This window comes from Uloborus diversus, chromosome 6, assembly GCF_026930045.1.
Source record: "Uloborus diversus isolate 005 chromosome 6, Udiv.v.3.1, whole genome shotgun sequence".
NCBI classification, from domain to species: Eukaryota; Metazoa; Arthropoda; class Arachnida; order Araneae; family Uloboridae; genus Uloborus; species Uloborus diversus.
The window spans coordinates 145,051,182-145,112,129 of record NC_072736.1 but is presented as its reverse complement, the minus strand read 5'-3'; the positions used below and the strand labels follow the sequence as shown (position 1 = coordinate 145,112,129).

Here is a 60,948-nt window from a genome sequence, read left to right as displayed (position 1 = left end):
ACTTTGAACATTTCGGGGGGGGGGGGGTCTGATCTTCTGACCCTCCCCCTCTGGCTACGATCTTGATAAATACTGCACTGTATATAGTACGTTGCCAAACTATAAATAAACGACATTGAAAGCAGTCCGGTACAGTTTTTAAAAAATAAATTCTGGTTTAGCTATGGCGACCGCTGCTGCTCCCTCCTCCGATTTACAACTCCTCGTTTTAAATTTGTTACTAGTGTAGCGTTTTGATTTTTCAGCCTATGCTTATTTTTTAAAGATTTGTTTTATGAGATTGAAATGCAATCTAAACTACATTCAAAAAATGAATACATTACTATAAAAAAAGTAAAAACATATTTTTATTTCGGTATATACAATACTTCATGCAGAAATCCGCCATTTCTTTTAACTCTTCATTCTTGCTTGTGATTTCTTCCAAAAGGTAGTTCAAAATTACCTTTTTCAAGTTCCTCGGCAGCTGTAAGAAAAATATTTATGAAATTTTGTCACTCGGCAAATTGAAAGTTATATGCATTTAAAATTTAAAATATTGTTCTTGACTCTACTTAAAATTTTTTACAGTTAAACCAGGCCACCCCTCATTTGGGATTTCGCTATGGGATGCGGGGGGGGGGGGGTAAACGATGCAAATTTTATCGGATAATAGCAAAAACCACGCTCCAACTTATATGCAATGACATTAATTTTTCAAAGAGGGGGGGGGGTGAGAAGTTAAATGCTCCCTGCCTGACCCCCCCCCCCTAAATAACGGGCTGGATTGAAAAGTTGTAGAAAAATGCAGTGCAAAACAAAAATATGTTTAGAAAGTTTTCGTTCATCCGTAAAATACTGTTAATTTTAAGCAATCGAGAGAACTACATTAATTCACTAGTCAACACCAAAAATGCATCCGGCTCAAAAATAACTGTTTCTGAAGTATTTTGCCTCGCTAAACACGAAAATCACCATAAAAAGTTAGGATTGGCTCTAGTTTTCAAGATACAGAGCCAACTAGTATAGTGAATTCCCACTAATGCTCTTTTTTTGTGGCAGAGATAGAAACACCGCCCATGGGACTGACTGTCTTCTAATCTTCGATCCCAGGTTAGGATAGAAAACTCACAACGTAAAACCGAAATGAACTTCAAGAAATTTAAATTTTTGGAGGAGAAATGCCCAAAATGAGCCTTTAGTAGATCCACCCATTTTTGCTTTCACCCATGCTCATTCTGCTGGGAATAATGAAGAACTTCGTGAAAGCTGTGAACAAAGACAATTTACCAATTCCTTAGAGGGAAATTTCCAAAATATTTTGAAGGAAAGAATTTTTAACGGCCTTCAAATATGCGCATTTATAAAAACCATTGTTTTTTTTTGGGGGGGGGGAATGCGAGGGGAGAAAAAAACACTGATTCCCAAGAAGCCTTTAAGGGTGTATTACACGTATCTCTAAGCAGCAGAGAAGACGAGAACTAAAAACAGTTGTTCAAACAATCCCTACCGAAGTTCTGTGACCATTGTTGAATGATGTGTCTCTGAAATTCTATTTTGTTCACTTCTTCCCGGATATTTTGCTTAAAAACTAAAGCTATGAGCAGTGAGCATGAGGAAAGGTTTCACCAAGATATGTTTACAATGGAACGCAGATATCAGGGTCATTGGGCTAAGTTAATGCTCACCAAATGCTGCTGAACTATAAAAACACATGATCCTTCTTTGACGTACAAAAAGCGGTCGAAAATGAAGCGTTTACAGCAATAAGCCAAAAGCAACCTATGTTTTCCGAAAAATAAGCACTGTTTAATAAAACAGGACCTATTTAATAACATTTATTGCACAGGATTTTTTTCCCCTCTTTAACATTACCTTTAAATCAATGTGTGGTTGCTGTGCATCTTTCTCCAGTGGGCTTTTATGTATCGTGAAAACAAGTGCTAATAAAAAAAAAATCCACAACCATATTCGTTTTTCTCGACCCAAAATTAGAAGGAATTGACTATTTAAAGTCAGGATGCAGACAAAAAGTTTTTTTTTTTTTTTTGACTCCTTTTAAAGACAACATGCACTTTAATTTGATACGTAACATAAATACTGTTCGGGAAAAAAATAGAAATTCACAACATTTAAAAGTCGAGAACTTTTGAGACAAGGCTTTTGAAAATGTGGAAAAAAGTATTTTAATGACTACACTTGAAAGTTTTCAGAGTGGGTACTTGAAGGGATCAACAGTTACGAGTTTTTAAAGCAAATATTGCAAAAATGTCGCACATTATTTGCTGTAACTGTTGATACCCATCATTTCAAAGCGTTCCTAGGAGAGGGGGTGAGAGGGTAGATACCCAATACATATCACAGTAGAAAAAACCAACAAAATACACGCACAAATGTATATTTACGAAATCTTTCTGAAATTGGGGGAGGGGGAGGGGCTGCAGCTCATTCAACAATTTGTTTTTAAATCGAGGTTAGTGAAGATCTTAATTTATTCAAAATCACTCATTGCTATCCGCAGAAAATAATTTCAAGATACCTTAAAGTCCTGCATACACAATTTTTTATCCGATGAACCATCTGAGTCAATAAAATAAAAGAAGAGAAAAATGCGTACATTCGCTGAAACGACTAAAAATGAAGCGGAGAAGTACAATTTATCATTTTAACCTTAAATGTTTTTTTTTAATTTATAGAAAAGTGTGATCTTTTCTGAACAATAAAACGATTTTTCTTACCAAAACCTCTAAGCGATTTCTGATTCGATAAGTTATATGGAATTCCTTTCCATAACAGTAGAATGATGGGCAAGTTTTCCACTCGAGATCCTAAAGCCTAAAAAACAAAAATGTGCATTTATTTCTTCTTTTTAATGATGAAAAACGTACATTTTATAACATAAGGATACATCAAAAGGTAATCTGATGCATTTTGTGACATTAGGGCACCTTAACTCGGATTCCCAAACTGTGCGCCACGGGTTTCCGGGGTGCGCCGCAAAGTTTTGTTATGACTTCACAAATAATTCAACTCACTGGGGAAACCAGACTTTATCTCCGGGGGGGGGGGGGGGAGTCGTGTCAGTTTTTTACTTTTTTCTATATCTAATATATAGAAGAAAGTATTGGATTCGTGCAAATTTTCGAGTTTCGAATTTTGACGGATTCGAACGTTTTGAGGTGTGCTGAGTCCATTTCGACTATTTTTGGAAAATGTCTGTCTGCCTGTGTGTATGTGTGTGTGTGTGTGTGTGTGTGTCACGTCTGTGTGTGACCAGTTTTTTGTGGCCGCTCTACAGCAAAAACTACCGCATGAAATCGAACGAAATTTAGTACACATATGTTTGTGCCCGTATGTGAACTTGTGCCCATTGGTTTTTGGAGCGAATTCCTCCAAGGGGGGTGGAGCAATGGGACGTTTTTTGAGTTACGCGTGCTTGATATTCCTCAGGAAGTAACAGGCGGAATCAAACAAAATTTGGTCCATATGTTGCCATTAACAGGAACAGGTGCTGATTCAATTTTGTTGTCAATAACTCAAACGTAGGTATAGAACTTTTTTGTCGTCAACTGTGTGTCTCAAGAAATAATGAACGGAATGAAAGAAAAATTTATCGGCAAGTAGCACTTAGTGGGTATAAGAGCTGATTTTATTTTGGTGTCAACAGCTAAAAAGGGAGTAGCGCAATCGCCCGTTCTTTTTTTCCATTGTGAGTGCCCTATCTCAAGAAGTAATGCTAAGTTCTGGTTGAAATTTGGAATATATGTGAATCCATATGTAAACAGGCTTTGGTTCAATTTTGAAGCCAATCGCTCCAAGAGGTGTTGATTTTTGAGCAATCACGATTGCTTATTGCTTTCATTTGACTGTTTTTGGCGTGCTATCATTTTTCCCACCGGCGCGGCGCCACCCTCTGCCAGCACCACCCGTCGCGTCGGCCGGCCTCACGATGCTGCTCCTCTAGCGAAAACCGTCTCCAGGTTGTGTCCATATCCTACACACAAACGCATACATACACGCACCAACACACACAAACACATACACACACATACACAAACACCACCATACACACACATACCCCTACACACATACACATACACACACGCATGCATACAGACACCTACAAGTACACACAACTGCCCACACATTCATGCCTGCACACAGACACAAACACACATGCCTACACACATACACATACCCCCGCCCCCCCCCCCCACACACATACAAACACACACTCGTGATTGCGAAAAACATAATTTGAATTCAAGATGACAAAATTCAAACTAATTTTTCTTTTTTTTTTTTTTTTTTTTTTGCGAATAAAAATAGTTTTATTAATTTAACAATAAGAAAGATAAATCGTAATAGATTGTCGTCTGCGTATTTCTCGTGATTTTAATTGCATGGAAATGATCGGAAATATTATCTCAATGATTTAAAATTTTTAACTGTTGACATCTTATATTTGTTAACAAATTTTCGATTTCGATTTCGAGTCACAACTGACTACAACTGTATTTATGTCGAGGACTGCATACTAAGTGCCTTGCCTCCATTATTTTTATACCGATAGATGGCAGCACCATCACCGGATCGAACAGTTAATGAGAATTTAGACCAGGAGCTAATAGCTACCTGGTGCTAGCACCCTCAGAGGTATCGTTTCACTTGGAGGACATTGAGACCACGAGCATATTTGACGTCGCCCAGTCCCCTTTAATGACGACGGTGGATCTTCGACCATCGAGGTTCGAACTCAGGACCCTCCGGCCCCGAGTCCGACACTCTACCGATCGGGCTACCACGACCCCCTTGTTAACAAATTAAATTTCTGTAATTAATTCAAGCAAGGCTTTTAAAATAACTTTCAATTTTCGCTCTTTGCTTTGCTTTTGCAATAATTCAGACATTGGGATAATCGTCAAGTTTTTGCATGTGTAATTTTGTTTTTGTTGGGAATATTGCTTCCTCGTCAAGCATGGGGAGGGATCAGAAGAAAAAAAAAGAAAAATATAGAAGAAAGTTTCGTAATGGCCACAACATACTAGTTTAATTTTATTTACTTATCCAGAAGCTACATAGCTTCACATACAGAGAGAGATGAGTTTTAAGCGCCTTGCCTCCGGGCACACAGAGGAAATATTCACAATGCAAGAGAAGGAAATAACACCCAGGGCACCGGCGGGAATCGAACACACTACCTCTGGCATAGAAGACGAAGTTCCTACCTCAGAGCCACGGAGGCCCCGCATTAGTTCTTACAATTATTTTAAAACTATTGTATTAAGATTGGTAATAGTGAAACCTGTGTAAGTTGACCACTTGCGGTGCACTATTTTAGTGGTCAGCTTAAACAGGTGGTCAACTTAGAGGTTGAATTATATGAGATAGATCTAATTCTGTGCCTGAAAATAGTGGTCAACTTCACAGGTTTTACTGTATGTCAAAACCAAGCCCTCTATAGGGGGAATTTTGACCCTCCTGAACTGGCGTCGAAGTGAGTAACCTGATAACTCGCGCGTGAGAATTTTTCTCACGTAATTTATTTCTCTGAAATTGGAAACTATAATATGCAATCGATTTCTTTATTTATTGTAGTCCATTTCGGTCCATAACTGGTTTAAAAACTGATGAAATAAAGTAAAAACAATTTCTCGGTAAATCATCTCGGCACTCGCTTGATGAGAAAAAACATTCACATTCGAGAAGAAAATAGCTCCACTAGAGCTCGCGCGATGAGAAAAACACGTACACCTCGACTACTCTTATTAGCAAACCGCTCCCCCCCCCCTCGACCGTTAGACAAAGGCTTATCATTGCAAAACACCTGGGGCAACATGAGAAGGTTTACAAGGAGAAATTAAAGAGGGCAGCATCTTCACCCTATGGCGTAGACCATAGAATACCGGTTGTCCGTACCCCCCCCCCCCCCCCCTGGTGATGTGAGTCTCTTGCTCACTTTGTGAATTCTGCAGGGTTAAGGCTATGATAACAGCTAAGCACTGCTTCGATAGTGTCAGAACAAAACATATATTGTCACAATTAAGTTTTTAGTTACAGCAAAGCAATAAGAATTCAAAATATCAATTCTTTAAGAAATAAAAATCATATGTAAAATAACTACAATTACCTGAAAGGCTAAATTTAACCTTTCCTTTGTCGACAGCTCGGTTCTCAGTAAACACAAAGCTGCGTCGTAGGCACGTACATCTACATACCCATAATTTTGCTGTAAAATAAGGAGAAAATTATAAGATTTCAAACAAGGTATCACTGAATAACGAATAAATACCTTTGTGCTTGAAAAATTAAATGAAAGAATTACCAACGGTTTGATGCACAAAAATTGCAAATTACTGCAGACACGTGTTTTGATGTTACAAGGAACACCTTTTTCAATGCGAACAAGTGCGAGCTTTTTGATGTTAACTCGGAGGATTCATTTCCTCGGATTTCCCCCTCTGCTTCCATGTTGAGCTAGATACGCTCTTGTCTCAAAAGCTATTTACTTGCGAGTAAAATCATTCATTGATAATTCTGTACCTCAGAGAAAGACTGACTTAAGTTCGAAAATAGCGAATTTCCGTTTATTAGTGCACTGTATGTAGAATAGAAGCGTATTCCGCATCGTGCCATGTAAACTAGAGGTGGGCAATCTCGTTCTTTTTAATGATCCGTTCATCAGAGGCTCGTTCATTCTTTTGATCCGTTCATTCAACTCGTTCATTTAAAAAAGTTGCAGCTGAACTCTCTGCACGACATACTCGCGCACATTCGAAATGTTACATTTGATCAGATATTTTCTTTGAATAAAAAATAACTAAAATGATCTAAAAGTAAGAAAACATGCCTATGAAAAATTAATTTAGAAAAAAAAAATATTATTTTCAGGTTTGGATACATAAAACAATTTTAGTTCATTTTGTAAGATATTTCTCAGTTGCTGAATGGTAAGATATGTTTTCTATTCCAAAAATGGCAGGTTTCATTTCAATATGTGAAAAAAATTAAGTTATCAAATTTTTCCAGCTATAGCACTGCATATAAAATTACAGTATTACCAATCAATAGACCATGTATAACGAAAATAGTAACAACAATTATATCGGTAGCTCAGCCGGAGTACCAAATAACTTAATTTAAAAAAAACAAACTAAGAATATTAGGGCGTTTCAAAATTATTCCACAGTACCGATGACAACAGAAAAAAAAAAAAAAACGCAACACTTTTTGAACGGGAAAACAAATAGACAATAATAATCAGTCAAAAATAAAAGTGATAGAAAGGTATTTTCAGAAATAATTTTGGCGAAAAAAGCGAGAAAATGATTTCAGCAGGTGCGTGGGACAGGCAGTGGAATGTCTAAACAGTTTGTTAGTAGCCCAAACAAGTTGCACAAAACATTATTAATGGATACATTGGAAAATTGCAAATGAACAGACAGACCCATTTTTCTCATCTCAATACCCAACTTTCCAATTTTTAACCGACTTCAAAAAGGAGGCGGTTATCAGTTCATACAGTATGTATGTTTTTTTTTTTTTGTTTGTCCACTCATAGCGTCTCACCTAGTGAACCGATTTTGATGATTCTTTTTTTAATGGATAGGGGATGGCTCAACTTAGGTCCCATTACTTTGTTTGACCATATTTGTTCTTTAGAAAAAAAGTTATGGGCAAAAAACAGTAAATTTTATGCAATTTCCCTATTAAATGATTAAAATGATATTGTAGCGAAGTTCGCACTTTTCATACGTGGATAACGGTGGCTCAGTGGTAGAATTCTCGCCTCCCACACGAGCGACCCGGGTTCAAATCCCATCTAGGACAAAGGGAATATTGCTAAAATTTCGTTTCTACTGTTTCCCGTATTTTCTCGAATGTTGTATTAATTTCTGTATCTTTCCAAGTCTGGAAGATCTCGAGTTGAGACTAACGAGTATTCGCTTCATTTGGCTTGCACATTGTCTTCGCTATCTTCATCTACGCGACAATATGAAACTCATTGTTATAAAAGTTTGGTGCCATATAACAGTAACATTAATAGTAATTGTAATGATAATTTTGAATAAAGGGTTTTCTAAAGCAATACAGTGATATAGAGCCGAACTTCTTACTAGGTAACTTCTTACTTTTACTGAAATATCTACATTTACACTAAAAAGAAGGAAATAAAAAAATTAAAAAAAAAAAAAATAGAACCGACTTCAAAATTGCTCTAAAAAGTGAAAAATAATTTTATTCTTTAAACACCATCGATAATACTTTTAAACATAATTTTTGAAGTTGGCGCAAAAACAAAAAGTAAAATCCATTGTAACCATGCTTCGTTCATATTTTTATCAAAAAATCATCCAAAGTTAGGAACGAAACATTTATATCGTTACTCAAATATGCTGTCATCAATGCGTAATGCATGCGGTAGTGAAGAAACTGGACCTGGTTAAATTTATACTTGTAGTTGAGTTATGGCTGTGAATGATTTTATCGATCGTTTTTGCGCCAACTTCAAAAATTATGTTTAAAAGTATTATCGATGGTGTTTAAAGAATAAAATTATTTTTCACTTTTTAGAGCAATTTTGAAGTCGGTTCTATTTTTTTTTTTTTTAAATTTTTTTATTAATTTTTCAATATTTATTTAATTATTTTATTTATTTTTGACTTTTATTTTGTTTTTAGCGACATTTTTAAGATGCATTAAGCCTTCTTTCATGCTTTTTTCTTCTTTTTCTGACTTTTACTGGGAAAAGGCTAAAAAAACGCGATTTTATCACAAGTGCATCAATATAATGTTCCAAACTGCCTCACCGTTCTAAAGAACTGTCGTTCATTTTTTAAGTGAACGAACAGATCCGTTCATTTTAAGGATTCGTTCTTTTTGACCCGTTCGTTCATGAACGACACATCCCTAATGTGAACGTAATTGTTTAAAAAAAAAACCTTTTCAATTTTTTACCGGGGTTAAAAGAGCGCGCGTTTCATCCTTTGCGTGCTCCAGAAAAGTTTTTCTCCTCTCCTGTGAAATTATCATAATGTGATTTACGTCCTTCTGGCTCTGAGGTACAGAAATTGAAGAGCATAAAATCTGTACTTCAGAGCCAGAAGGACGTAAGTCACATTATGATAATTTCACAGGAGACGGATTTTTTTTTTTTTTCCCCTGGCGCACGTGCAAAGGATAGAACGCGCGCTCTTTTAACCCCGGGGAAAAATTGAAAAGGATTTTTTTTTTTTTAAGAATCACGTTCACATGGCTCGATGCGGAATAGCCTTCTGCATATACAATGCACTAATAAATGAAAAATTGCAATTTTTTAACGTCAGTCTGACTCTGAGGTACAGAAATCACCCTTAAAAGATGTTTTAAGGGTATTGTAGCTATAAGAGGAGATATTTAATCTCAAAGTTCGTGAATTTTTAACCAGAATCCGAACTAAAAAGAAAAGTAATTTCTAGGCCTTTCTCAGAGTCCCAGAAAGAAAGCAAGGGGGGAAAATAGTCAGGTTTTCAAAAATTCACGAACTTTTGAATCAAACATCCCCGTTCCTCTTACAACCACGGGAAAAAAAGCACTTTTTTAAAGGTAATTTCTATATGCTCTTAACTGATCAATAGAGGATTTTACTGGCACGTAAATAATTTTTGAGATATAAAACGAAAAAAAAAAAAAAAATGCATTTAAACTCTAAGATGCCATCTCCCGACTTCCGACCATATTTTGATAGATAACTCGGCTGAAATATATTCCTCCAATATGTGTAAAAATTGTGTTTTGTTTAAAAAACAGATGGGGGTAACAATTAGAAGTGAAACAGCAGCTATGAGCAATGCCAAAATTTATATAATTGAAACAATGTTATTATAGTTCGGCTCTGATAAGTTGATTCCCAATCGACTGAAGTGTAAACGATTCCATCTGTTGTGATAGATATAAGGAAAGCCTCTACTTTTTTTCTAACTACGACTTAGCGTTGTCGACTTGGATAATTGGGGTTCACAGATGCTTAAGAATTTCTCCTCTTTGACACCAAACATAAATGAGTACGTTCAAGGCCAAACACCTTTTTACCGCAGACACACTTGTACATTTTATGCACTCTTGATTTTATGCACTTTAGTTTGCTTATCGGGTGTTTTAAACTACGTGAAGCTTTACTAATGTCTCTCGCGATGTGCTCAATTATAAGACTTCTAACAACAGAAGTTCTTAAATTACTAATAAATAAATAAATAAATAAATATATATATATATATATATATATATATATATATATATATATATATATATATATCTCGTAACGGATTCGGTGAGACTTCCAAATTTCTTGAAAGGATGACACAGTTCTTGATAAAAACACAGGAAATTTATTTACACTATGTACAGGAAATATCGTCAACAACTGCTAAATTATTCATCAGCAATTAAGCAATTATCACACAACACCGTAAACTCAACGTTTACACACGTATTTACTTCCAAATACGAAAACAACACAGCGAAATGCCTCGCAATAAACAGAGCTAATCCACTCACAGCACAAATTCTCAATCGAAACTAACTCTTTATCACGCAGAACGCTTTTATAAACATCGAAGAATTTTGCACAACATTCTTACCTCTTCTCGAAATGCGTAGACCGTTATCAAATTTTATCAATGAAAAGAAAAGAAAATAGGGGTCGTATACTTTAGCCGAATGAAAAGGGGTTGTATATTCATTACGGGAAACTATTTACAAGTTACGTTACTACAATAATTACTATTTACAGGATTTGTAACAATATATATATCCTAATAATTATGCATTGCTGTTTCTAATATGGGGCTGCTTATTGGCTCTTCATCATTTGCAGCCCTAATGCATTCCCTAATGACTGGCAGTTATTTTTTTATGTGACACTATGATGGGTGGACAGTGGACACCAATATCTCTTGAGAATTTCGATGCTCCGTCGGAAGGAGGCGCCTCGGTTCTTATGATATGAATTGTACTAAGAAATTAATTTATCCGAGAGCATCTCAGCTAAATAGATATTTGAGGATACTAAAGGGAAGGCCGTATAATCACGCGAGATGGAAAGTGACGATTTCCGGTGTTTTGAAAAATCCAACGACTTGACCGAGAAAGCTTGGGCGTAGGAGGGAAACGCTTTATCACTGATGGTTGAATATGAATCGTGGAAAAATACTTTTTTTTTTGTACAAAAAATTTAAAATGTCAATAAGAAAATGTCGATTACGTTTCTGTAGATCAAGTTAAAAAAAAAAAAATCCACAAAGCAGGGTGATGCAGATTATGCAAGTTTTGAAGGTAGAAACAAAATCAAAGCTAATAAATATCATCATTTGCCATTACTTGATCAATTATTGAAAAGAACTCCTTCAGTGCTTCCGAACATCTTTCCTGACCAAGGTGTTTGGCAAACGATTCCACGTTTCCGAGGAACTTTTCAAGCTGATTGTTGTTGCTTTCCAATCGATCGAGCTCTTCTGACGGACTCAGAGAATCGTTCCTGAAAAGACATTCTAGTGTGCACTCCTAAACAGTTTCAAAAGAGAAAATAAATTCAAAATAACATAAAACGATTATTTAATTAAAGTCACTAAAAAAACTGAACACAGTCGAGTCGCGAGAACTTGGAGTTCAATAACTCGGTCGAATCCAGAAACCTCTGCCACGTCGAAAAAACTCCGCGTGCAAGTGTTTTTTAACCTTTTTTTCACCACAGTCCGCGTTTATTATGCTGATATTCTCCTGGTAATATATTTATCTCATCAAAAACAACCCTGTAGTAAAAATTTCCCCGCAAGAAAACCTTTAACTTTTCCGCACAAAAAAGAACGCCTTCATCCTAAACCCCAAAACCCTCAGCCTTAAAAAGCTATGATATCTAGTTTGCCCGCCAAGTATCTTCCAAACTATCATCCTCCCTGTTCTCCTCTTTCATCACATCTGCTTCCGTTACAACCTCCTCCCACCTTCAACTCTTCAGAAATATGGATAGATCGTTTAAATTGTTTATCCTGTTTGGCGGGAAGCTTTTTGCTCACCAAGCAACCACTTCACTTTGAAAAGCTTTTCGCCAAACAGGATAAACAATTTAAACGATCTATTCATATTTCTGAAGAGTTGAAGGTGGGAGGAAGTTCTAACGGAAGTAGATGTGATGAAAGAGGAGAACAGGGAGGATGATAGTTTGGCAGATACTTGGCGGACAAACTAGATATCATAGCTTTTTAAGGCTGAGGGTTTTGGGGTTTAGGATGAAGGTGTTCTTTTTTGTGCGGAAAAGTTAAAGGTTTTCTTGGCGGGGAAATTTTTACAACAGGGTTGTTTTTGATGAGATTATCACATCTTTTTGCATTGATATTATTACTTTGTCTGTATTTTTAAAATTCATAACTTCAAGTCAGAAAATGTTCAATTGAAACAACCCTGTTTTGTGTTTTTAAGGAACAATAATGGCAAGCCTAATTTTACGTCAAGTTATTTTCTGATCATTTAGATTCTATGTTCGTTTTGCGAGAATTGAGCTGTTTAAATTTTATTGCAATTCTTGTATCCTCTCTGTTGCATGGAAGACTTCTTGGATAATAAAATACTATATTTTAAATTATATTGTTTTCGAGTATTTTACGACTTCGCAATAAATTCTATCAGTTTCTTTATTTGATTGATTATTCAACATTTTCATGAAGTTTTTTTTTTTTAATGTTTTACAGCTTGCGGGCTATTTTAATCTAGCTTTTCACTTTTTATTTTATGACTATTTTTCTTAAATCGTATTTACGTTTTAAGAAAAAACATCGTATTTACGTTTTAAGTTTTTTACGTTTTATGGGATAATTTTAATTGTTTGGAGATTTATCTTTCTTTTGATAGAGGTCTTTGTCTTGTTTAATGCCTAGTTTTGTTTAAAAGTTCATTAAAAAGACGAAATAACGCATGTTATTACTAAGCAAAAAAAAAAAAAAATTAATTTGAATTTTGACATCTTGAATTCAAATTATGTTTTTCGCAATCACGAGTGTGTGTATGTAGGCGTGTGTGTTTGTGTGTGGGGGGTATGTGTGTTTGTGTGTAGGGGGTATGTGTATGTGTAGGCAAGGCATGTGTGTTTGTGTCTGTATGCTGTATAAGTGTGTGGGTAGTTGTGTGTATGAATGTGTGTGCGTGGGTGCGGGGTATGTGTATGTGTGTGTAGGCATATGTGTTTGTGTCTGTGTGCAGGCATGAATGTGTGGGTAGTTGTGTGTATGTTTTTGTGTGCGTGTATGTGTAGGTGTCTGTATGTATGCGTGTGTGTGTAGTTGTGTATGTGTGTGTGTAGTTGTGTATGTGTGTGTAGTTGTGTATGTATGCGCGTGTGTGTAGGACATGGATGCAACCTGGAGACGGCTTTCACTATAGGAGCTGCATCGTGAGGAGCCGGTCGACGGTGATTTTGCGGAGGGTGGCGGTGGGAAAATAAAATGATAGCACGCCAAAAATAGTCAAATGAAAGCAATAAGCAATCGTGATTGCTCAAAAAAAAAAAAAAAAAAAAAACTAAGCTATTAAATATTTTTAATTTGAAAGTGTCAGAAGAGCTATACAACTGTACTCGACGACAAATGGCGGATATCCCAAATTTGCCACACCGACTGCGCATGATGCACGCGGATTTAGCTCTTTAAAAGTCTTGATTAAGTTAATTGCAAAAATTTTGTCTATTAACAAATTACTGCAAAAAACGGATATCCACACACGTATTTCATATATTTTTAATTCATAATGTGTTATGTTTGTGAAAAATGCATTAATTTAGAAAATAAGCAAACCAATAAAAAAGGGCTATTTTTCGCTTTCAATTATAAAGTAATATGTATCATATTCATATGCGTATAGTTTCATATAATATGTCACGCAAAATATTCTAATGGTTTAACCCCAGTTTCGCACCGACATTTAAAAATCCCCCCCCCCCCTTAAATATATCAAAACTGAAAAACAGGGGGAAGGAAATTTCGTATCAGCAAAACTTGGGGGGGGGGGGAGGGGGGACAGCATTATGGAATCTTAAAACAGAACGCGCAATAAGCTAACAAACAACATGGAATAATAAAACAGAAAGCCCAATGAGCTAAGTCCGCGCGCATGCGCAGTCGCTGTGGCAAATTTGAGATATCCGCGATTTAAAGTCTATTTGCAACTGTTGGATCTGTTTTAGTCTTGATTGAATTTCATTTCCTAAGACAACTTTGAACAACTGTTAGATCTGTTCTAACCTTGTGTGTGCAATTGCAGTCAGAGATTAACAAACCCTATGAGCTGAGAGTAAGTACATAAGAATTTAAGGGAAATTTGATTTTCAAACTTTGATTACTCCAGCCCATGATGTCTCTGGGGGTTGAATTTTCGTATATGTACTCAATGGCCCCCCAAAAATATGTATACCAAAAATCATTACCATAGCACCTCGGGGGGCTGTGACAGAACCCCGGGAAAGTACAATTTGGGGGGTAAAAACGAGGGGGGAGGGGGGGGGGGTCAAATGGCACAAAAGGCACATCAGTAGGGCACAAGGAATGTGTGTGCGAAATTTCAGCCTGATTCGTCTTTTCGTCTGGGCTGTAGCCCTGTCAAAGAAAGCGAAAACTTTTTTGAACAGTGATTTTCTAACTTGAATTCCTCCTTCCCCTGATTGTCCTGGGGATTGTATTTTGGTTTATGTCGTCAGGGGCCACTAGAGATTGAGTATACCAAAAATCAACTCCGGGAGTCGCATGGGACTGAGATACAGAGCCGTGAAAAACCCAGAAAAAAGCCCAACTTGTTCTGTCGTGTAAACTGTTCCTTAGTCGCTTTTTTCTTTCATCTTTCTTGGCGGTGGATTTGCTTTTGCTGGCTGCTGACGTTTGGTTCTCTTGGCGGCCGGGACGCTCCCGCGTCCCGTGATGAGACTTGAAGCATGTATGATGCTCTTTGACGTCACATAACCATGTGGGAAATCCCATATTTACGTCACCCGAAGCTATGTTTTTCCCGCATTTTACGTTTTTTTCATCAGGTCCCATTTTTTTTCGTATATTAATAATGTTAATTTAACCGGGATACTAAGTTTGTTATTTTTGAATTTCCTGCATCATTTTATGTTTTCCGTGGGAAGTAAAAAAATGTTCTAAGATATGCAATATGTTTCATTTGTGTTTTTTTAAACACTAGGGGGCTCTGCCCCCTGCTCGCTAACGCTCACCCACCCCCGAAGAATGCTTCGCAATCTTATTTGATTCTCAAAGATTTAAATCGTCAGTTAGAAAGAAACAGATCCCTTTGGATCAAAAAGCACCCCTTCCACGGGTTTCGAAATAACTTGCACCAACTTACAGAGCCGTAAGGGCTAAGGGGCTCCTGAGCATTGCAAAACTGCAGTTTTGTATATTCATGATGCTCTTTAGCTCGGGGATTGAATTCAATTGAGCCTAAGATTTTCAGTTAAAATCAAAACCCTTAAAGTTTGTGAATAAGGGAAAGAAGAAACATGCGAATCGAAAAGACGTAACTGTTGCGAGGCCAAATAAAACATCAATAATTTTAATGGAGATGAGGATTATCCGAACTTTATTTTTAACGACTTGTAACTTTTTTTCCTTTGGAGATAGAAGCTCAGTTTTTCAACCATAGGTCGAGTTAGATCTGGAGTAAAAAAAAGCCGTTCTTTTCAGTAGTGTAAAAAAAAAAAAAAACTGTAGGACAATTCTTTTGCTTTTTACTGATAGGTTTAATGAATAAAGTAGTGCCTAAATTTTAGCGAAACCTAAAAAAGTTCGAGCTAAAAACGCAAATAACTCCCGCCGTATTTAAGTTAGAGCATATTGAAACAAATTGCGTAGAAAGCGGAAAATTCTACTCTTTCCAACGATATATAATATTAATATATGCAAGTAATTTTTCACCCCTATAATAAGCAATTTACGCGAAATTTGAACGAAAAAAAAAATAACTATGGGATCTCTTGGACGCACGTCCGCCACAGACTTCCTTCCAGAATTTCTCTGAAACCTTACTTTTATCTTCTATATATATATAAAGGTGACGGTGTTTCTTTGTTTCTTTCTTTGTTTGTACTCGATGGCTAGAAGACCCCATAGCACCTACAGCCCTGAAACTTGGCACAAAAATTCGAACGTACCCCGGGCCCGTGCACCCCGAAGCCGAAATTCTAAATTTCGAATTAGTTTTTTTCTAATTAACTAATTAAGCTAAATTTCGGCTAATTAGGGGGTAAAAAATCCCCCCACCCGCAAACATTATATATCGTTGGAAAGGGTTTTCCTTCCCAAACAAGATGATGTTTGTTCCATTTTTCTCAATTAATTAGAACAAGAGACATAGGCGATTCTAACTGATCCAATTTTCACGGTTTCTCTTTCGAGAAATTCCTATAACACTAGGTCCACTTTCCAGACAATTTTCAACTACAACACTAGGTCCATTTTCGAGACAATTTTTTAATTACTTTCTTATTAAACATTTTGGAGGAAGTTGCCTTTGTTACTTATGAATATTTTACTGTTATTACTTTATTTTAAATTCATTGTGCGTATGTTAATTGATTTTCGTTTTAATTAGAAAGTCGCATGGCGATTTTGGCGAAGAATTGTGTAGTTTTTTTACATTTGAAAGCTACTGCAAATGTAATTTTGATGTAATTTGTTTTTCTTTAATTCAACGGATTTTCTTTAAATTTTTGGCTCAGGCATCGATGTGCGGGTACTGCTAGTTTACTATAAATAGATAATCCACGTTGTTTAAAGTTAATCTATGAAAACCGAAATACTACTACTCCATTGGTAGCCATCCTTTTGGATTTTTCGTCCGCCAATGAAGATGAATTAGAAGAACCAGAAGCAGAGTCAACCCCCTCTTTTTCAATATTGAATTGAAGAGAGCTTTTCAAAACTTGCAAAGTATTTTCAGTCCAGAGAGAGAGGGAGATGCTGTATTTTTACTTTATTTGGCTACATAACGGACGTATTTTATGAGATGTGTCGGTTACTCTTAACAGTTTTTTTGTTTAATATGTAAGCATTAATTAACGTGTGTGCTTCTTTAAGGTGTCCTACTTTTTTTTTCCTATGTGCATTGTAAATGTATTCATGGAAAACTTGAATAAACCTGATTATTTTGAAAAAAATAATGCATTTTTCCAATTAATTACCACACTACTGTATTTGTAACAGCATTTTCACTCATTGATTCCTAGAACTAAAATCCCCAATGGAGCACTTCGAGTCTACTAATTCTTCAAGCCTTTGTATATAAGTATATACGTGTGCTTATAGGTGTATAGATGTATATATATATATATATATGTTAGGTACGGGTATGTATATTTACATACATCGTAATTTTCTCTTCCGTTTCTTTTTTTTCCCTCCCCTATAACTACCATGGTACCCTTCACTCGGTTAAGCTAGAAATGGCAGAAACGAAGGTATCATTGGTTAAAATAAAATAAAATAAAAATGTGCGTTGTACTTACTTAATATGTATCGAATTAGATTGAATAATAGAGCTTACCCCAGCTTGTGCCTCAGGCGAAGGAACTTTATGAAAGGTGCTGTTGGTGGTAAATGATTTTCTCTGGCCACCTGTAAGAACCTGCCGTCCTCTAAGTTGAAGCGAGATGTCGAAATTCCTGTACAGCTGTAAATGGAAATCATAAAAATGCTAATAGCTGTTCCGTAAACAGAAGTAAAATTCATCAAAATTTCAGGAAAAATAATTTTTGAACTGGTGAGTAAAGAAAAAAAACAGGGGTTCAAAGAACTAATCGATCTAATTTTTTAATAAGCAACTTGTTTTTAAAATTAATGCGTAAGACTACATGTTGATGTTGGGGGGAAAGAATTTACCAACGACGGAATGCCATTTGTGCACTAATAAGGCCATCTCAAAAAATAAATTAATTACTTCATTTTTTGAAGTGGTAATTGACAGATGAGTTTTTCAACGACATTTTTCTTATTTAGTCGTCCTGTGGCGGGTGGTGACCGCTAATTTTTCCTTTACTGCAAAGTTGTAAATTTGTTAAGTTTCCTGCTCGGCCTGAAAAATCAAAATTTTAATTAATTAATTGCCAGTGGCAGATAAACACTTTTAGTTTAGCAGCCACTTAATCCAAAGCTTTTTCTTGCTGAAAACGTTGGCATATGAGACCTAACTGTGACATTATGCATAAGAACATTTATAAAAATGTAATAATGGAAATTAAGGAACTAATATCCATTCAGTCATCAGTTTTTGTAAAAATATTTGAAGTGTACAGATGACTTTCGCATCCGTTGGTGATAGTTGGAAAACCATGTGAGAACTTAGTATGTTTTCACTTCTCAGACTAAGTGCAACTAAACAGAAATGACTGTTTAAAAAGGTGGTTCAAAAAAACTTTTTTTCAGCTAGAATCCAGGACACCCCGTATTTTTTTTAAGACTTACTAACAGTATTATGCTGTAAAAGTTTTAGGTTTTTATTCAAATTTTAAGAAGGTGCTCAATGACCTCTTAGTTTAACATTAGCCGTAGCATAGAACATGCCACAAATTTAACATTTAATTTCCCCAGCTGTTTTTTTTTTTTGTACATAATTATTTTATTGCAATGTATATGCATATTACTAGTGTACATTATAATATGTAGCATTGTTTTTACAGTTCAATTTATTTTTAACCCCCATACTTATGAAGTTTGGGGTAGGGGGTGGAGCATCCTCTTTCAGTTGAAATAGGAAGCTAAAATACTTCCAGTATATTACTATGCTAAAGTCTAAAACTATTGAGGAGTGTCCTGTTATGTTTTCTAGGAATTTTTTTTTTTACATGTATTTTTGAACCACCCTAAAGTAGGATTTTTAAAAAGCTGCCGGTTGAGTATTTATTTAGTCGCCAAGTGCCAAGGTAAGATCTTTAGTCGTTATGCTAGTATGTTTTTCTGGTTTATTTCCTACCTGGTCCTGTATTCAATCAACTTAAATAGTTCTACAACTTGATTAGAATAATGTCAGACAACTAACTTTCCACCTGAACTGTTGTCAGATAACAAGAATTAGGTAAATTATACGTCTTACACCATGCCCTTTATTTATAGTAAAAAAAGTGCGCAGCAACAGTCGCTAAGTCAGCTTGCATCATTTTTTAAGTACAATATTTAAGTTAAAAAAAAAAAACACTTAAAACTCACAATCAATTACGAAATGATTCATTTTCACGATATTTAAAAATGATTTAGAAGTAATGAAACATATAAAACTTACTGGGCTACATAATTTTGAACATTTGTTGCAAATACTCTGGGGTTTTTTCTCTCCAATTCCGATGGTTTATAAATTGGAAGAAACTGAAAAGATAAGGTCAAAAATTGGTTTGAAGATAGAAATAAATTGATATTTTATGAATGCATACGATTTGAAATTTAATACTTACTTCTAATTCACAATAAATACGGAATTGACTCAAAGTAAGCCAAACTTGTTTAAACCTGAAAATAAAATATTTAACTGGATAAACTTGCCAAGTTATTAGTGAATGAAGAAACATTTTTAACTTTACACAAAAAAGTAATAATTTAAACGTATTAATATTTTTTAATGGACCCTGAAGTATGCGTATATAAGTTATGTTCGTTTGTTACAAAAGATTTAAAAAAAAACCCTATCCATATATGTTTTTTGCTCTTTCTTTTTTCGTTTAAAATAGTACCTTTTTAACGAAATAAATAAGCTTGTGCATACAGGACATTAATGGGGTCGTTTCCAAAATTTTAAAAGTATTTTTTTTCTGAAAGAGCATGCTTAAAAACATAGGATCTGACCATTTTTTAAATAATTCATTTAAGTTTAATATTTTTAAAAAATTACTTAAATCGTTGCGCTTTTATTGTTTACACTTCTTGCCAATGACATCACAAATGATGAAATGCCATTCTGTGTTGCCATTTACAGAACAAAATATTTAATTCGCATCTTTACTCACGTGTATTGGCAACGATATGGTTTATAGCAAACGTAGAGCGCAATTTTAATTCGCTGCTTGATTATCATAACGTGGAAACGCGGTACAAAGATGCGCCAAATTGTATCATTTGTGACGTCATAAAGACCACGCCTTGTTTGAAAAATCGGACATTTTAAAAAATTAATTAAAAAAAAAAAGAAAACTGTTGGGAAAATCAAAGTATTTTCTGGGTTCATGTATTTTTTTTTTTTTTTTTTTTTTTTTGCTCATTCTATCCATTTCAATGACTAAAGTAGTACTTTTGACTGAAGGAAACCACCCCATTGTAGCTCTACCAGAGCCTTTGATTAAACGAATGTCAGTTTTTTGCTTCAATTTTAGCTTCATCAGATAGTCATTAACATTTTGATTTAAAACTTCCTTTTTCTAGGAATATTTCTAGGACAGATAAAGGGCTCCCCTTAAAAAAAGAAAAAAAAATGTGGACCCAATTAGATAGAGTAAACTTCACAATGAAGGTTTTACATCCCAAAAGATTTTTTTCGTGGTTGGTTCTTTAATTAGCTAATAAACGTTTTGCCATTTACTCTTTGATGAGTTTGCAAAAGAAAAAAAAAACTTAAGGAAGTTGAATTTCATAACGAAATCTTTGATTATTATTATTATTATTGTTATTTATTATTAGTTATTTATAATAATAATAATTATTATTATTTACTCATTATTATTATTGCTAATTATTTATTATTATTAATAATGATTATTTTATTAAATATGTATCATTATTATTAATAATAATAATAATTATTATTATTATTATTGTTATTATTATTATTATTATTGTTATTTTTTTTTTATTATTAATTTCAATTTTGCTGCTTTGTAACGTCTTTTTATTTCTGTTAACGACTGGGACGAGCAGAGTCTGATATTAGATGATTAAAGACGCATTAAATACTGAAAATATTTGGAGTGCACCAATAATAATTACATGGAATTATCCGTGATAAATGACAATGCCAAAAGCAGAATATCGATTAAAATATCACTCTTTATTCCAGCACTGAATGCGATGGTGCTTCACGAAGTTGAACGTAATCTACTCCCTTTTGATCCGTCGAGCTCTCTCACACCTGGAAGATTTTCAAGAAAATTGTGCACTTCGACTGATTTATCAGTCGAAGATCTGAGAATCTTCTCGAGAATCTTTCGAGAATCTTCTCTTTTCCTGTAGCCGTATAAATTTTTTACCGCCAAATATCACAAAGCCCCTTGAATGTAAACTATCGTCTCTATAAACACTAGATGAACTCTGTAAAACACGTTTCACTGTCAGCGCAGTGTCTATATAGAGAAAACGACTAGACTATTTCAGCAATGTGTTCACTGTTCAATAATTGTTGCGTTTTTCTTTTCTTCATTTCTTTTTTCTTTTTCTTTCTTTGTTTTAGAATTTTATTTATTTAACTTAGATACACACTTGGCATGCATTTCTACAATTTGAATTAATTAGATAATTTATGAAATGCAATGAATGCTAAACCATTAAAACTAAATAGCCCTTAAACAAGTAATATTTATATTAAAAAAATCTTAGGTCAAGTTTACTCCGTGTGTGGAAACAATACTTATATTGCTTTTAAAGTTGGATACATTTTAATAAACGCATTAATCAAAAATGACCGTAATCAATGATGAATTTCCAATTGAATGCTCAGGTACATTTTAGCATGAAATTAGTTAAAAACAATTATAATTCACGTTCTAATTACCTTGGAGCATTGGAACAATTTTTCTCTAATGCAGAAAAAGCACAAGGGTTTCTACAGATGTTTTGTTCTAACTTTTGCGAGCATTTTTTCGTCCTCATATTAGAGGATTTATGCAAAAATACTGATTAAATTAGAATAAACTAATAATTAATAGTTAATGAATTTGGAATATTGCATTGTCATCAGGTCTGAGTTCGCATTACAGAAGAATTCAAAATTTGAAAGAAAAGAAAATAAGTTTCAAAAGATCACAGGGAGTAGGTGAAATTTGAGTTGCAAGATTTGAACAAGATTATATACGGAGATTGTAAATTAATAGTAGGAATTGAATAAAACCTATTCAAAGAGCTTCCAAAATAGTGTGCAGTCAACAATCGTTTTGTATCCCCGAGGATGTACATTTTGGTCATTTTCGTACTTTCAGTGCTCGACCTACCTGTGCACGAGCACATTTGATTGTTACTAATTACACTGGAAAAAAAAATAAGAAAGAAAGAAATAAAAAGGAAAGACAATTAGCTAAAAGTTGAAACTTTTTTGCAGCTACACATTTGCAAATTGGGTACTTTCCGTTATAGGTACGTGGTACGTCACTTGGTGCATTTTTAATCGTCGCGATTTTAATACACTATTGAACACTAAAATTTTATAATTGGTGACATTCAACAATTGTACGACAACGATAGTATTTGCCACCAAGTTTCCTATTTTCGCCAGAGTCAACATTAACAAGTCGCCAAGCCGAGTAACACACCCATAACGGAAAAGTACCTCCAAGTGAATAAAGAATTCACAAAGAATTGTTATTCGCAAAATTTCGTTAATTAAAAATGCGTGACTTTGAAGTTACATTAAAAAGGTAAAAACTGCTTGGTATTTTCAGTGTTTTGCCATGAAGTAAATTTTTTAACACATAATAAAAGCCACCACGAACAAAACAATGTTAATTTTAAAAAGTAAATACGTTTATAACTCAAAAGCAGAAAATTACTACTTACGCTCCAGGGCCATTCCACGCCCATGTGATTGTGTCCTAAAAATAAAAAACAATCTGATAAAGGAGATAAGACACCTACTTTTTTTTACATCTTTTAAAAGTAATTGTAAATTCTAATAACGGTGTCGCAGTCGACGTTTAAAATTTCGAGCAAAGGTTGGTTAAAGTAATACTGAAGCAGCACTGTTACCCTAATTTGTTGCTTTTTTTTTTCATTTATTCAGCAATTTTATTTGAAGTTAAACTAGGCGTCCAGCAGTGCGAAATTTTCCGATACTTGAGGTTTGGGCTCAATCGCCTTTTTTTGGGGTATTTCCATATCTGACCCCTCATCAGAAGGTTGCGTGTTTATATCACTTCCAGGACACCAATATGTGGCGTACGGATGTGAAAAGCAGAGTGAGCGATGCGTGTACGTGGCGGGGTTCGGTCCACGGATCTTTGTCCGTGGTAACTCAGTACTTTACCTCAAAGCCAAAAGACCTTAATGCTCGGGGGGGGGGGGGGGTAACCAAATTTGGGTTATAAGCTCTTTGAATGTATGCCAGTTTCATTCTAAGTTTCATTCTGGAAAAAATGGAAAAGCGCAAAACATATTTTTATTATGAGAATTATTGAACTTGCACTCCCTACACTATAATTATGTAGTTAATATGCAAGGGTAGCTCTATAGTAATCGTATAATATTCAGAGGGTTTTTTACGGCATTTGTTTTCTCAAAGACAGCTTTCATGCAGATTATGATAGAAAAATGGACATGCCTCACATTAAATATTAAAATACTAGCAGATGCGTGATGTGCTTGTAGCTATATTTGGAAAATGAGGAAAATTGTATACTGCAGAAAGAGCAATAAAAAACATATACAGAAACGTAATTACACACAAATAATTAATCTAACCTGGAAATCTTTCATTTGCTCTGTTCAGTGTTTCGGTTGTACTCATTATTGGTACGCCTCAAACCTCGAAAACTCGTTCCGTACTTCCTACTATTAACGGCCATGTGCGCCAACTGCTTTGAACCTCAATCAGTCACCCGAACTGGCGATTGAAACTTTCTTCAACCAATCGGAAGGCTTCAATAAAACGGTAGCCAGCTGTTGCGTACTGTCGTAAGGGTAACACTTTTTTTTTCGAAATTCTGAAGCACAAACATATTAAGTAAACCACAATAATTACCAGTTTGTTCTTATATCTAATAAATACTGGCTGCACTGGTACTCCAGGAGAAAAGCCTCCTAAATTAAGAAAAGATCGGTTCTATTACAAAAGTTCTTTAAATATACTAGTTAACACATAAGTAATAACTTTGTGTATTCATTAATGTTATACTTTAATAACTTATAAAAGTCATTTCTTTTATGTAACGGGTTACATAACAGTAATAAGTTTGTTGATTTCATTAGGAATATGGACCCAAACAAAATGGCAGAGAAAAATCTAAACAATATGTAGTGTGACTATAAAACTGATGTTATTTCCTTATTTTTATTGCAATGAAAGCATCACACGTTTTATGATGAAAAAAGCTGATGAAAAAAGCACTGAACCAAAAAAAGCAATTTAGTACAAAGTAAATTTTAGGTTTAAAACGGGGTTTTTTCGTCCGTTTTCTAAAGTGAAAAGGTGTTTGATAATGATAACGTACTGACTGTCTAATTTAAGAGGGAAGAATTGGCGATTCTACGTGTCACAGAATATTTAAAAATTCAGCTTATATCATGTCATGGTAAAATTAAACTGTCCCTGCTTTAAATCTCTGCTTGATCTACTATATCCCACTCTGCTATATCATTTGGAATAAAAACACTTAGATTTTTTTTAATCAGGTGGTCTTGCAATTTTTTTGAAAAATCTACTATGATACAAGTGCTTGAAACGCGCGTATACGTATTGCGTTATGCTACATCAAGGCAGACAAGAAAGTTTCTAAGCGATTAGTTTCTTTTTTAAACTTAGATGAGAAATTTGATTTATTTCACTCAATTGCTGAATTCATACAGCCAACTATTTTCTGTTGTAAAATATGTATTTTATTTATTGATTCTAAAATTTATGCATTAAAAGAGTTGTGACAGTTTTCCTTGCATTAAATTAAGGCTACTTTTTGCCAACAAAAATAAGGAGTAACTGCGAATACCCAGTTTGAACTGCAGGAGTGCTTTCCGGTTGCCGCACCCTCCCTCTGGGAAGAGCAGCAATTGTTGATAGTTCTTGCCGGACCATACTCGTCTCCGGATTTCTTCTGCTATCTTTCGCCTTGAATCTGGATCGTCGCTCTTTACGTACAGGGGCTGGGTGAATCGCAATAGGCCTGACAAAACACGCAAATGTTCACTTACTCGTTAATTAAAAAAAGAAAACAATCAATGTCCAAAACAATATGAAAATATAGACCAATATGGAAACGTTTATGGGTACATCTGACATCAAAAGACGGAGGCTACTCTAGTGGCATTTATTTAGTGGCTTGGGGGCTGTTCTCCTCAACTTACCACAATGGAAAAAAGATTTCCTCCACTTCAGACAAATCCTCTGGGACGGAACCTCTTGTCCCCTTTTAGCTTGCCCCCCTCAGGACATGCTAAAGTCGAACTATATCCCATCACTCAGCTCTCCCTGGTACCCCGTGCTTACCACAGTGGTGTTATTACAGGTCGGATGAGACGTTGAGACCAGACAGGAACAGTCTTTTTGGTCCATATCAGGAGCTGAGCAATGCCTGATGCAGCCCCCTTAGATGAAATACTGATTTGGAGGGGGCACTTGAAGAACTGTGTGACCACGACAGATTTAACATCAACCAGTCATCATTATCGCACACGGAGGATCTTCGACCCGCCGGCATTGAACTTGCGTCTCTCCAGTTACGAGTTGAACGTCTTATCAATCAAGCCACCACGGTCAGTTTTTCTACTACTCACCAGGAGCGTGCACAAGGGGGGGGGGTATAAGAGACACCTGTAAGCCCGGCCCGAGCCTGAAAGGGGCCCGATGTTTTTAAAATAATGGGTGAAATATATGTAGGGTGATAGGGATTCCCCCTACCTTTTAGTGGTAATGAAACATTGGGGTTGAAAATTGAATTTTAAGTGTGAAAAAACTACTTTAATAAAGTGCTAAGTTTGCATATCGAGAATCCTTAGAACCCCCGTCTCAGAACCCTTGGTTTTATTTTCGGTACCCAGTAGGTACGATTATTTATTTATTTATGGAGGGGAACGCAAATCACCACTTTCTTTAAAAATAAAAATTATAAAAATTGAAATATATCGCATCACATTTGCACCAATGTCCACAAAGTCAAATTTAATAGTTGTTAGCAAACGCGGGTGATGCAACATAAGAAAAGTTTTAGTCCCTGGCAAAAAGATCTTCTTGACGGATAACACACTGTTTTACTCAAAAACTTTTCTTCCCAAATAACTTTCACGCAAGGTAAAAAACCCTTTTTTCTGGACAACCACACTAAGCGCTCCATCAGTGCAAACAATATCTAATTTTGTTTGCCTTCTTTCTTTTAAATAACATTTTTAAGTTTTTAAAAGTCCTCTTTAGTAGTTGAAACGAATTAGCGCAAATCAAGTACTTCTTCAGTATCGAAATCATCATTGGTGTGAATCACAAATGAGGCAGTGATAAGCAAAGGGATACAAGTGGACATTTTCAAGTTTTGAGTAAAACGCGTATAAATATAACATCCTAGATAGGCTTTCATTGAATTTTTTTTTAATCATGCAGTGTAGCAGCAACTACTAGGGCTACTAGTACCATCTCTTGCCCCAAGACAGAGGAGAGGTTCACCTACCATGTGTACTGGTTATCTCCAAATTTTTAATTTTGCCACTTACATCCCTTTGCTTGTCACTGCCTAATTTGTGACCGGTCCCAAAATTTTTGAGCACGCCCCAGCTGCTCACTGTGTGTGGAGATAGATGAAATATCGCAAGCTTAACTTATCTACAGAAGCTGACTAACGAAATATTCGTCGCTATTGCTTCCAATTTAGCCAATCATGAATCGACATAGGGAATTAAGGCAAAGGGGGGTCACATAATGTCGCCCGAAGGAGCATTGGATTTTACAGCAAATGTGGAAGCTGATCTTACCTCCGTAAATCGGCACTTTCTCTGCCGAGTCCTTCATGACGAGTCCCGGGCACCTCAGGGATGTGACGACCGCCGTGTCGAAGAAAGAAGAATGGGGCATGGCGAGTAGGATGGGTGCCTCCTCCGGCGTGGCACGACGGCCCTTGTGTGGCACCCAATACCAGCCGCCTACGAAGAACACGGCACGGGACATTTCCTCGATGATCCGTTTACCCCAGTTCCTGAAGAGATTTTCAAGTGTGATTGAATTAAATAGACAGCTCGTCCAGGTCCGAATTTAGCTCTATGCCGCCCCTTGGCAGATTTGAAATCTTCCGCTCCCTCTCCCACCCCTAAAAGAAGCAAAAACTCGAAAACACGCATAAAAGTGTTCCCGAAATTTAAACTGTCAAGCTTATGAAGAAAGGATGACCTTTTACATTCAGGGACACCCCTTTTCGTCTTCACTTACTATTTTACGCTGACCAAATACCATGATTGAAAAACATTTGGTTTTCATAAGACGTGTGAAAGTAATCATTATTAAATTAAAAGAAATGTGAAAAACGAAAGAATGCTAATATTTTACTTCGAAGAATGAAAAATTCATTTAAAAAATATGTGGTTAAAGCAAAATTTGCCGCCCCTGTAAATTTTTCCGCCCTAGGCAGCTGCCTACTCTTCCTATAGGGAAATTGAGCCATGAGCCCGTCATTTTACTGGGAATCATCAGATAGCATCCCTCCACTTTTCTAAGTTCAAAATTAGCAAATGGATCGAAAATGATATTGTTGATAGATTCATGCATTAAAAAAAGTATAATAGATTTGATAAGTGTGTGTTTTATATTTTTCTCATGTTATTATTTCATAAAAAATAAAATGGAACTTTGAGTTGAAAGGAGTGAGTCTATTGTGGCCGTCCGTCACGACTTTCAAGACCGTGTTCTGAGCTTTTTTTAGAATCAATTATGGCGTTAAAATCTAGTAATATAGCCCAATTTCTAGAAAAAAGAAAAGAGAACAAAAGCGGTTTTATGGTATGCTCCCACTTGTATTTTCTTTTGACTCCTCTCCACTTCTTTGGTGCAGCATTCGCCTATGCTTAACCTTTTATTTTACTAACGGGACTTCTCAGTCTGACACCCGATACCAGTCGCCACCAAAGAACACGGTGCGCGACATTTCCTCGATAAATCCCTTTTTAGCCAAGTTCCTAATGAGATTTTTAAGTGTGAGGTGGATCAGTAGGTAGCCTTTTATTTCACTGACTGACTTCTCACACTAATAAACCATACGATGGTGTAAAAATGAAAAAAAAAAAAAAAAGCCAAAAAGGTAGCAATCAAAAAAGCATAGAAAACCCTCTTTTTTTGGACGAGTAAATTATTTGCCCTTGTGCCCCCGTTATCAAAATATGCGGTCTTAAAGCCTACCGAAACTTTTAAAAAATCGCCAAATTTAGCGAGTTTCGATGAGGAATGAAAATTATCTTTCAGACGGTTTGCAGATGGATGTTTTGCCACATGCAGACAGAGAAGTCATATGCTATCTTCCATTTCTCTCCAAGTCTCCAAATTTGGCGACTTTTCTTAAATCTTGGCAGACTTTAGACCTTATATCTCAATAACGGGGGAACAAGGGCAAATAATTTTATTTCATTATTACACTATTCGTGCGGCTTTCTGGTCAGTCTCGTCAGTTATTCTGTGGTACTGGTATTGTATTATTCCGAGCATTTTTAAATCCTGAGGGACTAAGTCATTCCTGCAGTTTCCTCAATTGCTGCACGGAATCGGCAATACAAGCTGATTTCTCTTTGGAAGCTTGTTGGTGACAAAGAAAAGAAATAACGCAGACTCAAAATCGATGGAAACTAAAAAAATAAAAATATCCGGAAACAAAGGTTTAAGATGAAACTGAATTTAAAAACGTTTTTCTTGATAAAGCAAAATATAAATATACTTATTTTCATTATCTATTATGGGTCATTTCATGTCAAGTGATCCAAAATTTGGGAAATTTTTTCCCTCACCCTTTTGTATTTCTTTGACATTTGGCTCATCGATTGTACCCTTCGAGGTAATCAAAAGTCCAAATTTTTAGATTTTTATCTCTATTATTTTTTTATTTATGAGACTTTGATTTTTCGAAAAAACCCTCTTTTTTTCATGAATGCTTGAACATAAAATGGACGATAACTCAGCACCCAAAAAAGATAAAAAGATTTGGTAAACAGCATTTTAAAGTACATTAGTTGCTGTTTAATAGGATATGCAACATGACTAATTTCAAAAAAATTTTATTTTTTAAAAATGAAATTTAAATTTTAAATTTAAATTTCTCAAAAAAGGTAACATGAGTTTTTTTAAAAAAATTCTCAAACATTTGTGTATATTTTATCTTCATTTGTGCAAAGTTTCAAGTTGGGATCTCAATAAGATCATATTTTTATGAATTTTTAAATAAAATTTGACTTACGAAATAGACATTTTTCAGATTCTAACTAGTTAAATATGAGGTTTTCTCACTGGGGATGGACTAGTAAGTAGTAATTTATCATGAATATGCTTGAAATGAGCTGACATGAATTTGTAGATTGGTAAGCCCCCCCCCCCCCACCACCACTTTTAATCTTTTTTTTTTTTCAAAACTTTTCAAAATGCAAATAAATAAATAAATAAATAAAAAACCAAAATGAATATTAAACTTATTAAAAGTTGGTAAATGTTCTTCTTTAAAGCAAGAAAAAGCCCCCCCCCCTGCACCAGCACTTTTATTATTTTTTGTTTTTTTTCAAAACTATTTTCAAAATGTAAAAAAATAAAAAAATGAACAAAATAAAACAAAATGAACAGAAAACATATTAAAAGCTGGTACATTTTCTTCTACACAAAGTACATTACCCCCCCCCCCCCCATCCACACCTACGATTAACACTATACTAGTATCACGCCTCACCTGATGCTTTTTTTTTTCAGACCAAGTGTTTCTTTTTCAATCCGAACTTCACAAAGTGTATTTGATTAATTCACTATCTGATAAGGAGTTATGAATTCATTTCATCCCCTACCCTTGCACTAACTTTCAATTTTGGAGGGAGGAAAGAAATAGTTTGCCCCAAGGTCATAGCAAAATAGGAGTGTTTCCCCCCGTGTTGTTCCATTCTTTTCACACTGAACTAAAACTAAATCTAAGTATCAGATCATATGTCTGTCCGCATAAAACTAACTGTCTTTCTACAACATTTGGAGTGCAGCTGTTTTTTTCTTTTCTTCAATGCTAGTTTTCTTTTTAATTTCAGTTGTAAAGGAGAGCAATGCAGCGAGATTATTTATACATATATTAAAAGCAGTTATAGATCAAACAAATTTTGCTAGTTTGAGCATAACCTTCCATGTTGTTAAGCTTCATTCCAGATTGCCCCCTCCCCCTTCCTCCTACCGTCCCACTTTCCGAAAGAAAAAAAAAGCTGCAAATGATTTTTTCCATTTGTCTGTTAAAGTTTTTCTGACTTTTAGTTTTTATGACCCCCCCCCCCCCCCCCATTTATAAGCTTTAGTCACTACTTATGTTTAGCAGCGTGCGTTCAGTTTATTAGGATTATAAATAGTGATATTCCGGACATCCGTATCCGCGGATATCAGAGGGAAAATAAAGATTCGTATTCGTATCCGTTACTTTTTTGACGGATCTTAAACGGATCTTTTCTATTCTAAAAATTCTTAAATATTTGAATAAGACTCTTAAATTCCGTTTAAATTAGGTTTTATTCCCTATTTACAAAGCCCGACTAATTAAAAGTGAGGCCCAAGGCCCATAATAATTTTGAGGACCCCTGAAGGCTATTATTTTAAAAATGTGTGTATTTTTTGTATAGTTGTAATGCTATGCATAATTCTTTAAGTAATTTGGGGCCCCTTAGGAAGAGGGGGCCCCAGGCCCAGGCCTAGTGTGCCTGTACGGTAATCAGACCCTGCCTATTTAAGTTATGATGTATCATTTCCGAAGTCAATTTGTACCCCCTCCCCCAAGCAAAAAGGAAGGGGTAATAAGTTTTAAAAAGTGTGTATCTGTGTGTCTATTTCTGGGCATCGTAGCTCCTAAACAGAAGAACCAATTTTTATAAATTTTTTCGTTCAAAAGATGACTTGATCGAAAGTGTATTGATCGAAAGAGTCGTTTTTGTAGAACTTTAATTACCAGGGATATTAATTAAAACCGACTTAACATTTTTCACAATTATGGTGGTAAAAACTTATCCGCACGCTAAAAATATTGGGCCCTAATTGTAAGAATTAAGTTTTCTGCGTTTAATATTTGTTTGGAACTTCCAAGTTATGTGTACAGTAGAAGCTATAATCTTGTTTAAGTAAATTTTAAATGCAATTCTAAGCCTTTATACGCGTGATTGGTAGCGATTTCATAGTTGGAAAATAAGGAGAAAAAGCTCAATGTTTTAAAATTTCTATCTGCTGTCAGTTCATATTTGTAAACAATGTGTGTTCTGACCCACGAAATTCATCTTAATATGAGGTCGGCCCTCTAGGACATTTTTTTTTAATTTTTAATTTAATATTAGTTTTTGTTATTGATTTGGGGTTTGTGTTATTCTTCATTTTTGGTTTTTCTCGGGATCCTTCAAAAAACAAAAAAAAAAAAGAGAGAGAGAGAGAGAGACTAAAATTCTCTATTTACTGTTTGTAAAAGTTCTCCCGGCTCTGTTATTTCGTCGGTCGGAGTAAGTTGGGTAGAATGGGTCAGCGCTACATTTATGATGAAATAAAATGCGAAAAATTATTTCTAGCCTGTCCATTAGCAACTTTACACTCTTGCTCCTGTATCTTAGATCTACCGAGCAGGCTACAAATAATTTTTCAAATTCTATTTAAGAATTAATGCAGCGCTGACCCATTCCTTCCAACTCTCCCTCAATTTTAACGGAGATTTCTTTAAAGAGTAAATCATATTCAGTAACTTACTGTTATGTACAGGGGTTACTGTACATAACAGTAAGTACTTACTGTTATGTTATAGGGCGGTACTTAAGTTACCGCCCTATAGCCAGGGCTAAGGCAGAAATACATGAAATACATGACATTTTTTGAAGAAACTGCCATTACCCTGACGGGAATACCTTCCGTAACAAATTTTACACTTGGATAGTTGAATTGTGTAAATAATTTTTGAGGTCCGGACCCGTATCCGCGGATCTACTTTTTTAACGATCCGGCACATCACTAACTATAACTCTTACATGACATGCCAGCTTTTTTTTTTTTGAATACAGTTTTGAAAAAAAAAAAAAAAAAGACAAAAAGTGGTTGTGTGGCGGAGGGGGTATTAAGCTACAAATTCATGTCAGCGCATTTCAAGCTTAGGCATGATCAATTACTACTTACTAGATCATCCCCAGTAAGAGAACCCCATTTTTAACTAGTTACAATCTGAAAATTGTCATTATTTCATAAGTCAAATTTTATTAAAAAATTCATAAAAATATGATCCCATTGAGATCCCAACTTGAAACTTTGCACAAATAAAGATAAAATACACACAAATTTTTGAGAATTTAAAAAAAAAAAAATCATTATACCTTTTCTGAGAAATTTAAATTTAAAATTTAAATTTTATTTTTTAAAAATTAAAATTTTTTTTGAAATTAGTCGTGTTGCATAACCCATTAAACAGCAACTAATGTACTTTAAAATGCTTTTTACCAAATCATTTTATCTATATTTGGTGCTGAGTTATCGTTCATTTTATAATCAAGCATCTATGAAAAAAAGAGGGTTTTTCAAAAAATCAAAGTGTCATAAATAAAAAATAATGGAGATAAAAATCTAAAAATTTGGACTTTTGATCACCTCAAAGGGTACAATTGATGAGCCAAATTTCAAAGAAATACAAAAAGGTGAGGGAAAAAACTTTGGATCACTTGACATGGAATGACCCTTATGTGTGTGTGTGTGTTTTTTTTTTTTTTTTTTTTTTTATATTAGTTAACATTAATAATACACGAGAATTCATAAGAGTTTTGCCCATTTTTAAACGACTCTACTTTTCCACATACCGATATATTTTCTGGCAATTTCTTTAATTATAATGTTTTTGACTTTTAAAACAAATGTCTGAGAACAAAATCTGTTTAGAAGTAGAGGGAAAAATTAGTTAACACGAAACTGAAATTGTGTTTATTCCCTCAAACGCTTAGACGTTTTTTCTTCAGTAAGTTCCTAACAATAATAATTTTTTTTAAACAAATAAAATTTTAAACTCATTCACTATTTTCCTTTTTTTTTCTTCTCCAAATATTTAAATTTACAAAGAGAGAGAGAGAGAGAGAGAGAGCAATTATATCCCCAATTGAATCACAACAAAAATGACCAGAAATATAAAAACTCAAATTTAGATAATTCATTTCTATCAAAAACAAAATCGAGTGCTGCTCTTTGTTTTGAGTGAAAAATAAAGCCTTTCAAATTTATCACTGAGATATGTTTCTACTTAGCTACCTGCCATGCAATTTACACCAGATTCAAGTTCTACTGAAACAGATTTAAAATCAATTAACTTGATAAATACCCTTAAAATAATCAAATCAAAAACTCCCTTTTTCACAAGTTACAGGTCCTATCCAAATAATAAACTTTACAATGTAAAAACGATTCTGAAACGTTCCTGGAAAATAATGTGCCCAATTTCCGCCAGTAACATATCTTGCAAAAACCAGGAACGTTTCTCACTAAAAGTCAGTAATCTTCCTGAAAGTATTTTTGAAATTTTCTGAAGTGTTAGGAAATCTCCCCTGTTATATAAAACCAGTCATGTTTGGGGGCCTTTCAAGAATAATAGGGTATACGTTTAATGTAATTGGTTAGAACCTTCATGATTTACGAAGGATGCTCCCGCTCCCGAAGCATTTAAGCAACCATGGCCAAAGCTGAGAGAAGATTGCAGCAAGAACCAATCTCCTTTGTCTATAATTCTTGCCAAGCTGCAGCTATCCAGTGACTCATTCGCCCGCCTTGGGAGCTTTTAGTTAATCTGGACGGGCCGTAATCGAGTGAAAGCCGATACACTTAACAAACTAAATACAAACAGTCAACTGGTAGATAAAAGTATTTTTCACAACAGTGAAAATTCAGGATTCGTGAAACTTATAACAATTCAGGAAACTTTTTTGCAAAGATACTTGATTTTACGGGGAAATAGATGAAAACCTGTGAAATCCTGAAACGTTCCACGGAAATAACTAGTAACGTTTCTGTAATTTTTCTACCGCGTAGAAGCCGATGGAGCCTCCAGATGATGGTGGTTAAAAGAGGTAAAACCGAGACCAGACTACATGCGTAGGACACAGGGCCCGATTAAGATGTCGGGTGGCAATAGGCCAAGCACTTTTTCGCCCCCCCCCCCGAAGCCAAACCTTACAATTTTAGCCATTGGCTAAAACAAATTTAGCCATATGAGGGCTCCTCAACTGCAGGGGCAATAGGCTGAGACCTAGTTGGCCTTTTCAGTAATCAGGTCCTGGTAGGACATCCCCTGTCCAAAGAGACTTGACGAAAATTGAAATGTTTTTCGTCTTTGGATACTTTTGTAAATCACCGCAAGGTGGCGTATTCAAGCACTAGAACTTCAAACAAGCTTTTTTCAGTGAAGTTTGTTCGAAAACATACAATAACTCCCAACTCCTATCGTGACACAACAGAAGTACTAAGTAAATACAATTTGTGTGAAAATTTTCTCACCTGCGCCATCCAACCAAGGGCTCTGTACCCAGAGCTTGATCCTTCGGCATTCCGTATAAAATAACAGAGCCTATTATCCAGTCGCAGACCAAGAGGAGAGACATCAGAATCACTCGTATGGGGAAAAGTGTCACTGATAGCAATACAACCTATTAAAGAACAAATTTCATTGTTGTTTTATGTAGACTTTTAATGCAATTTTCAAGTTAAACAGGAGACAGTTACAAACTGCAGTAAGACTGACCCAAAGGCAAAGAGATTGGTGAGTGTTAGTGGTTCCTCTCAAGTTATGACACTTTACATGTGTTTGTGTGTATGTGTATATAAACCGTGAAAGACCGATATCGGAGAATGTCAACTTTCACCTGTGGTTCACCGGGAATATTCAGCCGATCTCTTTGATATGTCCCATGGCATATCCACCTGAAAATGGAGGGGGGAAGCAAGTGATCTCTGGGCGTGATCCCCACTTGCTTTATAGTCTAAGTAACGAGACAAGGCCAAATAACTTTCCCGCTCTCCTCGCTTTTCTCATTCTGGTTGTCATGGTTAGTTTTCGGCTACGTTGCTTTTGCAATGTATAACATTTGCAGAAGCAGCGTGGGGGAACAGTTCACAGTGTCGTAACCATGACAACCAGAAGGAAAAAAGCGAGGAGAACAGGGAGTTATTTGGACTTGAAAAGCCGATTCTCGTTACATAGATCATAACGTTGGCTTCTTCGCTTATGGTTACATCAAGTTCCTTGCATACAGAGATTAAATCAGGGCTGTGGAGTCGAAGTCGGATGGATTTTGGGGTGAAAAAGTAGAGAGTCAAAGGTTTAAAAATTCCAGTGTTGGAGTTGGTCATTTTCCATCTAAGTACGAAACTCCGCCAGTGCTTGTGGTATTAACCGTGTGTGTACCTCACTCCGCCAGTGTTTGCGGAGTTCGAGTCGAACTGATTTTGAGGTAAAGGAGTCGGAGTCGAAAGTACTAAAAGACTAAAACCTTCGGAACCGGAATCGGTCATTTTTTCCTCCGACTCCACAGCCCTAATTGAAATCACTAGTCTGCAAAAGATTATGGAAGTAGTCAGCATCATTATAGCGGATAAACTAAAAAGGATGTGTTTCATTCCATGGCGGATACTTGGTCTCTGTGCGTTGACAAGCAGGGTTGAACTGTAGAACTTTATAAAATTTCTATGTATATATGTTCCTTGTTCAATGCATTCAATCATTTCCTTCATTAAACATGCAGGTCATGAAAATGGATTGTTATTTTTGAAACACCCTGTAAGTTAGCTAAAAGTTCTACGTATTTCGTAGGACATGGATTTTCTCCAATTCTGTTTTTCTGACGTTATAACATATCAAGTGCTGCTGTTATAGAAATCTTTTCACAGATGATGAATATTAACATAATATATTAATTATTAAAAAAGAGCAACTAGAAAACGCAAAGTGTGATTACCTTAATTTTTTCAAACTTTGTAAGAGTCTGTGTGATGGAAAATGGATCCAAAAAGTTTGCAGAGTACGGAGCCACTTCCTTGAAAATACTTCTTTTCGCTTCCTCCGAGCTCTCCATTCGAGATCTCACATCTTTACCTATAGGAAATGAAATAAAGTACATAGTGCAGCTCTGAAAAGTTGAGCTATGGCAGTTAGGGTAGGTCATAAAAAGGAAATTTTTTAACTTTGACATGCACATTTGGGATGCAATGTATTTGAACCCGAGAAATTCATCTCTGGTGTTATTTTTGAAAAATATTAAGGTTTAGTTACCGGGAAACGAGCTTAAAAGTTTGAAAAAAAAAGGTAAAAAATGGCCAATTTCCATAGTTTTTATGAAAATACAAATGTTTGAAACTCTTGTTCTAAAACTATTCAAAGGCTTCCTTTTAACACTTTTTTCACATATGATAAACTACATTCCTTTCCAGTTTTAAGTGTGCGAATAAACTTCACATTTTCGTGAAATTAACGGAAAATCTATTTTTTTTTTTTACAATTTTTTGTACATTGCAATATTTTTCCTTTCATGGTCCAGTTATATGTCTTTTGCAATAAATGTGCAATATGTATCTCTTTGTTGAAAATGCAAAAATATTTTATTGCATTAACAACAGAGAACCCACCACAAGGAGGTGGGCACTTCATGCTGCACTCTGCCCTTCCCATCCATCCAACCAAGAAGGACAGTCATTACAGGACTTACATTTACTTTTACTGCACAATTTTAAATGAATTTCAATGTTAGGACCAGAGTTTGAAGTTGGACATATGATTGAGTTGTGGCATTATGATTGTAAGCATAAAGTTGCTCTTTTATAAGTCCATCTCTTGCGTCTACCTGATATTTTGCCTCGTATGCCTTTCTCTGATTCAACTGCTTTACATTTTGACTGTTGCCCACTACTATGACCAATAACAAGTTCTCAGAATTGGCATAGTAGCCATTTCTTTAGATTACCAGATTCCCAATGTTTAGGTTATCAACAGACAATACAAGACAGTATATAGTGTATAAGACAAACGACTTATACATTGTGCAACTTTCAATAAGTGTACAAGTCCATGTTAAATGGAATCTTTAATTTTTTTAAAATTGTTATATGGAACAATATGAGGAATAATTTAGGATATGACTTAAGAATACCTACATATCTCATTAGTTCAGCTTGAAAAATATACAGCTCTGTAACTCCATTAACTCACGTCAACGAACGGTGATGCGTGAAATGTCAAGGATATTTGCAACAAGATCAGGGTTACATTTTCTTCATGTATTACATTGACAATATCCATCAAGTACAGTTGATGATAGTTGAAGTTTTGTCATTAATTCAACAAATGTTCCCTTTTAACACTCCGGCTACTGACAGGGTTACGAAACTGGTTAAAGAATAGATAGACTGGTATTTAATGACGGTGAAAGATATGGATTTATAAGAAAAACTTCATACTCGCGATCATTAATGCTAAATCTGACTCAAAGTCCAACTTCAAACTTATACTCAAAAGAAAAAACGTGTTTAAAGTTATATAGTAATTGTAAATACGTAAATAACTTGGCTGGGTGGATGGGAAGAGCAGGATAGAATACGAAATGCAGTCACCTCCTTGTGGTGGTTTCAGGGTTGTTAATGTACTTGTAATATAACTGCATTTTCAACAAAGAGAGGCATAGTGCACATTCATTCTGAAAAAAAGTACTGGACTATAAAAGGAGCAATATTGCATTGTACAAAAAATGGTTAAAAAATCGATTTTTAGTTAATTTCACGAAAATGTAAGGTTTATTCGCGCACTTAAAACTGTAAAGGGATGTAGTTAATCATAAAGACATGTGAAAAGTGTTAAAAGCATTCGAATGGGTTTAGAACAAAAGTTTTAAACATTTGTATTTTCATAAAAATTTTGAAAATTGTGACTATTTTTTAACACGCTTTTATTAGCTTCACCTGTATGTATGTATGTATGTATCTTGTAACGGAATCTTGCAGCTCAAATTTCGTCCACTTCCTGCGATCGGATTCTTTTGAAATTTGGCACGCGACCTCAAACCCGATGACAATGCAATATTCTATAATCAAATTAATTAATTAACTCTTTTAATTGTTAGTTTCCTCCAATTTTAATCAATATTTTGGCATAAATCCAACAATGTAAAAAAGGAAAAATTAAAAAAATACATTAAAAAATGCTCGCAAAAATTATTTTAAAATATCTACAAAAACCTGTAATTTTTCTGCATCAGACAAAATTTGTTCCAATGTTCCAAGGTAATTAGAACATGAAATATAATTGTTTTTAACTAATTTCATGCCAAAATTTAGGTGACCCTTCAATTGGAAATTCATTGGTGATCAGACCATTTTTGAACAAAACTTTTATTCAAATGCATCTCAAATTTTCAAAGTAATATAAATATGATTTCCGGAAACATACATCGATGACTCACAGTAGCTTCCCATTGGGGTGCCCTTGTCTTAACTTAAAGACATTACCTCGCACTCGTTTTATAAATAATTTCCTCGCCTGATAATTCTCCAACATAATACTAAAAAACAGAAAAATAAAATAATAGTTTAAAAAACTAAAAAAACACGCTTTCGTAGCAAAGTGAACTAAAAAGTGAAAAATAATCTTTGGATGATAGTAGTCGACCAATCACTTAATTTTAATGTAATACAAAAAAGCATGGATGGCTTCTTATCAGTTGTCTTGAATTTCTTCCATTTGTTGTCCAAGCAAAAATGTAAATAGACAGCACCCCACGCTTTTTTGTATTACATTAAAATTAAGTGATTGGTCAACTACTTTCATCCAAAGATTATTTTAAACTATTATTTTATTTTTTACCTTTTTTTTCAAACCTTTAAGTTTGTTTTCCGATACGAGTGCGTCCTATACTCTTTATGTCGAATAATGAGTTTAAAAAATCTAAAACAATTCTGTGTGAAAAAAAATATTGGGTTTGTTGATTTTTTAAAGTATTTTAGGAGGAGTCCCCATGAGTATCCCGGCGTAAGCCAAATGTTCATGCTTATAAACTCTGCACCTTCTAGCCTATCGGAAGAATGTTAATGGCTAATATAACGCTCCCTCATTCCCCCCCCCCCCAAATGAAAATAATGGCTATATGAAACTGTCGAAAAGGAAAAAAATGGGGGGGGGGGGGGTGCCATTCTAAAAAATGGGACGTGATGAGGGAAAACGATGCTCCTATTGGGATTCAGTGGGTTATTTTGCATAAGAATCAGCAAGAATTACATGTCAGAAGCGTTTTGAAGGTTTTTTTTTTTTTGCTGCACAGTGTAATAAGCTGCCTTACTGTATTGTTATATAGATATACTAAGAAACTAATGTAAATATTACTTTACAATATACAACACACGTCTAATAATAAGACATGTACCATAACCACAATCCTTCTATTTAAACATATTTAATGTAAATGACTATAGTCGGGCAAACCTAACCTGGCAGCATTGTGAAGGCTGGGCAGATCCTAATCATAGCATTGCGAAGCTGCCAGGTTAGATTTACCTCAGCAATAGTCATGGCCACTGGGCAAGTTTGGCTTGTATTGGCTACATCAAGTTTGTGATCGATGTTCCAGGAACAACATCAGAGGATTCTCAAAATAGCATCAATCAACACATCCCCACCACATCTTTTCCAAACAAAAGTTTTATCTACGTTAAGGAAAAAATGTCCAAAAAGGAAAAAAATGCACACTTTTCTCTGCACTTCAGATTTAGCCAAATGAATACTCAGGGGATATTTTAAATGCTGCATAATCATATGCTGCTGACGCTGACGATTTTCTTCATCTTGAAAACAATTGGCAGTGGTGGCGATAGCCCCTTGTGCAACAGGAGCTTTTTGCGTCGTTGTATACAGCACCGCCGAACTACAGGGCCTGATTACTGAATAAGCCAACTAAGCCGTAGCCTAGGGCCGCCACTTTTTAGGGGCCCCCAAATGGGGCTAATTTTTTTTAAACAAATAGCTGAAACTGTTTTCGCCAATGGCTAAAATTGTGAGGGTTGACTACACATGAGTCCCGGAAAAGCATGTGGGCTAGGGCCTCCTGATATCTTAATCGGGCTCTACCGAACTATCCACTACGCCACTAAGATGGCTTATATGTTTAGTAATATTTATGTAACTGAACATATATGCAAATTGTAAATAATTATAGTACGGCGTTTGAAGAACTCAAGAAGGCCGTTGGCGTTTCCCAGTCCCTGACATACAGCAGTACAATTCGAGGAGACAGTGAGTTTGTTGTTCGTTTTTTTTTTTCTTCTCTCTCTCTCTCTTTTTTCTTTTTGGTCAGAGTTTGTAATTAGGAGGGATGATAACTATGACAGGAACTGTTAATAACACAAACACAGAGACTCATCATAAATCGGAAAATTATTTTTAAAGATGTAAATATGCGCTTACCTGGTTTATGCTCCATGTTTTCAGATGATCCCGACGGAAACGCTCTTCGCTCTCTCTCAGTATCGCTATCGGTCACTATTTTCAAGTTCATGGCGCTACATCATTCAACCAGCACTCGCAATTTTGCCGCGGACGATAACACCGAGATATGATACCGCTGACCCACGATTTTTCGGACATTTATCTCTAAGTATTATAAGCGATATCGATTTCAAAACATGTCCGATAGCGTGTAGTGAATTAGATGATTTTGGTTTGCGGCGGTATTTGGCAACAAACATTTTATCTGGCTTCCATCCTCAAGTCAGTTAATGAACTTGGAATTCAGCAGAATAAGGTTAAATCGAAACCTGCAGTTTAAGTGATTTCTTTTCACTGCTAATTAAATTGATTCTCCATGTAGCTGTCCTTGAAGTATTTACGTTCGTTAGACAGTCTGCTACACGTTTTATAAACGAAATATCTGCGCTGCCCGGCGTTGCACGGTCTACCTTGAAAATAAAAGCTGTGTCAAATGACGCATATTCAACAACCAAGAAAACTCAACCAACACTCTTGTAGCAAAATGAACTAAAAAGTAAAAAATACCTTTGATTGTGATGCTCATCAACGAGACGATGTCCTACAGCTATGTATAACATATCTTTTTGATTAGCTTAAAATAATAGAAACAAAATAATTGAATAACAATTAATTTTAATGCAAAGAAAAAAAAAGCATGGGTGGGTGCTCTAAATTTTTATTTTTGCAAGGATTCTGCATCATTGCAAAGCGCTAAATAGCGATAAGAAATCTGATATCAAGCCCCTCATTTAGTTACTTGTTTGCTCAACTATTTTATTCCTATCATTTTAAGCAAATTAAAAAAAAAAAATGCTTTGCTGTGAGACAACGTCTCGGTGATGAACATATTTTACGTGAAAAGATTATTGTTTACTTTTTTGTTCGTTTACGATTTCCAATGAAAGTTTCTTTTGCCATCACCATCAACAAATCCGAAGGTCAAACGTACAGCTTTACGCAGTACAAGTTACATGCCAGAACATTGCCTAACATATGGGCAATTACATGTTGCTCTCTCTTGATCAGGAAATAAGGTGAATCAATTTGTTTTAAAATCTCATAAAAATGAATAAAAAAATGCTGTGTACCACGAAGTTTTAAAATAAACAGTACCTGTATAATATTTATTTAAGATAGATAATTTTTTGACTCGACTTTGTCTACATAACCTAGTCTATATAAATAAAACGAAGAATATATGTGTATAAGTGTATATACACTCCTGTTTGTGAAAATTGCAACACCATGAAGGAAGCATCATAGTTGAAAGAAATTCAATACACAGTTGAGTGGTAATGGTACAAATAAATGGTTACATTTTCAAACCAAACAAACAATAAAAATAAATAGAAATTAGTATTTTGTGTGGCTACCACGCGCCCAATAAGAGCTGTTACACGACTCGGCATGGAGTGAAACGAAGTTTGAATATCTGCCTGCGGAAGAGTATTCCATATTGTTTGTATGAGCAACCAAAGTTCGTCTGTCGAAGCAACAGCACGAGGATCACGAGCGAGACGTCGCCCAACGAAATCCCAAGCATGTTCAATCGGTGACATATCCGGGGCCAAAGAAGAAGCTGTACCTGCTGCGAATCAAGGTAGGATTTGACAGTCCTGGCGACATGTGGACGAGCATTATCCTGCTGGAATGCAGCCCCTGGCAATCTTTGTAGGAAAGGAATAGCTTGGGGCTGTAAAACTTCGTTTATGTATCGGGTGTTGTTCAAATTGCCCACAATTTGTAGCAATTGTGATCGTCCATGATATGCTATGGCACACCACACCATAACTCCGGGTGTTCGTCCACTGTGCCGTTCACCGACATAGCGCCTGACACGAATTTGGCCATCATGGTGCCACACATTCGAAGCGGGATTCGTCAGAAAAGACGACCTGCTGCCAATCAGCACACCAGCTCCTATGCACATTGCTCCATTGTAGCCACAGACGGCAATGGTTTTGCGTGAGAGGAATCCTGTATAAAGGAATCCTTGCGCGCAGCCCACGCTGCAGCAGACGTCTCCGAATTGATGAAGCATACAATGAAACACCTGTAGCTGTTGCCCACAGTGCTGCTAATTGTCTAGAAGAAGCTTTGCGGTCCGTCAGCGCCATACGCACCAGGTGTCTGTCATCGCGAGCTGACGTCACATTTCGGGGTCCACTCCCGGATTTCCGAGCTGTCCGACCCTCGTCCATCCACTGCTTCCAAACACGCATGATTGTGCTGCTGTTACGCTGCACACGAGCGGCTACTGCACGATGAGACAATCCAGCTTCGCGATGGCCGACGATTCTGCCCCGTTCAAACTACGAAATTTGCTCAAATTTCGCGTTCTTTCGTCGGAGAGGCATAGTAAAGATTCAGTTAACGTTTATTCTAGCATATAACCACCGATAATCATACACGCCTCGGTACAGCCGTCTATTTATATTCGGTTCGATCCGCCTTTCGGAGGGCGCTGCTCACGTAAGTCCTTCGTGGTGTTGCAATTTTCACAAACAGGAGTGTATGATCAATTTGTAAATCACATCTTTCTGGAAAAAAAAAACAATTAATGCATGAAATTATTACATTTAAATCGCCCTTGTGACGACGTTAGTTGTCGATCGAAGTATTTTAAGTTACTGTCATAGAGGAAGATTCTGTGGTCTTGAACTGAAAAGGAAGGAGTTTTGAAGGAGTTAAAACCAAAATGAAGGAGTTTGAAGGGCCCTTCAAAGACATTTCCAAAATGAAGGAGTATTGGAGGAGTTTTGAAGGAGCGTACAATGTTTGCTAGATTATTTCATAACCTTTTTTTTTTTTAAACTTCACGCAACTAATCTTACAATGTAACCAGAAAATAAATTCAAATATTTTTTATCTATCTTTATACTAATAACTAGAGGACCCGACAGACGTTGTTCTGTTCAGACTTTGTAAATTGAAAATTTAAAATATTTCAATAAACTATCAAGTGTTTGAACCGTTTTCTTGAAAAAAATAAGTAAAAAGAAAATGTTTTAAGCTGCTTGGTGTCACAATGGGTATATTTATTACAACTTGATTTATCTAATGCCCACTGAGTAGTTGTTTTATTAACTATTTTTTTACTGGTGCTTGATAGTTTGTATCTTCAGTCATGTCTCAAAGGATAAAAAGCGTTCTCAGATCTTAAGTGTAAAAAAATAACTACCCATCTAGAACTAACGGGAAATCCCACTGCAACATCCCCATATGAGAAAGAATAAAACAATCGAAAGGATATCGTTGAAAAAAAATGATAAAAGTAAAAACAGTTCTCTGAATAAGTGAAAATCACTCATCCCTCCCCTCCCCCTCCCAATGTAAAATAAACACATTCATCAAATAAAATAACTAAACACTCTTTAAAAACCAAAAGCAATTGTTTGCAATTTGAAATATTTCGCCAAATAAGCAAAAAATACAATAAATTACGTTAACAGTAGCTTTAAAATGTAAACAAATGATCACGCAAACCATCACGTTACTGTAATCCAGCCGATCATAAAGCGAAGCGAACTCCGACCAATTAGCCGTCCGATATTTTGAACGAAAACTTTTAATACTTCATATATTTCTTAATTTGTTCTTTCCACCAAAGATAAAGATCTTCCACTGCACTGATCCTTTGTGTACAGAACTACCCTGTTGTAATTTATCTGGACGAAAATAAAATTTGTCTCGTCTTTAAATTCTATCATCTTTTCCTTTAATAATGTACTGATTAGTTAGATAATCCTTAAAGTATTCTTAACATTGGTGCCAAAACTCAGATGGAGTTGAGCCGAGAAACAAATGTTGTTAGGTCGGTACTTTCTGATCATTTGGTTAGGAAAAACAGTTTAAAGTACCGATCCGGACTGGCCCGCCGGACAACCGGCCATATGGCCGATGCGCCCCTACGCCAGATTTTTTTTTCTTTTGTTCAAAAAGGTTCTTCGCAAAAAAATTATCCTTTTTTTTTTTTTGATTCTTAAAAAATACTTTTTCCCCTTTAACTGTCGATTTTTCTACTCTCTATTCCTGACACCTCGAAATTCTTCAGGCACAAGTTTTACGGCAATAAAAGCCTTTTAGCTATTCACTGAGGAACCTCAAATTATTTTGCCTTCCTTTTCAAAACTTGTTTCTCTCTTTTCAATCATTGTCACTGGGCGACTTTAAAGGTTTTTTGATGGTCAAAATCCCTGGTCCCTCACTGCCTTGGACAGGTATCTTGACGCGCAACATAAATTCCCGGAACCAGGAAACGCTGATAGCTTACTCAATACCCAGAATCACCTGCGAAATTTTGACGTGGAAATTTTACTTAGGTGATTTGGATGGAGGGAGGAGAGCGGGTAGACATGGATGAAAAAGAGTTCAATTTTTATCTTGGGTGATTCTAAAAGTAATTATCAGCTGTATATATTACATCATCATTTTTGATAGTAATTTAAATTTTGCCTCCTTTTTTTTCCTAAATAGAAATTGTATAGCTCGTTTTGTTTCTGAAACAGTGTATTAGGACCGCAATATTTTCCATTGCAATTTTAATCATCAGTTTTCTTGCTATCGTACCTTCGATTGCATTCACACAGTTAACGAGCATCTAGAGGTGGCTCATCTTTATTTGCAGAAAGCAACATCCTGTTGCGCTCTTTTGCCTTCTAAAAAGCCCTGTAGATTTTTTCCCCTTATGCAGAAAAACACCTCATACCTGTAATCGTTAATTTTTAAACGCCCAATTGCGCCCTTCTGTCATTTTAAAGCGCCCTGCAGCCATATTGTGACTCCCCCCACCCTCTTTCCTTCTTTTTTCAGGTCTTTAAAAGAATGGTTTTTGAGGGGCCCGTTTTTGCGATCGCTAGTTTTAGAATTACTTAAACTTAAACAGATATTTTGAGACATTAAAAAAACATTTTCAGATAAGAGAGCTCTTTCAATCTATTCCAATCTATGATTAAGACAAACTTCCCGTACTTGTAATTGTTAGTTTCTAAGCGCTCTGTTGCGTTTTTAGATACGCCCTTCAGTTATTTCGTTTCACGTTATCGCGACAATACGACAAAAATGTCTTTTTTCCAGGTTTGCGGAGTCAGAGGCGAAGAGCCCGGAGTCAGGCTGATTTTAGGGTAAAGGAGGCCCTCTGTGTTGTACCTCCCCCCCCCCCTCCCCGTACTGCGGCGTGCGATTACGCAAATCCGGGCCTGCCTCTTCCCCCATTTTTCAGGTTTTCAAGGATATTTTTTTATAAGCTGTTGTAGGCGAGTAGTTTCTTGAAGGGTCCGTTTTTGCCATCTTGAATTTTTAAGACTTATTAAAATGACATTTTGAGACAACAGAAACTTCTTGCAATTTACAATGAAAAAGTTATTGACGAACTACGGGAAGGTAGTCAAGAAATGAGACTACTTTTATCATTGTGAGAATATTTATTAAATTAATCCTTTAAACTTTATATCTATAACCTTTTACTTTTTTGAGGAAAATGTTTCCTTTTTAAGAGGCATCATTATGTACATATATTATTAATTCATATCTTCCCTTATCTGATTCCACAATCGCTATTATTGACTTCAGTTCATTTTCTTATTTCATAACATTTATTCAGAATTATTTATAGATTTTCCGTTATTTTCACATAACATTATGTTACGTTTTTATGTTTATGTTTAGTCATGTTACTTTAGCTTGGGATGTGGTAATAATGTTGACCAAAAGAGCAATTTCTTGTACACTATGATACGGTAATCACAATTTTTAACTATAATTTTAAATCCAAAAGAATCATATTTTCCTTTTATTATAATGAAATATTTAATATTATCAAGTATCGGTAATCAATAATATTTTAATTCTTTCAAAAGGAGCAAGAAAGTCAATGAAATGTAATCAATTAGAGTAGAAACGTCATAAAAGCTTTACAGGTTCCTTTTGCAAAATTTCTATGCAATTATGGAAGAATTTTTGGTTGGAAGACAGTGGCGCAACCTGAAGGCCCCCCCCCCCCCCCCGAGAATGCTGAGTTGAATGTTTTCAAAACTATTCTTTATTATTGAAGAGAAGCAAAGAACACGTATTGGGAAAACAAATTGATTTTAATTAAAAAATAATAATAATAATAATAATACGGTCGGGGGGGAATCTTAATTTCTTTTAAAGAAATCTTTGTGAATGAAAATTTTCAATAGTTACAGCTTATTCAGTTAATAATCCCCCCCCCCAGCCCCTATTCCTTTTCCTTTTTCCTAGTTCATCTGAATATAAGTAAGTCTTCAAAATGCTACTCCTCCGGACCCCCCCCCTCCCCTCTTCCACACCGAAAGCATTATGTAGCATCTGAAATTTCATGCCCAAAACTTCAATCTCTCAAAATTTCTAGGGGAGGCCCCAAATACCCAGCAAGTTCGAAAATCGCTAAAAATTGCGTTTTTGGAGCTTTAATTTCGAAAAATTGTTGGCTCTAGTACAGTGACCGCCGTTTATATGAATCACGTTTGCTCTAAACAGTTTTGATTCAATAAAGTGGATAATTCAACAAAGCTGGATTTTATTGTTTTTGACAATTTGATTCATTAAAGCGGTTGATTCAACTAACCACTGACTCAATTAACCGGCGTCCACTGTATTACAAAATATGGTATTACAATCGCGTTTTTAAGACTTGAATTAAGGAAAATATACGAGCAAAGGTCCCCGAACCACCTTCCTCTAATACAGCGGTTCTCAAACTTTTTCAGCTACGGAATCCTTAGTGCTTCACTTACACTTCAAGGAACCACTAAGACAAAACGCTAACGATCTGAAAGTCAAATGAAAAGTAATAATCATTCGCTATCATAATTACTTATATAGAAGAAACTCGGTTTCGAGAAATTTTTCATATTTTGACACAATCAGATTTAATTTTCTTTGTCACATGCGATGCAAAACACGATGACGACTATAATTACAATCTGTCGTGACATTTTAAATCCTCGATGTTTATTTTTTTAAATTTTTTTATTAATTTACTGTGGAAATTAAGTTTCGCAATAGCTAATTCATGGTGGAACCCTAGGGTTCCACGGAAAACACTTTGGAAATCGATGCATAATAAAATAGGTTCTTTAAACTACACTTACCTCCTTACCTTTTTCAGGGAAAAGCTTCAGAACCTCCTTTCCGTAAAATCTTCAAAGTTTGTAGACAAATGAATTTTTTAAACTTTAATTTCGAAAATTTGAAAGGGTAGAAATAATTGATTTCGATCTATTTAAAAGAAAATCGATCGGGGCCAGTCCCTGAAGCTCCATTCCTTACCCAAAATTCAGTAATTCTGCCCTATAATCGCGCTTTTAAGGCTTCAATTTCTAGAAAATCCGCTGAGACCAATGTACTTTTTTTCCCCTAACAACAGCAAAGAAAGTCTAAAATTGCGTTTTTAAAACTACAAGTGTCAAATTTTTTTTTTTTGGGGGGGGGGGGAGAACCCCTGGATCCCACCCTTTCCTTCCTCTCTTCCCCTTCCCTATTAGATCTGCATCCTTCTTTCTCTCTTTTTTTTTTTTTTTTTCACGTGCTCCCTCTAAAGAAAATTCTTGTTGCGACCTTGTTAGGAGAAGCCCCTGGATACCCTACATTTTAAAGCATTACATATCTCACTTAAAGGAAAACCCTGCACTACACTCCTAATACCATTCCCTCTCTTCAGGTCAATAAAAAAAAGATAGCAGGCAAAATATTATAACCCCCCCCCCACACACACACGCAAGGACGACGACTCCCCCCCCCCCCGAAAATACCCCGCAAAACGCCCAAATAAAAGTTTTAGTTCTCGTGTGAACACGTATGCACCCCATATCATGCGCCCCTCTCAAGTTCTAAGGCTTGCGCCCCTTTGAGGGGTCCAGTCCGGCCCTGGATCCGGTCACATGGTTCAACACACGTTTTGCGTGAACTTTCGAGTACTTTACTTTAAAATATATCACTGGACCTAAAATCGATGCTTTCAAGAGAAATGAAGGCTTCACTCTCTCCCTCTACGTTTTATCTCTTCTCAATTGACATCACAGAGGAAATTTCATTACAAAAAGCAAGCAGAGCTAGCTTTCTTATTGTCCTTTGGCAACGGGTTAAATATTTATTTGAGTTCTCGCTCAACAATAGGTTAAAATAAATATTAATCATCTGGGAGATATAACCGTCCAATGTTTAAATTAATTAATTAATTAACAAAAACGCTTCCGATTCGATCCATCGCGCTTCGAAACCATGCTTGCCACAACTTAATTACACACAAAAAATTTGATCAAAATCGGTCCAGCCGTTTAAAAGCCTTATGGTGACAAACGTCCGCACAGATTTTTATATATTAAGATAAAGCTGAATGTCTCTCTCTCGCTGTCCGGATCTCTGTCTGTCTGTCAGGATCTCTGTCTGTCTGTCAGGATCTCTGTCTGTCTGTCAGGATCTCTGTCTGTCTGTCAGGATCTCTGTCTGTCTGTCAGGATCTCTGTGACGCGCATAGCGCCTAGACCGATCGGCCGATTTTCATGAAATTTGGCACAAAGTTAGTATGTAGCATGGGGGTGTGCTCCTCGAAGCGATTTTTCGAAAATTCGATGGGGTTCTTTTTCTATTCCAATTTTAAGAACAAATTTCTCATAAGATGGATGAGTAAATTACGAAATTATCATAACGTAGAACCGTAACATGGGCACAAGTCAATTGGCATGTACGAAATTATCATAACGTGGAACTGTAACATGGGTACAAGTCAGAGCATTTTTTAAGGAATTTTCACTAGGCGACATAAGTTGAAAATAATTAAATGTCTAACTGTTGCCATAATATCTTTTTATATCCGTCGTGAGATCAAAAACGTAGGGAACGTATGGAATTAACGGTCCTTTAATTATTTCAAGCGTATCTTAAATACATACAAAGAGAATAGGTTCAGCTTCTGGTTTATGAGTAAACCTTTAATAGATCTAAATATTGACAAAAAGATCCTGATTGTAAGTAGTCGAGCTCGCTTATTAGATTACCGGAAAAAGAGAATATGTTGCTTTATAATATTAACTCCGAAATAAGGGGGTCCGGGGGTTTCTCCCCCGGAAAATTTTCAAATTTGTAGTCTTAAAAACTCATTTTAGACGATCTTTGGTAATGTTAGGAGAGAAGTGGCTTGGTGGCGCTCCCCTGTCTATGGGGAGATTTCAAGGCCCTTCCCTGGAAATTTTTCTTATTTGTAATCTTAGAAATGCATTCTAACTGTCTTTCGTAATATTAAGGGGTCGGAGGACCCCACCTTCCTCTCTCGGTCCTTTTTCAAAATTGAAACCTTTTAAAAACGCAATTATGTAAAGAAGAGTGAGGTTCGGGGGTTCTCCGGCGGAATTTTTTTGCAATTGTAGTGCTAAAAACGCAGGTTAATACCGTATTTTCATGATGTTACGTGAAGGAAAGACTAGAAGCCCCACACTAGGAAATTTTTTTTCTAACTTACTGCCTGAAAAATGCATTCTAATTATCTTTGGTAATGGTAGGGGAGAAGAGGTTTGGAGAGCTCCCTCAGAAATTGTTTGAAATTGTAACTCTGAAAATGCTGTTTTAAACGATCTATGGTGATTTAAGAGGAGGAGAGATTGAAAGGCCTCCCATCCCAGAAGATTTCCCATCTCAGGAAAATTTTCTAATTTGTAAACATAAAATCGCATTCTAGACTATCTTTGGTAAGGTTAGGGATATAGATAATTAAAATGAACACAAAACACACTGCATATTTTGAACAAAAGCAGTTTTGTTTGCTAAAGAAGTAATGCTGGAGTCAGATGCCCAGAGTGGCAGAATACATTTAACTCACTGGTTTCGAACTCAAAGGAACGTATTATCGCGATTCGTTCACTAATTTTTCTTTGATGGAATCAATAATATATTTTTTATTTATTTTTTAATGTGTAGTTAAAATGAAAGAAATCATATGGCAGTTTCTTGGAGAAACCACAATTATGAACGGAAACGGCACATCTTAACAAAGTCTAACCATATGTGTCGTGAGTGTTACCTAGTAAACAAGTTCTAAAATTCAATTCAAAAAAACAAAAGAAATGTATAATAACTCTATTAAAATTTGTAGCTTACTTAAAAGCAATATTATCTTCCTAACCATATTATTTTAAAATATTTTTTTCTTTTCATTTATAATTTTGACAGGAAGTGAAAATATGATACTTGGTAACACTCATGATGATGAATATTGTGCATTTTTATTTAAAAAATATTATTTATTTTAATGCGATTCAAGGGACAAATTTATTCATAAAATGTATGATTTTTGTAAAAATAAACACTTAAATACTTCGTAGAAATACTGTCATGTTGTCCAGTAACATTCATGACATTGAAGGTGAAAATGTAACTTTTAAAGTAAAATATCTCTAGTTGTATGAAATACTAAGCTCAAATGAGGCAGTGAGAAGCAAAAGGATCCACGTGGACATTTTCAAGTTTCGAGTAAAGCACGTATAAAGATTACGTCCTAGGTAGGCTTTCATTGAGTTTTTTTTCTAAATCATGCTATACAGCAGCACCTACCAGGGTACTCTACTAGTACCATCTCTTGCGAGAAGACACAGAAGGGGTTCACCTACCATTTGCACTGGTTATCTCCAAATTTTTAATTTTGCCACTTGCATCCCTTTGCTTCTCACTGCCTCAAATATGATTGTACCCTTAAAAATAAACTATGTATTACGAGAAATTTTTCCCGAAAGAAAAAAAACAGTTGATGATATTTATGTTTGAAATTTTTCAAATGTTGTTCAGGCAAAAGCTTGGAAAATGACCCTGGTGATTTATTTCTGCATAACCAAGAACAGACGCATCAAATATGCACATTTGAAACGAAACAGATGTGCTTGTTACAAATAGGAACATAGAACAATTAGTATTTTTTAAATATGTCGAGTCGCGATACAAGCGAACGTTTGGCTAGCATTTACCACTTTCTAGAAGTCAAATAAATGCATGGTTGGATCCAGCTTTCAGTTTCGGAGGGATCATATCCTCATATATATATAATAGCAAATGATCGAGTAACCCACGTTTCAGGGGAATAAAGAAAAGAAAAAATGGTCAACAATGAACGCTACCTACTGGAGCTTCGGGTTACTCCACTGGAGTTAGGGTTACAATTTTAAGTATCAAAATATCACCAAACAGGCATCGGCTTCTTTCAAATGTAGAAGCATCTTTCACCCGTCATACCTTGACGGGTGATTTTCTAGTTAGCAAATAATATTCATGAACTTATAGAAGTAGATTCATATTGACCAGAAGGAATATTTAAAAAATAAACAAATAAATAAATAAAACATTTTAAAATAAATTCATGAAAACTTTGTTATGAAACATCGAATGAATGTGTGTGGGGGGAGGGGCATTCAATTTACCGGGCCCCTTCAAAAAAATTTTCTGTATCCGCCCCTACCCCATGCTACTGAGCGTTTATTCTAAAAAGAATTACGGATGAATGTGGCAGGTTGAGGGGGGGGGGGAGTGCGAACTAAACCATATTGTACCGTTTCCACCTCTTGTGTAAAGACGACAAGAAAATGCATGGTCTTTTAGAGACGTTAAATGACATCAATATTTACAGCTATATTACAAATTACAGATTATTTAATGTTACAAAGATATTTTGAACTGCGTGAGCCACTCCGCGACTCAACAGCATCTCTGCTCTACGAGTGTCTCCCTTTGACCTATTTACTTTCCCTTATATACGGGGATTCGTTTGGCGGGAAATGTACCCCTGTTTACAACAGTCAGACGATGTTGACAAGATGGTTGAAAAATGTTCCCTATAGTGTCACAGACATCATATCACACCAAACGGAGAAAGTTTATGTGCACAACAAATGTCCAGCTTCGGATAGAATTCAGCTATTCTGAAGATCTAATTTCGAACATTTCTCAGAAAAGGGGAGCAAAAACCGTATTTACGTGTGGTCTTATACTTATCCAGCTCCCATACTGGTGACAGATATGAAACACCCGCGTAACATGTTTTTCTCACGATGAGTGTGGTCTGGGAAAGAATTTCTAGACCGACCCCACACATTGAATCAAAATAGCAAACAACTGCGGGAATCGCATCGGTATAATATGAACTAAAGTATTGTTGGCCCGCCTCATCTCCAAAAATTTGCAATGTGGCCCATGAGTAAAAAAGGTTGAAAACCCGCGCTCTAATCCATATCCCGACATTCTTCTCCTTATTTATCCAGACATATATTAAAACAAAAAGCGTATGTATTTGAATTAAATAACAAATTAAAATCAAAGCCTAATCATTTATTTCCCTTACCTTTTTGATGAAGGAAAGAACAACGTTTCATGCTGAGTGGTGGCGAGAAGAAAAAAAATTCTGTCAACGGAAACGCCTTTCGTTCTTAAACTATTACTCTAAACTGCCCATTTTGTTTATAAGCCCTCAATTCCCGCTAAAAATCATCACACCCCGAGTGAATCACTGATTAGTCTGGAATTTACACCACTGAGTCTGCCCGAGGTAGAATGATGACTGGATGGCGACAACGATTAGCACCCCTTAACCCGCAGGGGATGACATGTTTTTGTACCCAGTCGGGCGATTTTAAACGAGTAGGAAAAAAAGAGAAAAACTGCTTTTGGTTGACCGCTGGAAAATGCCCGATGTCTGTTGCTCAAGAGGAAAAAAAAGAAAGGTTTGAAATCCGTTTAACAAAAATGAGGAGTGGAATCATTGTTGAATTTTCCAATGTCGCCCAGTAGTTTGATTTTGCATCTTCTAGGCGACAGAATTTTTTCACTACGCGACATTAGTGTCGCGTAGTACCTATGTTAAAAAATGCTCTGGTACAAGTCAATTGGCGAGAAAATTCATCATACATTATCTTTTCTTTTCCTTATCTTTACTAATAATAAAGGTGAATGTCTCTCTCTCTGTCTGTCAGGATCTCTGTGACGCGCATAGCGCCTAGACCATTCGGCCGATTTTCATGAAATTTGGCAAAAAGTTAGTATAGCATGGGGGTGTGCACCTCGAGGCGATTTTTCGAAAATTCGATGTGGTTCTTTTTCTATTTCAATTTTAAGAACAAAATTATCATAAGATGGACGAGTAAATTACAATATTATCATAACGTGGAACCGTAACATGGGTACAAGCCAATTGGCGAGAAAATTCACCATACATTATTTGTAAATATACAGGCGAACCAAAAGACCTTTTAATTTTTCTATCACGGGCAAAGCCGTGCGTCTACCACTCTAGTAAAACATAAAGAAATAAATCGAAAATTCTTTATTAAAAAAAAAAAATTAAAACAACTTGGCAAAAAAAGTTTCGTAAAAGTTAATACATTTATATTGAAAACTTTAACTCTAACTTTAAAATATTCTTATTTTTGCGTACTATGCGGGAACCTAAATGCCGCATGAGAGCAAAACCTTTTATTTGGCTATAATTTCCCGCTTTATTACTCACAATTTTCAACTTCAGTCTTTTTTCTGTTATTAAAAAAAAAAAAAAAAAAATCGTAAAAAAAAAGTTTTTTTTTTTTTAAAGAAAATTATAAACTTAAGGCCTCTTGCGGGACACCTAAATAATTTTTTGATTTGAATTTTTTGCGTAGTATGTAGGTCGGTAGGTGTAACTTTTTATCAACACGATACATTGAATTTAGAAAAAAAGTTTTTTTCGATACACCCTAGTGCCTAACGTACGCAAAATTTGTACCTTTCATTTGATGTCCTTCTTTCCAGAAAAAAAAAAAAAAGGAATCTAAATAAATTATAATGCAATGATAACAGAGAGAATGTTTTTGTCTTTATTCACGCGATCAGTAACGTTTTTTTTTTGTTTTCAGACAAGGAAAGCTTCCAGGATTTTAACTTTTTATCTGTCCTCAGTTACTGTCTGTTAGCAAATGAAATACTTATACAGTCGAGTCCCGACATACTCGAGGGATGCGTTCCAAGACCCTTCGCGTAAGTTGAAATTTCGCGTTGTGAAAAAGGGTATGTGTAAAAACTTTTATGAACATACCGATACGATTAAAGACACTTGTAAACACCACCTCAAACTGTTAATACCATTTCTTAACTATACATTACTGTTTCTTAAATAACAAGTTGAATTTTTATTTATTGTATTTAAAAAAAAAAAAACCGTTTTATTTAACTTAAAAAATTGCTACGATGCACAAAATCAATGGGAAAGGAAGACGTAAAATAAACCACTACGGTACGTACGTTATGTAGTAAGAAAAACAAATGCACTATAGTTGGTGAAACTTTCTTTTTCCTTCTATCTTCTCAAACTTAAAATGAAACAGCACTCTTAGGTGTCATTATATTTTATCAACTTTACCATATAGGATGAAAAAAAAAATGGAAAATGAGGAGTAATTATTTGTATAAAAGCGATGTTCAGACTAGTACGCTACTACCCAGGTCAAAATTTATGCTATTACTAGCAACAGAAATATGCTAGCTTTTGCTATTTTTTGCTTTGTCTGCTAGTTATTCATGCTATGATATGCTTTTTTATGCTAGCAAGCATCACATACTATTCAGCTAGCATACTCAGTAATAGCATGGCAAGCTATCTACAAGCATCATATGCTTATTTGCTGTTCAAGCTTGTTCAAAAGCATGTAGTGCTACGTAGCTTAATAAGCTATTTTAAGCTTTTTTATGCTAGCAAGTATCACATGCTATTCAGCTAGCATACGCAGTAATAGCATAGCAAGCTATCTACAGGCATCATATGCTTATTTGTTGTTCGAGCTTGTTCAAAAGCATTTAGTGCTACGTAGCTTAATAAGCTTTTATGCTACACATACACACACTTATGCCTGCACACAGACACAAACACATATGCCTACATACACACACGCGCGCGTACACACACAGCACTGCATACGCAACACGCACACATTTGCATACACACACACACGCACCCACACACATGCGCCTACACAAACGCACACGCGCATTCATACACACACACGCTGGTGATTGCGAAAAACATAATTTGAATTCAAGATGCCAAAAATTCAATTTTTTTTTTTGCCCTTCCTGATGGATTTTTTTTTATTTATTTATTTATTTATTTATTTTTTTTTTTTGCGCTCTATTATATGCCTTCATGTATGCGCCTTCATTTTTTTATGCGCCCTCAAACCTGTGTGCCTTCTGTATTAAGGTTGGCGGGGGACCCAAATAGTGTTACTTTTAAATAAATTCATAAGGCCTCGCTGATTGCCTGCTCAAACAGTAGACTTGTCATTCAGGGGTCAACTGCCCCACACTCCTTGACTACGGGAAATTAATGTATCTACATATAATTTAGCGTATTTTTTGCTATTTCTGGTGTAATTTCCATCAAGTACCATACTTTTTGCACCCACCACCCTGAAAAATTCGAAATGACCTCCTATAAGGCAGATGCTTATCCCCAGTTTCTTTCTCGACCCCGATGTAATACTATTGCATAGTTTATGAAGGCAATGGACAGTTCCCAGTCCTCTGATATTTGTTAAGCATTAAAACTTTAATAATGAACATAATTGCATAGAAAAACAAAAATGCATTTAAATGAGCGTCCCAATTGTAGGGACTCTAGTGCTAATAATTTTGACGAGAAAAATTTAAAAAAAATGAATATAACTCATGGAAAGTGAACTGTCAAAGTGTTTTTTTTCATTGGTTTGTTATTTTCACACATTTATAGAACAGCGTTTCAACGTATACAAGCAGAGATTTTTTTAATGAAATTACGCAAGCGCAAAGTGCAAAAAATGTGTACCTTTCATGGCGGGAAATTTGGAAAAGCAAACTGTGATTGGCAACGGCAACATTCCGAGCCGCACCACAGCAACCAGCATGTTTATTTTGTGCACAGGAGGAAATTTGCGCTGAGATAAGTATTCTTTTAAACCCGTTTTTGAAATTTAACTTAATATTGTAATACTTGTTTGTGCTTGTAATTGTTTTTTATGCAAACTCAAGTGTCTTATCAAACGATTTTACGTTGTAAGCAAAGCATTGTAGCAAAAATGTTTGTTTCCTTGAGTTCGGACAATCTAACGAGTTGTTTTGTTTCATCTTGTAGTACGGCGCTATTTACTGAAAAGTGTCACTATTTTACTGAAAAGTGTCGATGCTATTTTTTTTAAAATCATATTTTGGATCAGAAAGTTATTGTAATCCATAACGTAGTTATGTAAGCTGCCTTTACTTAATATAGGCATTAGAGTCCTATATTGGATATTCAATCACGTTGCTAGAAATTTCTTCTTTAGTTTTTCGTTTTTAAATTCATTAAAAATCTTGATTTTATTTTATGATTAAAACAAATTAAAGCAAGATTAAGATGCATCAATTCATCAGCAGCATCAGTACAACTTTATAACAAGTATAAGGTTAGACTCTTAAAAGTTTTAGATTAGCTTTAGTTAGAAACTTCTATATATGTTTACTTCATGTATAATAATTTACCAGTAATTTTGAAATTTAACTTCTGAACATATTTTTGCTTCATCGTAGACCAAAAATCAACAGCTTAAAATTGAAATTTATCCAGGACAGAATTAACTTTTGTCAAGACGCTTCTTAGTTAGGATTCACTGAATAGTTGGTTAATCTTTCAATATACTGCATATTTGGCAGACAAACAGAATATTTGGTTTGATTGAATACTTTAATAATTCAGTGACGCAATGCGTAGCAAATTTATTTTCAACACTTAGTAAACATATTTTTTCATATAATGAATGAAAGTTTTAAGGTAGTTAAAAATTAGTTTGAGTTGTTGCCGTCTAATACTGTCAAACCTGGTTTATAAGAAAGCACTTAAAATTAATTTCTGCTTGGACAAACTGCATTTGAGATCCTTAATCCCGGTCCTACTGTTGATGATTTTCCAAATAAGATGATCTGCTTTAAACAATATGGTTTTAAAGGTCCCTCTGATATTGTTTTAACGAGTTTCAAATGTGCTATCATATTCAAAACAATTTTAACGTAAGAGAAAACACTCAGGTGGTAATTTCAAATTTTATTATTTTCAATTTTTCGTAATTTTTATGACATGTCTATATCTGAGAGTCAGAACAAGGTAACTCATAATATCGTGAGGAGACAGCTAAAATGGTTGTCAAAGATGGAATGCACCTGGTAAGTAATTACAAAGTTTTTTTTAGAATTATATTCACATGACTCGATACAGAATAAGATTCTACATGACAATACACTAATAAACTGAAAATCACAGTTTTTGGACTTATGTCAGTATTATAGCTCTGAGCTACAGATATTTTAATTAATCTTACTTTTTCAAATTCAATTAACTATGAAACAGTAAGCAGAAAAGAAAAAAAAAACTTGGATAATATGGAATATACATAATTTTGTACAGTCGGCTAGCAACTTTGTTTTGTATTTGTATGTAAGGTAATTGCAAGATCCTTTATTTATAATGTAACATACTACCATGATTATATTAGCTACATCAAATATTATTCGAAAAGAATTGCAGATAAATATAAACCATTAGTCCTTTACTAGAACAGTTTTTTTTTAAATTTATAATTGCACTAAATATAGATGCATTTAGGATGTTAAATGAAAATTAATTTTTATTTCATAAAAAAGGAAAAATAGATTAACCTTCCTTACATTAAATTGGTATAAAATACAAATGTTGAAATCACAAAATAAATAATATTAGATATTGGGTAAAATATGTTATTCGGTGCACCTATGCTTTTTAGTACGGACAAACTGAGATTTGGCACTTGCACATTATAGTGAATCATAAGGAAAGGGGTAAGGAAAATAAAAATTTGTATTGTTGATATTTAGATATGAAAAATGCAGTAACTATTTAAAATATGTAAGTACTGTACACAAGTAAAATACTGTATTAAAATTGAAAATTTAGTTCTTTCAGTCAACCAGTTTTCTGCCAAAATGGAATGTTTCAATGACTTAATGGTTTGAGTTTTATAATTTACGAAACATGTTAAGATTTTTTTTCTTAGTAACTACTTAATTTAAAGATTAATCATTTTGACTTTTAAAGGGTAGCTTTTTCCTAAATTTTCCTTAGCAATTCTTGACAGTTTTCATGCGTAATTTTTTAAAAAGACTAGCTAGGCTTTGTGTTGAATTTTAAAAATAATGAATATTCTAAAATAACACACAAGTTGTTAAAAAATATATTTTGTAAGATCTTTTAATTTAGGAAATAAAACTTTCAAGAAAATATAATTACACGGAATTAGTATTAATGCTCTACTCAAGCTATACATTGTATTATTTATCTTTTAAATAGTAATGAACAAAGTTTTAATGAACAAAATCATCGGGTTACTGCATACACGTGTTTTGGAGTTACAGAAACTCTTTTTCAATGTAAAGTGGTGAGCTTTTGTATGTAAAGACCCAAAACACGGGTATGCAGTTGTCTGCTATTTTTGTGCATTAAAACGTTGTTCATTACTATTTACTTCCCTGCACAAAGGTATTTATTTCTTATTTATCTTTTAGTTTAAAGCAACTTTTTTTTGCAGCCTTTAAGAACAAAATAAGATGCCTTCTTTGCACTAAGATTTTCAAGTAGGAGAGTGGAATTGCAAGTCCTTTCTCATCACAGGTAAGTGATATTAGTTTTGAAAATATCAGTAGGGGAATGTGGGGCAAAGTAAAATTGTGAAGTATTTACCCTGTTTTTAGTACAATATATCTAGTAATATTTTAAAATACATTTAGGCTTCTCGAGTCAGAAAAAGTTATCTCTGAAGGTCAAAGCGTAAGCTAATAAATACAAGCAGTTTTGAGAAATTGGTACTCATTTGGTAATATTTTGTTGTACAGTCAACCTTCGTTTATCGTGGTCAATTCGCTCCAGACTTTACTGCAATAACTGAATTTCCGCGAAGTAGGATTTATTTATAAACCAAATGTTTTTTTTTTCCTAATTAGAGCGCATAAAACCAACTTACGACAATTTAAATAGGTTTTAACATAGTTAGAGCCCCCTAAATATTAAACAGCTCTCTTAATCCCCATCACATTTTCATTACTTTGTTAAAACTAAGCTACACGCACAATATGCAGTTCTTAAACATTACTACTAATCTGTGAAAACAGCTCAACTTGTTCGATGATGAATATGTGCCCCTGTTCTTCCTCTTTACTTATCCTCATTAAAGGTATTATATATACAACTTAAAAAGCTTGTACATTGTGAACACTATATAGAAATGTATGTATTTATCCCCTAACAATACAGTGATTTATACTTTCCAGTTAGTGTTGAACGGTTAAAATGAGATAGCGATTCCCTACACTTTCTTCGCCGATTTTGTACCTTCACTCCCTTAACTAGTCCAACTATAGCCCCTCAGAAGAGCTTATCTTACTAAAAGGACATACTTTGTTATTCTTTAGTGGGAAAAAATTTACAGGGCATAAAAAAGGATTATTACTATATTTGAAAAAAAAAAAAAAAAAAACCAGAAAAAATCGCAATGTAGTGAAGCCCCGAAAGTCGAAGCGCAAAGTAGCAAGGGATGACTGTAACTCAAAAATTATTTTTGTAATTTTAAAATGAAATAGTTTTTATTATTAACATTTTTAGTACTACTTGAGGCCTATCAGTGCAGTTTTTACTCAATTATTACTAAGCTTAGTTTTATTTTAAATGTTTTTTCCAATTAATCATGTGCATGCGAGGTAAAGTAGAATAGTTTATTCCATGTACTTATTCATTTCTTTTATCACTTGTATATTAATTTACAAATAAATTCATATGCATTCCTTTGCATAAAAATTCACTACTTTAATCATTCATTTACATATTGACTTATTAAAGCATTATTTTATTTGCTCGTTTATTGTTTCGCATGTATTAATCAATCAACTTATTTATACAACTTATACTTTAACCCCGCCTCCCTCTGCCGCACCACCGTCGACCAGCCGCCTCACGGTGCTGCTCCTCTAGCGAAAACCGTCTCCAGGTTGCGTCCATATCTTACACACACACACCTACACACACTCATGCCTGCACACTGACACAAACACATATGCCTATATACACACACACACACACGAACGCCTACACACACACACACATGCGGGTACACACACAACACGCACACACACATGCATGCATACATACACACCCACCCACACACATGAGTCCACACAAACACACGCATACACTCTCGTGATTGCAAAAAACATAATTTGAATTCAAGATGCCAAAAATTCAAATTACTATAATTTTTTTGTTTATTCTTTCACTATCTCTTTATTAATTTATT

The 60,948-nt window shown here is 35.2% G+C and overlaps 1 protein-coding gene and 1 long non-coding RNA gene across 2 annotated transcripts in view; one reads left to right on the top strand and one right to left on the bottom strand.

Annotated features, from left to right (window-relative positions):
• Window positions 1-351: 351 nt before the first annotated feature.
• On the bottom strand, window positions 352-40,624 carry LOC129224399 (lysophosphatidylcholine acyltransferase 1-like). The gene is made up of 14 exons (XM_054858848.1): window positions 40,532-40,624; window positions 36,045-36,181; window positions 34,588-34,736; window positions 26,856-27,076; window positions 24,887-25,060; window positions 23,926-23,984; window positions 22,746-22,780; window positions 19,445-19,499; window positions 19,276-19,358; window positions 17,545-17,670; window positions 11,338-11,494; window positions 6,110-6,208; window positions 2,718-2,814; window positions 352-466 (listed from the first exon to the last, which is right to left on the bottom strand). The coding sequence occupies exons 1-14, from the start codon at window positions 40,620-40,622 to the stop codon at window positions 402-404; spliced, it is 1,548 nt and encodes a 515-aa protein (XP_054714823.1). The 5' UTR covers window positions 40,623-40,624; the 3' UTR covers window positions 352-401.
• An 18,233-nt stretch (window positions 40,625-58,857) lies between these two features.
• The window catches only part of LOC129224712 (uncharacterized), a 7,087-nt gene continuing 4,996 nt past the window's right edge, over window positions 58,858-60,948 (top strand). Inside the window, exon 1 of the long non-coding RNA XR_008580712.1 lies at window positions 58,858-59,273. This is a non-coding gene — a long non-coding RNA (uncharacterized LOC129224712). The remainder of the gene's footprint in view (window positions 59,274-60,948) is intronic.

Excerpts from the sequence above, each read along its gene's own strand:
- LOC129224399 (XM_054858848.1), bottom strand. The coding sequence starts at position 40,622 with ATGAACTTGAAAATAGTGACCGATAGCGATACTGAGAGAGAGCGAAGA. Across the intron at positions 36,182-40,531 it reads AAACATGGAGCATAAACCAG|GTAAAGATGTGAGATCTCGA; the intron begins GTAAGCGCATAT and ends CATTTCCTATAG. Across the intron at positions 2,815-6,109 it reads GGTTAAATTTAGCCTTTCAG|GCTTTAGGATCTCGAGTGGA; the intron begins GTAATTGTAGTT and ends TTTGTTTTTTAG.